The sequence below is a fragment of the Macrotis lagotis genome, chromosome 3 (genome assembly GCF_037893015.1).
Source record: "Macrotis lagotis isolate mMagLag1 chromosome 3, bilby.v1.9.chrom.fasta, whole genome shotgun sequence".
Lineage (NCBI taxonomy): Eukaryota > Metazoa > Chordata > Mammalia > Peramelemorphia > Peramelidae > Macrotis > Macrotis lagotis.
In genome coordinates, this window is record NC_133660.1 from 287,438,794 (window position 1) to 287,503,613 (window position 64,820).

The 64,820-nt window shown below is 43.7% G+C and overlaps 1 protein-coding gene across 2 annotated transcripts; it reads right to left on the bottom strand.

The window, feature by feature from the left end:
- Positions 1-3,249: 3,249 nt before the first annotated feature.
- Positions 3,250-48,209, bottom strand: CD6 (CD6 molecule). Of its 2 annotated transcripts, XM_074231366.1 has the most exons (13): positions 47,923-48,209; positions 19,267-19,347; positions 16,774-17,103; positions 15,652-15,960; positions 14,762-14,827; positions 13,357-13,494; positions 13,022-13,123; positions 12,002-12,124; positions 10,490-10,561; positions 9,795-9,989; positions 7,699-7,893; positions 5,815-5,940; positions 3,251-4,630 (listed from the first exon to the last, which is right to left on the bottom strand). In XM_074231366.1, the coding sequence occupies exons 1-13, from the start codon at positions 47,969-47,971 to the stop codon at positions 4,551-4,553; spliced, it is 1,866 nt and encodes a 621-aa protein (XP_074087467.1). In that variant the 5' UTR covers positions 47,972-48,209; the 3' UTR covers positions 3,251-4,550. The 2 variants fall into 2 exon arrangements, with proteins under 2 accessions (XP_074087468.1, XP_074087467.1); XM_074231367.1 differs by lacking the exon at positions 10,490-10,561 and having other exon boundaries at positions 3,250-4,630.
- Between the last annotated feature and the right edge of the window lie 16,611 nt (positions 48,210-64,820).

The window sequence follows — 64,820 nt, forward strand, 5'->3', positions numbered from 1 at the left end:
TTTCTTTGTCTCTCCAGCAGCTGAGACTGGCACAAAGCCACAAGTGCTTGTAGCCTAAGCCAAGGTGAATGAGCCAACATTCTTCTGTCTATAGTCTATATTCAAAGATACTTCAAAAAAGGTCAAAACTCAGACCTCAAGAGCATTCCAGGAAATAGGCATTTTTACCTGGTATTGCCTAAACTTGGCATGGTGTCTGGCTTATTCACTTAATGAAAGCTGAATAAATGAGGAAGCTCTCTGCCCTGGGTTTAACTGCTGATAGAAGCGTTTGAATGGTTGCTTCTCTAGGGTGTAGCCATGGATCCTAAGGAAGAGCTTTCTTTACTCCAGTCTCCAGATCTCCTTCCTGGCAAAGGGGGAAGAGAAAAACCAAGGTCTTTGTATTCACCTTGGCAGAGCATGCATGGGGTGGGAGCTTGGAGCACAAGGGTATCAGCTCAGTGTCATGCTGCAGCAGAAGGGTTCTTGTCCCCTAGAGCAAAGGTGTTTTTTTTTAATAAGTTAACTTTGTAGAGCTGTTAGATGGCACAGTAGATAGAACATCGCCCCAGGAGTCAAGAGGACCTGAATTCAAATCCGGCCTCAGACAATTGATACTTACTAGCTGTGTGACCTTGGGCAAGCCCCTTAACCCCATTGCCTTGCCAAAAAAAAAACCCAAAATAAATTAATTTTGCCGGTGAAATTAAAAAGCACACTGCCATGTACACAATTATGATACTTGATGATTGTGCTGCTGTGGTTACTCTCTTGACCATTTCTGAGTTCCACTCCTTTATTCTTGGGAGAGAGTCCTTTGGAGTTTCTGCATCTGGAGAGCTCACTCCATCCCACTCCCATTTCATCCCACACCCTTCTCCCCCTTCCCCACCCCAGCAAACCTGGTAATTAGCCTTTTTGAACTGAGTTGGGCAGATCATGTGATAAGAGACATTAGGTCCCTCAGTCCTTAAATTCCAAGCCTTGCCAGTTTGACAGGACTGGCTGGAGCTTATGTTCTGATGGCCCATGGAGTCACCTCCATGCGATGACAAAGCTCTGAAGGAAAATGTTAAAGGAGGACTGACATACAGACCGTGCTTAATCAGGGTTTACTGAACTGAATTGGAAACTCCCAGCATAAAGGAGAAACCTCCCCCACCCACTAATATTACTCCTAATACTTGGACCTTTTCAGGATCCATCCTTGGAATAGAGCACTGGAAATCAGGGTCACTTTTCTTCAAAAAAGGTCAAAACTCGGACCTCAAGAGCATTCTAGGTAACAGGCATCACCCCCACTTCATGGCCATTTGTTGAATTCAGTTGCTGAGAGCTCCATAAATCTATTGGGCAACATAAGGCCGAATTAGTGTGAAAACTCATTTCTCCATCTCATTATACATTATTCATTCCCTTTACAAACTCTGGTCCAGTCTGTTTCTTGAATGCAAGATTAGATTTCCTAGCTTCTTGCTTTTGCTCTGGGAATCTCTTCTGCCTGGGACGCCATCCTCTTCATCTCTATTTCTTAGATTTCCCACCCTCCTTCAAGACTCAGATCCAATCCTACCTTCAACGTGGGGACTTTCCTGTTCTACCCTTAGCCCCTCTCAATTTACCCTCAGAAACTCTGAGTGGAGCTTGGGCATAATCAAGTATTTCCAGTTAGGTTATTATGGTTAGTAAGCCCCTTGAGGGAAGGCATCTAGGTTTTTTTCTTTTTTGCCTCCCTTTGCATCTCCAGTGCTTTGCATACACTAGGCTTTTAATAAATGCTTATGGACCTACTCATCTCTGCAGCTGAAAAGTCCTTGTTTACTTCCAATGACAAGATGATAATTTCTATGGAGCACCTAGCTCTAGGGTTGACAGTGGCCATTGTTCTCCCTCTCAAAATGAGTGGTTCATATATGTATAAAATGCATGTATGTATGTGTGTGCATTTATGTATGTGCACACACACCTCTTGTGTGACAGAAGGTAAGTTCTCCAAGGGCAGTCACAGGTTCCCTTTGTCTTTGTCCCCAGTGCTTTGTACAGTGCTTCTGAGACAAAGTAGGTACACTGATTGATTAACTAATGAATGAATGTCTCTCTTGTTTGGGAAACCCTCTCATAGACTCACCTGACCCATGTCCAGGGTCTGACTCCACTGCAGCTGCAAAGCTTTTTTATTTTAAACCCTCACATTAGCTTCACACTTTATTTATTTATTTGTTTGTTTATCTATTTATTTGTTTGTTTGTTTACTTATTTATTTGTTCATTCATTTGTTTGTTTGCTTATTCATTTATTTGTTTGATCTATCCATTCATTTAGTTTCTTTGTCTATCTTTCTATCTTTCTATCTATCTATCTATCTATCTATCTATCTATCTATCTATCTATCTATCTATCTATCTAACTCTTTGCTTTGAAATTGAGTCTTAGGGTAGTCAGAAATGAGGGACTTCAAATCTCTTGTATTTCTTTGGGACTTTCTCCAGGGATGGAGAAGAAACTATGTACAGTGGTCATTTCTCTGTAAGCTACACTTTTTTTTAACCAAGAGGAAAGTAAAACTACTCTATGCAAATCTCACCTGAAGAGGGATGGGAAGGATTGTAGGCTCCTATTTCATCCTTCCTCTAGTGGCATTCACTTTGTTTTTTTTTTCATATGGAAATGAGACCCATTAAAGATTTTTTAATACATGAGAAATCTGTCAAATAGTTTTCATAGTTGGTGATCTTCTTTGGGGGACTAGTGAGGCTTGAGATTTTTCTCTCTGTTCTTTAGTTGTCTTCCCATTGTGAGTCAATCCCTCAATGCCCTCACAAAGGTTTCACCTGTAGCTTGACTCTCCTCTATCAAAACGGAGAGCAGTGCCTCCATCTTTCCTGCCTTTGTTTTCTTTACTTCCCTATAGGTACTTCTGGGATGATGACATTCAACAGAGCCAGTGTTGTGTGACTCTATCCAACTTGATGGGAGGAAGGGAACAAAGGGAAAACAAAACAAAGCAAAATTTTCTAAACATCTTCATACATTTTCCCTCTTGTTTTCCCCTCCTTCCATTCTCAAACTTAAACTCCCTCAGAATAACTTAGTTGGATCTCTTGCCAAGCTTCCTTGACAACAATTTCTTCCTTCTCAATGTCTCTATGATTTCTGAAGTCATGCTGCTTGTAATCATCCATTATCTTAGTTTTCTTGGTAATTCAATTGTAAAATAGATTTATACTCTCAGTCAATGGTGACAAACCCAAATAGAAATGAAAGTACATTATAAGGATTCCTGCAGAAATTAGAAAACCACATATTAACATTATCCATTGTATATTTATTTATTTTATTAAATATTTCCCAGTTGTCTTTTAATCTGGTTCTAGCCTCACTCGGGATCATCGGCATCCACTTTAATACATCCATTGTCCCAGGCACTCGATTTCTTTTCTGGGGAGCTGACAGGGTACTAGGGTGAAGCAGTCTCCTCCTAGGTGCTAGACAACAAGGTCTCCATTGGAGGCCATGGATGCCTACTGGGGTTCCCAGGGTCAGTGGCTTAGAGAGATCCCCATAGGTCTGGCTCCTACTGTGGTCTCTGCTGCCATTAACCAGTACTATATAGAGAGAATTGGGGAAGCCTTAGGAAGAAGGCAAAGTTAGCATTTTAGAGATGACAAATTATAGGATTTAAAGCTCAAAGAGATGTTCAAAGTCATTTAGTTCAATCTCCCTTTTGATGAGAAGGCCGAGGCTTAGAGACAAGTGACTCGTATATAGCATATACTATTATAGATAGTAGTAGAACCGGTAGAGACTCTGATTTGAGAACTCTTCCTTTGATACTATGGTGACAACTTGAGGACAGCTGGTCTGAGGAAGACCTCCTTAGGCAATGAGTGAGATGTTGGCAGTTCACCAGCATGTAGAGAGGGGTTCAGAAGGGCAAGAAACCCCTGAGAGAACCAACTGAAGGGTCTTGGGATAATTAAATTTGAGAAAAGAAGACTCAATGAGCATGAAAACTCTTCAAAGTCATATGGTAGAAGGATTGTTCTGCTTAGCTCCAAAGGACAGAATGAGGAGCAATGTTGTGGAGGGGTGGGGGTAGGAGTCAGAGTGCCAAATATAGGTTTACTATCTGGAGGAACTTCAAAACAAGTTGAGCTGTTCAAAAGGGAAATTAGCTGTCTCAGGAGTAGTAAGGTTCCCCCCCCCTTGGAGATTTTCAAGTGGAAGCTTGGATGACCATCTGTTGGCAATGTCAGAAAAAGTTCTTGGTCAAATTCATGTTGAACTAGAGGGCTGCAAGGGTTCCTTCCAGATCTGGGATTCTCCTCCAACCATCCACAGAGGCACAGCTGCCTGAGGTTTGTAGATTCATCAAGGGTCAAGACATACTCACTGATATTAATTGGTTTGAGGGTCAGGAAGTGCAGAGTGGAGACCGATTAGTTTAAGATAGTATGGTTTTATGGCTTTGGGTGATTCAGGGAGGGAAGACATGGAGGCGGGAATGGGAGGCAGGTGGAGCAGTAATCAATAGGCATCCTTCTCTTTCTCTGTCTCTGGATCTTGCTTCAAGAAGCTCCAATGTCATCATAATCATCACTAGATGAATCATCCTCACAACAGCCCTTGACTTCTGGGGCAGATGGTTCTTCCCAACACAGAATATATGAAAGGCAAAAATACGTTAGATAAGACCTAAAGAATACAACCCCTGGGGTCCTCATTGCCAATCCCCAACCACCTCTTTCCCTAGTGAATTCTTTTTAGGATGAGATCATTAATACTTTGAATTCCAAAGTTCTAGGATAACCCAAGCCCTTCCCCACATGCCACTGACAAGGACATTGGGAAGCCTCATCTTTGTACCCCAAACCCAGAAGAGCATCACAGATTTGGAACTGAGAAAGTCCTTGAGGTCCAGGGAGTCCAACTCCCTCATTTTACAGAGAAGGAAACTAAGTCCCCTCAAAGGAGAAGTGACCTTAGAAACTATTTAATCCAATCCTCTCATTTTACAAATGAGGAAACCGAGGTTCAAAGAAATTATGTTACCTATCAACAGTCACACAGAAGAGCTGGGATCTGAATTCAGCCTTCCAAATCCACATCCACATTTCCACTGCACTGCCTAGCCCATCAAGCCAAACTGCCCTCTCTAAAGATGAAGCCCCAAATCAGATAATCAGTAGTAGAGGGTCAACTCCAAAGCAAAGGATCTTATCTTCACATCTCTTGGAGAGAAAATCAAAAGGACCACAAGGACACAGTAGAAAAATCTCAGAAGGTGGAGTGCTGGATTTGGAGCCAGGGTAGACCTGAGTTCAAATCCTGATCAAACCTTCCTAACCATGTGACCTCAGGCAAATCACTGAACCTCTCTCAGTCTCAGTTTATCCATCTGTAAAATGATGATAGCTATAGCACCTGTTTCCTGGGCTTATTGTAAGGTTCCCATGAGATCAAATGTTGTAAGAATCAAATGTTATTAATGTTGTTAATAAGATCCTCTGCCTCAGTCAACTAGAGGAAGGAGAAAGAATGTTGATACACATCTGTACACATCTGTACATTTCTATATTTAAATACATATAATATATTGTATATTATATGTATTATATTATGATACATATATTTATATATTATAATACATATAATATATTATATATTTCATGTATAATATATATCATATAATTTGTGTGTTTATGTAATATACAAATATGCATGTCTGTGTACACACATATCTCCCTACCATCCAAACCAAATATCCCAACCTGCCTGCTTACTCCCCTTTCACCCTATATGGATTTCACTTTCTCATTCCCACTCTGTTACCTGGACACACAGAGGACTCCACAGGAGGCACCTGGGGTGAGTCGAAGTTCTCATAGCACTCCCCAGAGGATGTACTGGAGCTGTCCGCTGCCGCCGGTCCTGTTGCCTTGACTCCAGAGTGGTCTCCTGCAAGGGAAGCAGAAACAAGGCTTTCAGACTGGGAGTTGGTCATCGGGGCTTTAGATGCTGCTTGGCCTTAGGGGCCCAAGTTAGAATCACTGGGGGGGGGGGCAGAGATTTGGGTCCAGTAGAAGAAATAACTTGATAATGTTATGACAAGATCTCAGAGACAACTTTGTCCAGATTGTACCTTAACAAAGCCCTTTGGAAATGGTTCCACTTCTGAATGCCGGCCTCCAGTGACAGGGAGGCTCGCTGATCTCTCTTTTGGGACAGTTGTCACTATTAGGAAGTCTTTCCTTATATTAAGTGTAAAACATATCACTGCAACTTGGAAATGATTATTCCTAGTATTTCCCTCTGGAGTCGAGGAGAACCAGACTAACTTCTCTTCCATGTGGCAACTTAACTATTTAGGACTATAGAATCACAGTTTTAGATCTGGGAGGGACCTCAGAAATCAGTTGGTCCAACCATCCTCATTTTCCACATTGAGAAACTGAGTCTCAGAGAGATACATTAACTTATAAGATCATAAATCCATATCCACAAGGGTCCTTTATATACTTCATTTCCGGATGAGGAAGCTGACGGGCAGAGGAAGTAAAATGATTGGCTGGGGTTTCACAGATCATCAATGGAAGAGTTAGGATTTGAACTCAGTTCTTTCAGATTCCAGGGTCAGTACTCTACCCATTGCTTCACATTGCCTTTTGTGAGGACTGTTGTCCTATCCTTCCCCCAAGACTTTTCTTCTCCATACTAATAACTGCTGACCCCCAAGTGTTTCAAATCACCAACTAAGTGATATAGTGGCTAGGGTGCTGCCTCTGGAGTCTGAAATACCTGAGTTCAAATCCTGTCTCTTTGTACCTAAGCAACTGTCTGCTTCAGTTTTCTCATCTGTAAAATGGAATTAATAAAGTAATACTTGCCAGGGTATCTCATTATTAAATATGATAATATTTATAGAGCTCTTTATCAATCTTAAAACACTATCTCCTGCTCAGTATTAGATATCATGGGGTAGTCTGATTGCTTTCCTTATATTTGCAGGAATATAAAGTTATACTGGTCATGCTAGAGGGAACCTCATATGTCACCTAGTATAAGTCTCCTATTTCAGAGGAAGAAGCTGATGATAAGGGGAAGGGATTTCACCTAGTTCCCACAGTCTGTCAGGGGGTAGAGCAGGATTAGAATCCAGAACTCCTCCCCTTCCTTCAGTTTGGAGCTAGACTCATTGTAGTCACAGGACTCTTTGCATTCTATGAATTGCATAAGTAAAAATATTTTTATTTAGTTTAAATTTAATTTTATTTCATTTTCAGTTCCAATTCTCTCTCAACCTCCTTTCCTCCAAATATGAAAAATCAAACAAAATAAATTACTCTTAGTCATGTTCAAAAAAGAAAGAAAAGAAAAGAAAGTTTGTTTCAGTCTGACCTCTGAGGCCATCAGCTCTCTATCTGGAGGCATATAGCATGTTTCATCATGAGGTCTTTGGAATTGTGGTTCAACCAGATTTTTTTTAAAAAAATGAAACTTTTACTGATGCCTCTCTTTTTTAAAAAAAAATCAAAGTCCTATTTTTGTCTCTCATATGTGAGCTAGATTTCTTACTCCTAGTCACCCTGTGAGCCTTCTCTTGCTAACATCCCACCCCTCCCCCAAAATCAGTTAAGTAAAACTAACTAGTATGATGATCAAGCACCTTCCACCCAACTTTGATAGAAGAAGGGCTCCTCCCTTGGATAAGCTTACCTAGAAGAGTGGCCCGGGACCCAGCCAGCTCCAGATTGGGAGGTTGCTCCAGGATGTTCCTTTCTGAAGAAGAATCTGGGAAACTGGATGGAGGCAGCTTTCTGATGGGACTATCATTGCAGTATCCTTCGCCAGAAGAGGTACTGGACTCACTGTTTTGCCTCATATAATTCTGAGAAGCTAGGAGTGGGGCATCTGCAATCCAAGGTTAAAGGTTTCTGAGGTTAGACTAGAGGGGGAGGTCTATTTTCCCAGAAAGGTGACCTGCAGGAGGGCTTCAAGTTACATCCTAGAAAAAAATTTCTTTTTGAGTCTTCTAGAATATAAAGATCATATAGTCTACTCCCCACCCCCATCACACTTCTCCGTTTTCCTCACTCCAGGAAATAGAAAATAGAGGAGCTAACATTCAAGGTCACAGGGGTAGTAAGGAGAAGATATAGGATTTGAACAATCTGCTAAGCCTTTTATTCTCAGGGTCAAATATGCCCAGTGCCTCCGGATTAGGGTGATTAAGTTGCTTCGCCAACCTGAACACTCTGGCTTCCTAAAAGATACTGCTTTCTCCGTTAAGATCTATATTGGAGCTTAGAGGAATGAGGGCTCTGAAGGAAGAGAGAATGCCTGAGGAAATGCTTTCCTTCCCCAGTTAGCTAAGCAAGCCAACCAAAAGGAGGTGGGGATGGGGAGGGGAAAGATGAGCCCCAATATCTGCTTCACTGCAGGAACTGTGCAGCCCAATGGACTTGCTTTCCCCCTCCTCCCCATCCTGTCATGAGCAACAGGAATGTTATGGCAGTCACAGAAGGGATGGTGGGTTTGGGAGGGCACATGGTGCCCCAGAATGATCACTGACTTTGGAGCCTGAAGCTGGGACTGAATCTTGATTTGGTCACTTCTTATCTATATGATCGTGGCCTAGCAAGTTTCTTGATCTTTGAAGGTTTTTCTTTTTTCCCATTTATATAAAAAAAATGGTAGATCTAGATGATCTCTCAAGTCCATTCAGCTCAGACACCAGGTGATTGGGTGAAATATGGAGCCCAAAGGGAACCTGATGATGTTCCATGTAGGATCTAGCTGGGACGTGGAAAGGGGCTGCCACCAGAGCTGGTGAATTCTTCAGTGTGCAAACATATTTTAATAGGTTTTAAATATCACTTGAAGATTTGTGAGCATTTTACAGACATTTTCTCACTTCATCCTCACAACAACCATGGGAGATAAAGTGCTTTTATTATGTTCATTTCATAAATGAGAAAATTGAGGCATACAGAGGTTAAAGTTTAGCTACCAAAAGGCAGCAGGGTGATGCAATGGGCTGAGAGCCAGGCTTTGAGTCCAGAAAATCTGAGTTCAAATCCAGCCCTAGGCACTTACTAGCTGGACAAGTCACATAGCCTCTATCTGTCTACCTGTAAAATGGAGATAATAATAATAATAATAATACCTACCCCTCATTTTCTATATGTAGAACATTTTACTAACTCACATATCCTTATTATGTGACTTCCTCAAGGTCACGCAACCAGGAAGTGTCTGAGGCCAAATTTGAACTCAGGTCTCCATGACTTATTTGGCTTGTCTCACAGACCCAGATGTGAATTGATAAGGCTAGAAGGGACACGAGCTGTCTCCTGAAACCGCTCTCCAAGTTACAGAGGAGGAAACTAAAATCAAGCATGGGGAAGCAATGACTCAGGCTAGCAAGCATCAGAGGCAGCATTTGAACTCATGACTCTGAAACACATACTCTGCACTTAAGGTTGGAGAGGTAGAATGATGTCATAGGTTTCTTCCAGTTCTAGAACTCTCTGGGTTCATGATTCCCAGTCAGGCTAGATTTATGCTTCTTCCAATTAGATTTTTTAAAGTAAAGTCTTGTTGAGACCTCTTGTTATTGTTATTTATGCCTCCAGTTATTTCTGATATGCTCCTCTTCCTGCCCCTCTAGTGAGTTTTCCCTTACAACAAGGAAAAACAACTAAGGAAAAGTGGGCACTGTATGTGACATTCTGCACCCATAGACCCCCACCTCCACAAAGAACTTTTCACTGAATTTGATGGAATGAAGCTCTTCCCCTAGATAAGCTTACCAGGTAGAGTGCTCCGGGACCCAGCCAGCTCCAGGTTAGGAGGCTGCTCCAGGAGGTGGTTCCTCTGTGAAGAAAAGGCTGGGAAGTTGGACTGAGGCAGCTTGGTGACGGGACTATTGCAGTATCCTTCGCCAGAGGAGGTACTGGACTCACTGCAGTACCTGGGATGACTTTGAGGAACTGGGACAGGGGCATCTGCAATGCAAGGTTGAGATGTGGAGGGTTAGAATTAAGGGGAAGGAGGACTTTCTTGAGTATAGGAAAAGATGACCTATAATCAGTGAATCTGTCAGCAAGCATTTGCACAAGAAAACTTCAAATTAATCTAAAAATAAATAGATAAATATACCTCTCCTACATAGAATATGGAGCTAGAAGGGATCAGAGAAATCAATTAAACTATGTCTTTATTTTACATATGGGAAACTGAGGCAAAGAGAGGAGACCAATAATAACCCACATCTATAGAGGGTTTTCAAAAAACAAATCCATGAAGGAGGCCCAGATAGGTGAAGCAATTTGTACAAGGTCATACAGGTTGTAAGTGGCACAGCTTCTGCCCCCAGGGACTTGTTACGAGAAGCTGCTTCTGCAGGGGCATCTCAGGGTTCACTGAGTCTCCAAGGAAGCCCTAGAGTCCACTCCTGCCCCACCTCTCTAGCCCATCTGTCCATGTTGAAAAATTTCTCTCTCACCCTCCTGCAGTGAGGGCATCTTGAACCTGTTCTGCTGGGCCATGTCCTCAGTTATTCGGTACTTCTGGGAGTCTGAAAGCAGAATCCATAATGGTGATAAAATAGGGGTGCCCCATCGACCCTGCCCTGGGGGAGTGGTGGAGGGCAGATGACTCTCATGGGTCTAGGACCAAATAGAGTGGAATTGGGGGGGGGATGCTGCAGAACACACTAGGAGAGAGACTTGATTTTTGAATCCTCCTTCCCTCTGTAAACTATGAGCTGTGTGTACCTGGGCAAGTCACTTGCTCCTCTGAGTCCTTTTTTTGCATCTGAAGACCAGAACTTTAAATGTGGCAGAGAGAGAACTCCTGTTCTGTGCCTCAACACACTCTTTGCATAACCTCGTTTATAGGGGGACTAACTTCAAGCTGAATTGTGTCTATGATGACTTTGGCAAGCCCTCTATTAATGTCTGAGCCTTAGAGTAGGCTTGGGCTATGAAAAGTAGATGTGTGTGTGTGTGTGGGGGGGGATCCTCAAACAGCTAGAGTAGTCCTGAAGGAAACATATCTGGGAACAGCTTCCCCGGGGGACTTCTTGGCTTCCAGTGACCCCAACTGGAGGGAAAACAGGATGAAGAACTGAATCTACAGGCTGAGCCCTGAATGAGAATCCTCAGTCTGCCATTTACTCTCTGAGCAACCTTGGACAAGTCACTTTCCTTTCCTGGGCCTTGGTTTCCTCATCTGCAAAATGAGGGTCTCAGTGACTGCTGAGATCTTTTCCACCTCTAGATCTCTGATCTTATGAGGTGCTATTCTGTGATCCTCTGGGAAAGATCTAGAGAGCAAAGGATACAGACACCCTTGGAAGTCAGAAGAACTGACTTGGAATCCCATTTCCCATACTTAGACCCAAGGCAAGTCATCAGGAACTTCTTTTCCTCATCCTCAAAAAGAGGGAGTTGGCCTGTGGCCTCTAAGGCGGCTCCAGCTTGTAGGCAGTATGAGGTCCCGTGTGACCCCTCTCAGAGGCCCCCTGGGGCTCACTCTTCCACAAGTGATCAGGAACCTTGTCTAGACCCCTTACCTTAAATCTTAATATCCTATTTCTTACCTCAGCCCAACTGCAGGGCCCACAGGGAGCGCATGGGGGGAGAATTTGAGAAGACAAGTAGAAGTTTTGACTGAGGCAGGTGGGAACATCGGAGAATGCTTGCATCTTCAGCCTGGGCTCCAGGGGGCTCTGTTTCCCCCATCCACCCACCTTGCTCTTTGACTCAGTGTAGATATGTATTTCATTGACAAGGACCCACAGACCTCTTCCCTCTCCCCTGCTAAAAAACAAGAAAGATTTCTCCCATTTCACAGACAGAACAAAGAGGCCGAATACCAAAGGTATTCTGGGAATATTCTATGAAGCAGAACTAAAACTTGATGGTGGAACCCAGGTGTCCCATCTTCTAGCCTGGCACCCTTTCAACTCAATTCAACCTCCTGGAGCCAGGGAGTTAGGCAGGAAAACACTCACTATAGAAGGTGGAGAGGGGCACTGGGGGCTGGGTGTGGAAGTCATAGCGTTCATAGTCAGAGTCAGAGTCGGAGTCGGAGTCCTTCGAGGGTTGGCTTCCCACCTGCAGAAAGGGTTTGGGGGCTGGGAAGCAAACAAGACAGTCAGGAAAGGAAGGGGGCAGGGAGACACGTCAGAAAGACTCTTCCATTCAAAGCCATCCACCATTCATCTACTGTGAGTCTGGCACAAAGTTGGATACTGGGGAGACTGAGACAAAAATTAGAAATGGAAGCCCCCAAGAAGCCTACATGTCATTGGTTAGTGGTAAGCACCTGGTGACATGGTGGGAAGGTGCTGAATTTCAACTCCAAGGACAAAGGTTCAAATCCAACCTCCATTCTTTACTATCTGTGCAATCTGATGCAGCTCACCTAACAACTGGCTTCCCCATTTATAAAATGATGGGGTGAGCTGGCTCTGAATCCTATGAGAAGAGAGTGGGAAGGCAGAAGAAGTGGGGGAGACACGCCAAAGAGGGGGCAGGTAATCATAGATCAAGAGCTTAGAAGATACCTAATATGGATGAAGGAACTAGGGGCCCTGAGAGGCCAAACAATTTGTCCCAGGACTCACAGGGAGGGACAGAGGCTGGAACTCAGGTCTTTTCCATTGTACCATGAAGAGAATAAAAGAGGAGGAAGCTAGGAAGCGGGTAGGGAGTGGGAACCAATAGGACTGGGAGTTGGGAGGGAGCTGATTGGCTGGTCTATTTTGAGTGGTAATGAAGTCACAAATTCACTAGTCAATTAGCACAGTAGTTATTTGTGTTTGAACCAAAAAAATTCCCCTTCATGCTATGAGATTAATTCTCTCTACCCTCATTTCCAATTCCTGGCTCCAGAGGGGGCTGCCATTTTGGCTTAATAGCCCAGAGAAATGCTGACCCTTCCTCAGGGATGAATTCAGCCCATCCCATCCTGAAGCTCCTGCCCACCATCTACCTACAGCCTTCCAACCTCAAGGTGAATGGAATGCTACCTTCTTCTTTGGGGATGGTGATAGTGACCTCCTGGTTGCTCATGTTCCCTCCGTGGTTGACCGTGGATGACTGTTGATTGTGATTTTCCATAATCGGGAGTGCTGAGGTTGGGGAGACACAGAAGTAGTAGAAAGAGTTTGGGATTAAGAGTCTGAAGGCTTCATTCCTTATAGCTATGTGACCTTGGGCAGGTCACTTTTGCCTCTTGGAGCCTCAGTTTATCCTGTTTGCTCCAGTGCTCTCCAGGGTAATCTTATACCCATCCCAGGAGAGCATATCCTTGGGGATTGTACCTCCTTTCCATGTCTAGTATCAAGGTGGCCTGAACACTTACCATACTTTCTTTTAATCTTCAGAAAGATGAAAATCAGAGTGATGACCGACCCCAAGAGGAGAATTCCTAAGATGATGCAAAGGATGAAGAGGACCTTCTCTTGAAGCTCATTTTGTTTTTCAACTGGCACAAAGGATACTGGAAACAAGAGACCCCAGAAAAGAACATATAGAGTCTCTGACCTTAGAGCTGGAAGGACCCTTGGAATGTTGACTGCAAGCTAAGATGGACCTCCCCTTGTCACTGGTCCAGAATCTTTCTTACCCTTCAGGGCTCAGTCCAGATACCACCTCCCCATCAAGGCTACAGGACTGGAGTCCTGACTCCAAGCTACTCATCAAGCCTAAGACCCTGTATGGGCAAGTCCCTATACTGTTCTCTGCCTTGGTTTCTCCATCTGGAAAATGGAGATGATATAAACATGTGAATTCAGACTTCAAGAGGTTATAGGAGCATGTCTCTAGGGCTGTCATTTGAATTCTCACATTTATAGGTGCGGAAACAGGTTCAGAGAGGTTAAATAACTGGTCTAGGGCCACACAGCCGAGGTAGCATTTCCAATTCTAGCACTACACCTTGTTGCATCTAATCTAATCCTTATCTGAGTAGGAATCTTCTGTGTAACTTTTTTAGGAGGCAATAAGGATTAAATGACTTGCCCAGGGTCACCTAGTTAGTGTCTGAAGCTGTATTTGAACTCAGGTCTTCCTGACTCCAGGGCTGGTGCTGCCCTGTGTAACATTTTCAATAAACTTCTGCTTAAAGACCTTGAGGGATGAGACTGAACCTCACAGGGTTTTTTTCACAGGGTTGTGGGGTGAGGGGAAAAGTGCTTTGTACAAAATAAATTGTTATCATAATATTCATCTTTAAAATCTTCTCAAGCTGCTCTTGCTTGGTATTTGTTCCAGGAGAGTCTTTTTTTTTTTTTGGTTTTGTTGCAAAGCAAATGGTGTTAATGACTTGCCCAAGGTCACACAGCTAGGTAATCATTAAGTGTCTGAGGCTGCATTTGAATTCAGGTCCTCCTGACTCCAGGGCTGGTGCTCTATCCACTGCGCCACCTAGCCGCCCCTCCAGGAGAGTCTTAATGTATTTGTAGACAGAATGTTTCTCAACTTCTCCAACCTAAAGTCTTCTAATTGCAAAAGGCCTTAGTTCTGTCCTGTGATGAGTACAAAATTAACTCCTCACTGCTTCCCTCGTGGGATCCCTTTGTATAAATGGAAATGAAATGAATGAATCTATATAGGTGAGAATTCCGGGGAAAGCACTGGACTGGTGGATCATGAGGATAGAATCAACGAACAACTCTCAGCTGGCCCTGAAGAACCAGAAGTGTCCCTGCCTCCCCCCCTCCCCAGCCAGCCCTGGGAGATTGGAGTTCCCTTCTTGCAAGACTCACCTGTTGTTGGTACCTGGGGTCTTGAGGAGGTCTTGGGAATCAGTGACAAAGAGGAATTCAGAGACTCTGGTAGAGAGGATCAAAGAGAGAGCATTCATGTCAACCAAACTGGGGCTTTGAAGGGGGATGGGATGGACAATGAAAGGCTGGGAAATATGGCGGAGACATAAAGTGTGTTGCAAAAGGGATGAGGAAACACTGGGGCTAGGACTGCTGAGTAGTCGGAGGAGTGAGGACAGTAGGAGCATAGAAGGGTAGTTGAACTGTCCCCTCCCTTCCTGCCCATTCCCACTGCTACTAAGGGATAGCTGAGTGGTGATGTGGTGACAGTGGTAGATCTTACACCTTCTGTCAATGTCTTTGACCTGAGATGAGGTGAAAAGGGTCCAGGGGGATGTTAAGTACTGTGGGTGACCTGGGGACCAGCCAGAGTTGAGTGGCTTCTCAGTAGGGGAAGGGCAGAAGAATGAATATGCCACCCAGCAACCCTCCAAGGCCATCTGCTAAGTCATTGAGGGCTCCTTGTCTGCATCAGCAGAGGAAGACCTCTGGTCAAGGAATCTCGGGTCTTTGAGTCCTCTTCTGCCCACAATGCCCTAGGCCGCTGATGGTCCTGATGCTGATGCTTCCCTGCCCACCAAGTCACCTAGGATTTACTTTATATGAACATCTATGTGCATGTACTGTTCCTATAGATTGTAAGCTTCTTGAGGGCAGGCACTATTTTCTTCCTCTCTTTGTATTCCCCAAAGTTAGTATAGTGTCTTGTATTTAGTAACCCCTATTTGTTAAGTTGACTCAAATTTGAATATACCCAATAGATGAAGACTATAGAATCACAGGGACCTGAGGGCACAGAAGACAGACAGACAGAGGGCAAAGGGACAGACCTGAGCAAATCACACTGGCATCTTCCTTGTGGCCACAGTCATGGATTCTTTGGGCAGGACACTCCCACAGGGAGAGTTCACTCCCAGAGCAGTTCACTTCATCCAGGTGGATAGGCCCTTTGCCCTTCTGGAAGTAAGAGCCCTCCAGGGCCTCAATAGCCCAACCACAGCCCAGCTGCTGACACACAACATTGGCATCCTGAAGGTCCCAGGAATCATCACATACAGTTCCCCAGGAGCCTTTGTCCATTAGCTCTACTCGACCCGTACAGTTATCAACTCCATCCACCAATCGCACAGCATGGACTTCTGGAAGAGGAAGGAGATTGAGGCAGAAAGGATAGAATGGAAGGTAAGAAGGGAGGAAGGAAGGAAGGAAGGAAGGAAGGAAGGAAGGAAGGAAGGAAGGAAGGAAGGAAGGGAGGGAGGGAGGGAGGGAGGGAGGAAGGAAGGAAGGAGAGAGGGAAGGAAGGAAGGGAAAGAGAGGGCCAGGGGAAAGAAAGAAGAAAGGGAGGTGGGAAGGAAAGAAGGGAAAGATGGAAGGAAGAGGTAGAAAGGAAGGGAGAGAGAAAGGAAGGAAGGAAGGAGAAGAGAGAAATAGGGAAGAAAGGAAGAAGGAGAAGATAGAAGACAGGTAGATGACCAAGAGTAGATGGTCAGCAAGTAGAGATGGAAATAGATTCAGTCGAAGGCATTAGAGGTTCAAATTAGACATGGAGAGTTGGGGCAATTTAGAACAAAGAAGTCAACAGAAAGAAAGGGAAATGCCATTATGGAGATGGAAGTAATTGGGAGAGTTGGGAAAAAGAAGAAATGGAAAGATGGAGAGGAAAGAGTTCGTGAGAAAGATTATTCATTTACTAAAGATAATTGCCATTTGTGAAGAGTCCTGATGAAGTTCATCTCCCATTGTCTCTTCTTTTTCAATTTTCTTTCTCTTCCTATCCCTTCCCTCCCTTCTCTCTTTCTTCTTTCCCCCTCTCTTTTCCATTCTGATCCCTCAAGTTTGATGTAGAAAGAGCCTGGGCAAAAGCATGGGTTATGAGATGGGAGCCCCAGAAGCTCTTCCATCTGGCCACAGCTCCACAGGGAGTGGTCCTGAGGGGAGGGTCCCCTCCTCACCTGCACAATTGACCTTGGTTGACCTTCCACTGGTACATACAGAGGACTGTTTCCAGCAACTCTCCCATTTCCCCTGGTCACAGAACACAGACAGAGGGGAGTCCCATGTGTCATTGGGGACCACACTCCTGTTCCCCTCTGGTCTCTCTAGGGCTGGAAGCCCAACGGATGCCATTGGCTGGGTCCTTACACAGCCAAGCTCCCTGCAGACAGCAAGACTGGCCTGGTTGCTCCAGTAGTCCTCACAGACAGGCTGCCAGAACCTTGAAATCTTGACCTGCACAGTCCCACTGCAAGGGTCAGTCCCATTCAACCGGATAGGCTTCTTTCCTGGAAGGAGCAATACATGAGGTACCTCAATGTATGGACTGATCTAAGAGTAGACTCTTGAGGACCCAGTGGGTAGGGGATGGGGAGAGGGGAGAGGTTCAGGGCTCTCTCATGCTTTGGGATCTAAACAGCTGCCTGACTTCCCAGCCAACACAAGGGTCTGGTATAGCTCTGGGTATGTTGGATTTGGAATCCAAGCACCTGGGTTCAATATCCAGCCCTATCATCACCTGTGTGACTTTGAACTTCACCTATCTCGGTCTCATTTTCCTCATTTGTTAACTGATATGGTTGATTTGGATATTCCTGAAGGTCACTTCCTGTTCTAAATCTATGATCCTATAATCCAATGAACTAAATAAATCCAAGAGGGCTTGGCATCAAGTCACTGAACTCTTCTCAACACCATGACTACCCCCAGGACTGAAGGTGAAGCATGCTCTCCACCTCCTGGCAGAGGTGAGGGACTCAGGGTTTGATGCAAGTCATATTTTGGGGACATGATAAATTAGGGAATCTATTTTGCCTATCTGTTACTAAAATTTTATTTTCCCCCTTTTAATTTGTGTGGGAAGAAGAAAAAACAGATTTTTGAACATTAATTTTTTTTAAAAAACTTAAAAAGTTATCTGAAAAAGATAAAAAGATTTAAGTGGACTGCAAGTTCAAATTATGGCAGTCAAAAAAAAATCTAGTGTTAGCCGAGGAAGCAAGCATGACTATCTCCGGACATAGATCAGGACATAACAGTACTTGTCAGACTCCCCACCCCAATCCCCCCAGTTAAAATAAATCTGAAAAGATGGTGTTTTTCATTTTAGTTACATCTTGGGAAGGGTATTGGGAAAAAAAAAGGCATTCAGATGGTGTCCAAGGTGGTGGAAAGCTTTAAGATAGGAGCATTAAACAATTGGTTGAAGGAACTGGGTATGCTTACCCTGGAGAAGAGAAGACCCAGGGGAACGTGATCACTTTTTATGAAATTTTTGAAAAGATGGTATATGGCAGAAGGATCTGACTTATCAAGAAAATGTGCATTTTTTGTGTGCTATCTTCCCTTATAGATTGTAAAATCCCTGAGGGTAAAAACTCCTTTTTTCCTATTTGTACCCTCAGGGTTGTTCTACTAAATGTCTATTGACTACTGGAGAATGGGTGGAGATCACAAAGGGACAGTTCTTGGTTCTATAAAACCTCTGAGATCTCTTCCAATTCTGAAAGTCTGGAATCCTTGGAGTAGTTGGGTGGCCTTGGGCAGGTCACTTTCTTAAACCAGTGACCCCATTTCCCCATCTGTAAAATAGAAGGATTGGTCACATGCCCATTTCAATCCTCTCCAGGTTTGACATTTTGTGATTCTATAGAAAATTTGTAAACAGTCAATGGTGCGGATGAAGTGGGAGACATTGAGCTATGTTGAGGCAGGAATGGAGAATGGGAAGTAGTGGTGGGTCTGAGAATGGGGCGAGAAGGGATGAGATCAATGTCTTCCTCTCCAAAGACACCTTCATGAAATGACACTCGGGATGCCCTACATCAATATGTAAAAAGCCCCTCCTCAGATGGGCAGGTTGAAGAGCTACCCTTGGCCCTCAAGCTACCCCTGAAGGGTTGGGTGAAAAAGATGTATAATCTCCCACCCACATCATTTCCTGCCTCCTAAACTAAAATGTCACAGAGAGAAGAGACTCTTCTTCCCCTCTAGCACCCCTCAAACCAACCATAAATGCCCACATCTCCAAGGGGGGGAGATGTGTATTTCAGGCAACCAGTCTCTCTGGCGAGGGGTAGGATACGGGGTTGTCTGAGATGATGAACATGTGCCAGGTGTTGGTCTTGCCACTTTCCTACTTTCATTTTCGGACTAAGAAGTAGCTTTGCACACACTCCAGTCCCTGCTGATCCTCCAGCATTGGTGAAGTAGACAACGTTGGTCTGTGGTACCCTACTACCTCCCTTTCAGTCCCTCTCTGTGTCTATCCTATTCAGGAATAGAAGACACTTTGATAGAATGTTCAGGTTCCAAGCATTCATGAGATCTCTAATGGTGCCTTCTCAGATATTAGGACAGATTGGTGGAGGGAGCCATCTGAGGGCAGGGAGCATCCAAAAGGCGGTCAGTTCCATGGCCCACCCTCCCACGCCATTGGCCAGGGCCCTCACCCATATTTATTGTTGGTCTTCTCATACTGTAGACATCGTCCAGATTTTCAGATGGCATAGGAAGAGTCAAAGGGGTCTGGTCTGAAAACAAACACAAAAGCCAAGAAGGGTAAGTGAAGAAAAACTAATTATGGTAGGTGAACACAACAGAATGTTATTATGCTATCAGAAATGACAAAGCAGAGAATCTCAATGGAAACTGCACAGAGCTCTATGAATGGATGTAGATTCAAAATGTAAAAAGAAATACTGACTCTTTCGAATCCCCATCCATGAGCTTTAGTCTGACCAATGAATCAGAGATAAAGGGATAGAAAATACAGAAGGGGTCCTTATATAAGCACCTTACTCACAAACAGTCCTTTCCTCATGCTCCAAGGAAAATAAAGAACCATAATTGTACAATTGTATCAGAATTCTAACTCTGTAGCTAAAAAAGCCCTTGGACTATGGCACAATTTCTTTATCTGTAAAATGAGTCCTATCTCCTCATTTTACAGATAAGGAAACAGTGGCCCAGAAATGGCACAGAATCACAAGCTAAGCAAAGACAGAATCAGAAGGGACCTTAGAGATTATCAAGGCTAACCCTCTCATTTTTTTTCAGAGTTGGAAATTGAGGTACAGATGGCAATCTTATAGAATCTGCAGATTACATAAAGCTGGGAATCTCAGCCAATGCTCTGAGTAACTGTCAAAGCTCCCCAAAAGTCTGGGTGGGCTAGAATGTTGGATTAAATCGAATGAGATCAACCAAAATGAAAACTTGCACCTGAGCACAAAAATATTAGTTGTTATATATGAGAAAGTTGTGCAAGGTTGCTCTAGGAAAAACTGAAAAAGATCCAGGAATCTTAGTGGACTCAATGTGAATTAGTATTCACATTTGCAAAGATATTGCAGCCAAAAAGCAAAACCAAACACTGAATGGTTGGTTCCTTGTTTACCTTAGGAGAAGTCCAGCTGTCTTCTCCCAATGAAATATCTAGAGTATTGGGTGCTTTCTGGGGGGTGGGGGGTCACACTTTGGGAAGGACTCCAATTATTAAGCACCTACTATGTGCCAAACAAGGTGCTCCAACTCTGGAAGCTGGAACATATCTGAAAGGTGGACCAGGATAGTGAAGGGCTTGAAATATTGTCCTATCATCATCTATTGGAGAAATTGGAAATGTAGACTCTGGAGGAAAGGAGGCTCTGGGGGAGAACCAGCTGTCTCTCCAGCCTCTGGAGGGCTGAGTGGGAAAAGGGATTAACTTTCTTCCACTGCATCTCACAGGAAAGAACCAGAACTAGGGCAGCTAGGAGATGGCCCAGAGACAGCAGAGACTGCCTCCTAATAACGTTTTCTGAAAGTGGAATGGGCTGCCTTGGATGGGGAGGGGGCAGTCTACCTCATCAGAGTTCTTCAAGGGAAGGCTGGACAACGCCCCACCAGCCTTATTTTAGAGAAATGGTCACATCAGGCCGGCTGACCTCTATGAGAAAGTCTGTCTTAGATACTTAATAAAAACTATTGACTCTAGACAAGTCACTTAACCTCTCCTTGCTTGAGCTTCCCTACCTGTAACATGAGGAAGTTTATTCAGTTGCTTCGAAAGTGCCCCTTCTAACTCTATAATCCTGAGAAGGGGAAGGGAACAAACATTTATTAAGCCCCTTCTATTCCCAGGCAGCTAGTGGGCAATAAGGTGGAGTAATAGATAGAGAACTGGTCCTGGGGTCAGGAGGACCTGAGTTCAAATTTGACCTCAAACATTTACTAGCTGTGTGACCTTGAGCAAGTCATTGATTGCCTTGCATCCAGGGCCATCTCCAGTTGTCTTGATTCAGGTCTGACCACTGGGACCCAAATGGCTCTGGAGGAGAAAGTAGGGCTGGTGATTCTGTGCAGCCCCCCCTCCCTCAAATCCAATTCAGATGCCTGGCCTCACCTCCCTAGTATCACAGTCTTCTTCGAGAATGAAAGACAAACACGATGATTTCCAGGCACTGTGCTAATCCCTTTACAAATCGTATCTCATTTGATAATCCTAAAATCTTATAACTTCTTGGTGACTATAAAAATGAAAGGTTTGTATTTGATGACCCAGGGGCAGGGGTTCTTAACTTGGGATCTGTGAATTTATGCCTTTTCAAAAATGATTTCATTAGTAGTCATCCTATATATTTTGTTTTACACATTTAGAAGCATTTTTCTGAGAAGGGCACCATAAGGCTTCAACAGACTGTCAAAGAGCTCCATCTTTTCCAATTTACAATCTCTTCCAACTCTCAATCTATGGGGTTTTGCTCTCTCTGTGCCTCAGTTCCCTCATCTGTAACCCCTCTGTAATAACTTTAGAATCCCTGTTTAGGGTCTCTTCTACCTCTAAATCTATATTAATGATTCTAAGAGTCCCCAACCAAACCCTCCTTCCTCTCCAGCTTGGATCCTTTGAGGACTGTGGGAAGCAGACAGAGATGACTTGGGCCCTCGCTGGAGAGGGGGGGTGCTGGGGGGAGGGAGTTATGAGCTTGGGTTTGCTGAAGCAAGAAGAGAGAATAACTCACGCTACCACCCCCTCACCCTCTCCACAAGCTCCTTTTGTTAACATTTAGGCAGATTTAGATGCATCCACATATTGTTTATTGCAGAAGACTTCACCTTAACCACCCCCCAATTCTTCCCCCACACCAGTGACTCACATTAACACACGTGCCCACATGGTCCTCCCAAGGCTTCAGCACACCAACGAGAAACAGCATCACTTCACACACAACACACACATACACACACACAGACACACACACACACACACACACACACACACTGAAAACCTGGAGCCATTACATCAAATCTGAGAAAAAGCCATTGCAACATTGCAAGTCTAATCGCCAGCCCAAGGAGCATCCTGGCTTGGCCGTCTGGCCCCCAAAACAAAAGCGACTCAGAATGTGGAGCAGAGAGCTCGGGAGCTGAGATGATCTCCAGAGGGAGGACTCAGATTGCTCCATTTTCTGAACCTCAGAATCATGGTTCCCACAGCAAGCAGCCCCACTGCCCCAGGGGGATGGGGTGGGGTGGGGGGACCATCTTTCTAGTGCTGACAAGATGAGGACCAAGAAGCCTGTCTGCAGGGTGTATGTGTGTGCAAGTAGGATACATGTGTGTATGTACTGTGAATATATGTATATGTGTGTATTGTACAGGTTTGTGTGTGCTGTGCATTGTGTTCCTGTGTTTATGGTGTGGGCTTGTGTGCATCGTGCATGTGTGTATGAATGTGTTCACATGTATTGTGTCGTGTGTGCACGTGTGTATTGTGCCTGTTTGTGTGTTGTGCCTGTGTGCAGGTATTATGCATGCATGTGTGTTGTGTGATGCATGCTTGTGTACGTGTGTGTATTGTGTTTGTGGGCATGTTTTGTGTACATGCATGAATGTGTGTGCAGTGCATGTGTGCTTGTATGTGTGTGCATGCAGGTATTGTGCATGTGTGTGTGTGCATATTGTATGCTCATGTGTGTTGTGAGTGCATGTCTGCACTGTGGCATGTCTCTATGCGGTTGCCTCATGCCCGTGTGTCTGGGCACACCCAGGTCTCTGGGTGCATCTCCAGCCAAGGATCTGTCAGCATCTTTTGTGCTTGTGTTGAGGTCAGCATGCAGATATCTATGTGTGTGTGTGTCTCGGTGTTTGTGAATGATGGGACACACGTGTGGTGAGTGTGCATAGAATTCTATGGGAATGCTTGTGGCGATGCTGAACCTCCATGAATATAAGGGAACGAGTAAGTGTGGGTGAGTCATTTAGCCAGTCAACTACTCTGATTGTTTAATGTGCTTTGGGTTTCAACAATGTTGATGATTACTTCAAGACGGTAATTCTATGCATTTTATTTAATGCATTTAAAAACATTTCAACCCCACCAACCCAAATGGGGTCATGAAGAGTCAGGCACAACCAAAATGACTGAATGATCACATCATGGACCAAACACTGTACAAAGTGCTAACATGACCAAGAAAGGAAAAAATGTGGCCCCTGCCCTCCAGGGGCTCAGAGTCTAAGTTTCATACAGAGCAGAATAGAGGTAACCCCAGAAGTAAGGTTCCAGCAGGATGGGGGAAGGGAGAGACCAGAAAAGTCACCTACTGCCCCCCAAAAGTGGGGTTTGAGCTGAGACCTGAAGGAAGCCAGGGAAGCTTAGAGGCAGATGTGAGAAAACCTCCCAGGACTGGAGGAGAGCCAACAAAGGCAGGGAGGGAGTCCCTGGAGAGAAGGTTAGATATGACTACAATAGAAGAATTCTAACAGATAGGAAGGATTACAAAATGTAAAATGTCCAAAAGGGAACTTCAGATTTTACCCTGGAATCAATAGGGAGTCCATGGAGTTTATTGAGGAGGGAAGGGTGCCATGATCAGACATCTGTTTGAAGAAAATCACCTTGGCAGCTGAGTAGGTAATGGGCTGGAATGGGAAGAGACTTGAGGCAGAGATCAACGAAAGCTTTCATGCAATCATTCTGCTATGACAGGGGAAGTAGAATGGGGGATCAGGGGAATCCTGCAGCTACAGCTTTCTGAGATTTCAGTAAAGCATTTATTAGACAGGTTCTCTCTTGCTTTCTGTGGACAAGGTAGAGTGAGGTGGGCTAGAAAATTAGATGGATTTAACTACTTTATAATTAGCTGGGTTGGGAACAGCAACATGGGGGGCTGATGAACAACCTTAATGAATTTGTTCATTCCATCAGTGCAACCATCAGGCACAATTTGGGGAGATCTGTGATGGAGAATGCCATCTGTATCCAGAGAAAGACTGTGGAGTTTGAACAAAGACCAAGGACTATTACTTTCAGTTTAGGAGAAAAAAACATTATCTTATTATGTAATATTGCAATCTCTTTATTTTTCTTCCTTAAGGATATGATTTCTCTCTCATCACATTCAGCTGAGATCAATGTACACCATGGAAACAATGTGAAGACTAACAGAATGCCTTCTGGGGTGGGGAGGGAAGCAAGATTAGTGGAAAATGGTAAAATTCAAAATAAAATATTTCTAAAGAAAAAATAATAAACTGGGTTGGACTGCTTGAATGACTAAATCCAAAGATAATCATTGATAGATTGATGTCGCCTTGGAAGGGCACCTCTACTGCAATGCCACAGGGACTTAAAAACATTTTTTTTTAACAATCATTTGGCTAAAGACCCAAATGATTCATTTATTGAATTTGTAGATGACACAAAGCTTGAGGGTATGGTTATCACATGAAAGAATCAGGATGCAAAAATATCTTGGAAGGCTGGAGTGTCAGGCTAAATCAAATTGATGAAATTTCATAGGGACAGAGATATAAGGTCATTGATGGGTTCAAAAAATCAACTTTACAAGTACAAAACAGGGGAGGCCTAGTTAGAAAACAGTTCCCAGGGCCTTTGGGAGACTGAAAGATCAATGACTTGATTGTGTGCTTTGGCAGTCAATAACGCCTAATCTGTTCACAGATTCCATTTGGTTGTTGTTTTTGTCCTTCATTCTGGAAAAGGACCATGACAAGGGAAGGTAATGTCATGACTAGCACTTGGAATTAAGTGAGGCAGAGCTGTGCAAAGTCACCAGCCTCACTCTCTCCTCTGGAGCCATTTGAGTCCAGTGGCCAGACACAGATCAGCACAACTGGAAATGACCCTGGCATTCAAGTGTCCAAGACTCACATGGCCACATGGAAAGGTGGCAGTGTACTCTACTGTGCTCAAGTCTCACCTGGGGTTCTGTGCTCAGTTCGAGATATTATATTTTAAGAACAATAAGCTGGGAAGTCTGTAGGAGGCTAACTGAGACGGTAAAAGGCACGCCGTATGATAATCAATTGAAAGAACTGGTCCTCTTCAGCTAGAAAAAGACTGGGGGTGGCATGGTAGCACTAATGATGTCTATCCTGCATTCATAAAGAAGAGCATCAGGGAGATGATGTCATGCCAAGCAAGTGAATTGGATTTGAGTGAGTGGGGGGCTGGGCTAAGTCACCCACCTCACTTTCTGCTGGGGAACTATTTGGGCTCAGTGGTCAGATGTGAATCAGAACAACTGGAGATGGTCCTGGATGCAAGGCAATCCGGGTTAAATGACTTGCCCAAGGTCACACAGCTAGTAAGTGTTCAGTGTCTGAGGCTAGATTTGAATTCAGGTCCTCCTGACTTCAGAACCAGTGCTCTATCTACTGCACCACCTAGCTGCCCATAGTACCCTAGTTGAAGGTCTGCCATGTGGAGGAGGCAGCTGGGAAGTTTTGGAGCCTAAAGACTAGAATTAGGAGTAGATGGTGGGAGATACAGAAGCTTATTTGGGTGCGACGTCAGGAAAACTTCCTAGTGATGAGACCCATCTCAACCAAGGCAGAATGGGTTACCCCAGGAGGTGTGGGGCTCCTTCCACCCAGAACTCACGAGGCAAAGTCTGAGGGACATCTTATTGGGGATCTTGGGGATATCAAAGTAGGAATTCATGTGGTGCCCTCAGGACAGGGTGGAGACTGAATACTGACCCAGGGAGAATCAGACCCATGATTTCCTACAGAGTGTACTACCTCATGTTTTTGGCAGATAATAGGGGAAACTTTGGTGACTCACTTGTGCTTGGGGGATATGGAATCTGTGAATAGGAGGGAAGCAACTGCTTAGCCAGGTCCTTTCACTGGTAATAGCTTTCCGCCCAAGTGGATGACCTATCGGATGCATTGTCTGAAGGTCAGATCTCTTGGGTCCTATTGGTTTGGCAGTACAGTGAGAAGGGACATCTCTGACCTTCCCTACCCTTAAGAAAATCCCTCGGTTCAATCGCTAAACATTGAGTAATGCCTTCCTAGGACCTCGGCTAACTCTTCTAGAAAAATGTCACACTCAGAGTGAGGCACTGGGTACAAGGGAAGAAGCACAGGATGGGAATCAGAGTTTCTGACCCCCTAAATCCTGGTTCTGTTTTTTATTGCTTGGATGGAACCTCATGTCAGCTCTTTGCCCTCTCTGGTCCCATGGTTTCTTCCTCTGTCAGATAAGGGGAGTGGAATAGATGAGCTTCGAAATTCTTTCTAATGGAGAATTTCATTCTGAGAAAGTTTCTTCCCTCGTCTGGACCTCTGTAAAATAAAGGGTTTAGACTACTCAGTCTCAAATTCAGTGACTGCAGTCACTGAAATGGGGACATTGGTCTCCCCAATATGTGCCTAGAACTTTGTGGTATACACATTCACAGACTCAGAGAAATGACCAGTTTGGCTGGGATCTGAAAGATCCTAAACAGAGATCTAGAGATTAGCAGGGAGAACTTTAAGATCATTCAGCCAAACCCTTCATTTGACTGAGGGGGGGAAACTGAGGCCAAAAGAGAGAAGGAATCACCTTACCCAGAGAATAAGTAGCAGAATCAGGATTTGATTCTGATTAAAAATTTGAGGTCTTCTCATGATACTGTACTGTCCAGGAAACTGAGGCCCAGAGAGGGAAAGGGACTCGCCCAAGGTCACCCAGCAAATTTGCATTTGTGGTTTTCTGAAGAAGGATGTGGGTGTGTGACATTTGATGCAGACATACTATATTATTGCAGCAAGCCCTTAGGATGGCTCTGCTCCATCCCTCATGCCTCACCCAAGTCTGCAAAGGTGTGCAGCTCACTCCAAAGGATCTGGGAGTGGGGGTGGACTAGGCTGTCCTCCTTACAAGTCCAGTGATTCCTAGTGCAAGCCTGGTGGGAGGGTGGCATCTGCTAGTGACCCTGGACAAGTCATTCAGCCCTGTTTTCCTCTCTTTCCTCATCCATAAAAAATGAGCTGAAGAAGGCAATGGCAACCCCTCCACTATTTTTTAACCCCAAATGTGGCCACAGAGTGTCAGATACAACTGAAAAAAAATGACATAACAGCAAGTATTTACAACGGTAAGGCTAAGAAAGAAAGAGCCTTAGACTACTAGCCCTGGGCTATGATCCTGACCTTGCCACTAATTTCCTGTTTGACTTTGGAAAGTCATTTCCTTTCTTTGATCCCCAGGTTTTCCCTCTGTAAAATGAGCTAAGTTGACTAGGTGATCTCTCAGGTCCTTCCTGGTTCTGACCTTCTATGCGCTGTAGGACTAGTAGCTAAAGCAGCAACACTTAAGGTTTGCAAAATGTGTTACAAACGTAATTTCATTTGATCCTCATTAATTAGAAGGTGCTCCTTCTAAGCCCATTTTATAGACAAAGAAGTTGAGACACCAAAAAATTAACTGCCTTGTCTGTGGTTTTACAATTAGGTAGAACTTGGGGTTGAATTTGAACTCAGGTCCTCCTGACTCCAAGTACAGCCTCATTTCCCAGTCGTATTGCACTGTTGCATCCTGGGATCTCTATTAGCCATGCCATTCGAGGGTCTAAGGTCCTTCTAGCTCTGAATCCTGATTGTAAGTCCTTTCCTGTTCAGACATCCCATGTTCTAAGGTTCCTCCCAGCTTTCACACTCTTTAAATATGAAGATCCCTCAAAATGTTGACGTTCTGTGCTCAAAGCTTTACTATCCAGTTCTAAGATTATATGTTTTAAGATTTCTTCTAGCTCTGAATTTCTAAGTTCTAATGTCCTTCCTAGTTTCACATTCCTTATTCTAAGGTTCTCCCAACTCTGACATTCTATGTTCTAAATCCCCTTCCAATTGGATCATATTAAATTCTGGGTTCTAAGCTCCCTGCCAAGCTCTGACATTCTCTGTTCTAAGATGCCTCCTATCTTTAACCTTCTATGTTTTAAGATTCCCCCAAATCTGACATTCTTTGTTCTAAGCTTCTTTCCATTCTATGTTCTGTGTTCTAAGCTCCCTGCCAATTGACATTCTCTGTTCTGTGTTCTTCAGATCGCTTCTCCTTTGAGAGTCACCAAACCACATTCTGGTCCTTCTCTCCCCCCCACTCCCCTCCCCTCAGCTCTGAGATCTTCTGACTTCAACTGTTCCCATATGAATCTTGGCTCATGAAGGCAGGACTCTTTCTGATGGGGAGGAGGATGGCTCCTCACAATGCCCGCACATCCCGAGGAGTTTTTGGACCCTGACTGGGCAGTCACATGCCTGCTTTACCCAATCTGGACCCAAAGAGCCAGATGGCTCCAGAAGGAAATGGTCCAGCAGATGGCCAGTTTCAAGGCTCCTCCATGCAAGTAGCCAAGCCAAATGAGTTCCTCTGATTCCAATTTTAATAAGTCAGTGACGAGAGAGCCCTATGCTTTTCAGGCTCAAAATATTTTTAGATGCAGAAAGGAAGAAGAGTTAGACTCTCAAAGCATGAAAGGGATGCTAATGAATGGCCTAACTCTCTACCTTCTGGCACATGGAAGCCCAAGGAAGAATCTTGAGCCCTGGTGTCCCATTCATTAGTTGACCAAGATATAAACCAGGATCACCGACTTTTAGTAAATCAGGATAATCTCTAATGTTCCTTCCAAATCCATAAAATATTTCTGCTAGGCATAGAATTCATTGACAATTTTTTTGGAATTGTGTTGCAAGATGCTATGATAATAATAATTAATATTTCTAGATTTGCAAATAACTTTACGTAGATTATCTCATTGGATAATGATACTCCTCCCTAGGAGGATGGGGGTTCCAGATATTATTGGCTCCATTTTACAGAAGTAGAAATTGGTTCTGAGAGAAGTAAAATGAGCCGTTCAAAGTCTAAGGGGTATGAGGCATGGATTTGAGCTGACATCTTCTTGACCTGGAGAGGTTTTTATCTCATTGCCAAGTTATATCTCAGCTATTCCCCAGTCCCTGGGAAGGACAGAATGACTTTTTCTGGAAATGCCCCTTCTTTTTTACAGAGTGGCTTTGCTCCTGTGGTCTTCCATGCTAGGAATGGGCACTCTGCTCCCTGGTTCAATTCCTACTCAAGTGGGTACAATGTTAGCCTTAGAACAGGCTAAACCTGAGTTCCAATTCTGCCTCAGAGAGTTACCCACGATAGGCGTTGGGTGAGTCACTCAATTTCTCTCTCTGATTTTTCATCTCTAAAATCAAGGGTCCAAGGTCTCCAATCCTCTAACTCCCTTTAAGGTTCAACTCACTTCCTCATGCAGCACCTCCCCATAAGAGAAAATGATCTTTCCTGTCTTTGGATTCCCTCTAGCTCTTTATCTGGTCCCTTCCCGAACACAAATCTTTCTCCCCCTTACATCACAGTTACCAGTATATGTATTCTGTCCCCCATGTTGGACTATGGTACCATCAGATTTAGAGGTGATGAGATGGAGAAAGCACTCAATCTCCCTTACTATTTTACAGATAGGGCAACTGAGGCTCACAATGGTTAAGTCAAGATCATATAAGTGGTTAATAATATAATGCAAAATCCTTGGCTTGATATCTAACACTTCCTTCCTACCCCACTCACTCCTCCCTCCCTTTCCAGTCTTACTTCATATAGGTTCCCTCATAACTTTTCAAGAGTCGATATCTTACGATGTTGTTCAACAGAACTCTCCTGCCCATTGATTTTATCATCTGCAACCATCCCTAAACTGGGCTTACCCAAAGGTCAACGTTTCTACAATTCTTCTAAACTGCCCTCTCTACCATTATCATGGTTGTCATTGTCACAAAGTTAGAACCAGCAGGAACTGGGGAAGAGACCTAGGTCTCTTCATTTTAGATGCAGAAATGGAGGAAGGGGAAGAAGGAAATAAGCTCATAGCATGTGTTAGGTGCTGTCTAAGCACTTTATAATTCTCCCTCATTTGATCCTCCTAGAGATTTATGCCATTCTCCCTGCCTTATAGTTGGGGAAACTAAAGCAGACAGCAGTGAAGTGCTCAGGGACAGACATCTACTAAGTATCTGAGGTACGTTTTGAACTCAGGTCTTCTTAGGCTCACTTCTCTGCCTATTATGCTATCTTGCTACTTCCAAAGAAAGTATTCTGTGACCTCTCTTTGTTGTCTCCACTGGATGCTTTCTTGCCTCACTTGAGCCTCTTAAGACCCCCAGTCCAGGTGCCTACACACCTTTCTTAAAGTTCCCGGCTGCTGGGGCTCTTTCTGATTCCTGATCTCTACCCACACATGCCCTGTTTCATCTTCTTGGGGGTTGAGGCTCAGGGACTATTTTCATTTTTGCCTTTCTGGCCCCAGGACTTGGCACAGTGCCTAGTATGCAGTAAGCACTTAATAATTTTTTGATTGAAATGACTCTCAAATAAATGAGAAGATAGCTCAACTAAATGTGTAGTCAGATTTTTTTTCAATGATTCAATTGATCATTTGTTTATTACATTTCATTTGTTTTAGTTTTAAAAAAAAGTTTCATTCTGAGGGTTGACAGTGGGAGGGAGACAATAGGATTTAATTGTTATAAGAACAAAAGATATCAATGAAATTTTATTTCGATTTTTAAAGAATTGTGCTGAGGACCCAGCCTCTGCTGAGCTAAATATGATATGTCCCAAGATGTTATTTCTAGAGGTTCCAAGAATGTTGATGATTAGAACACCAGGCTTTCATTCCAAAGAGATGATGAGGCTCAGGCAGAGGCCCAAAGGGGAGATGCCATGGGCAGGGAGTGAGCTGGGTTGGGGGGGGGGGGGACTGGTTTGAATTCCCAGATGGAATTTCTGGCATCCAGATAGCAGGATTGTGGACCCCCTCGGACCCAAGGGCAGCTCCTCCAACTCATGCTCTCATACACTGATGGATGGTGTGCTCTAGGAGCTCCCCCTACACACACACACACACACACACACACACACACACACACACACGCTTAAACACACGCAACCCTCCATAAAAATAGGGTGGATTTTTAAGGAAAGTCTACTATAAATAGTAACATGATAAATGTCAGCAAATGGAATGAAATACTATCATGCCATAAATTGACAAAGGAGCTGATTTGGATGGGGGGGCAGAGTGCAGAAGCAGTTTTTAAAGGAAGAATAGAGAACAGAAGGAAATTCAGAAAGAAGAAGAAACAGGTCAGACACTTCTGAAAGTAACACGTAGAATTTAAAATAGGCATTCTTAAAAAATCAAGCAATGCAAAATGGAGGGTCGAGGCCCCATACATAGCCCTCTGGGTTCTGCTGGGGCTATTTAAATGTCCTTTTGTGTTTTTTTCTTTAATTCAGATTTGTAAAATTACTTTTAAAAAAAGAAAAAGAAAAATCTGATCAGAGAGAGAGAAACGGTGGGGGGAGGGAGAAAGAGGGGGGAGAGAGAGATGGAGACAAAGAGGGTGAGAAAGAGAAAGAGAAAGAGAGAGACAGAGACACAAAGAGAGAGACAGAGACAGAGACAGAGACAGAGAGACAAGACAGAGACAGAGAGAGAGAGAGAGAGAGAGAGAGAGAAGACCACAGCTGAATTGTATAGTATCTCTTGTTTCTTGGCAGATAAAGCATGAAAAATTCTATTTCCAGGTATGGCCAATGTGTTGATTTGTTTTGCTTGATTATAATTTATTTGTTAATAAGAAGGAACCAAGTTAATGGAGGATAAGAGAGAAGAAGAGAGGAAAGAAGGAAGGGAGGAAGAAAGAAAAAGAAAGAAAGGAATGAATGAATGAATGAAGAAAAAGAAAAAACAAATAAACAAAACATTTTTTTAAATATACACAGAAGAAAACAAAAATCATGTCAGGAGACACAAAGAAGCAGAACAATTGTGTTCCTCCTTTGTTAAAGCTATCAGGCACTTGCAAAATCAAACGATAGGTAACAAAATCATGAGTTCACATATAAGCCTGTTCGCCTTTCTGTTTTTTGAAATGTTCAAGTCTTTTCATTTGTGCCTCTTTATTTGATAATAAAAAGAAAATTTGAAAAATAAGTGTGAGCAATGCCATTAGCCATCAAGGGGTCATTGGGGCAGGGCAGAAGACAAGTTCTGCAGTCAAAGAGCCACCGTCAAGCCCCCGCTCTGTCACTTCTTGCCTGTGCCTACATCAGACTCATTGGGCCTCTATTTCTTTGTCTGTAAAATGAGGAGGCCTAGAACCCCAGTTCCTGCTGGTTCTAACTCTGTGACAATGATGACCATGATAATGGCGGAAAGAGCGGTTCAGAAGAATTGCAGAAAGCGCAACCTTGGGTAAGCCCCCAGCTCAGTGATGATCGCAGATGATTAAAAACCAATGGGCAGGAGAGTTCTGTTCAACATCATCGTAAAATATCAATTTGAACCCCTACCAATTACGCCGGTGGCTAAAATGAAACGTCAGATGAACTCTATTCTGTACAACGAATATGGATCTTAAACTATCCTTGAAAACTCAGCCAGTGTCTGTATTGGAAACAGATTCTAACAGTGATTCATGAAAACTGAAGAGAGTCAGTCCACAAACCTTTATCCTTCAAGCAGTGCGCTAACCCTTGGGGAATTGCAGATAATTCTGGCTCAAGCAGCTCACGGTTTAATAAGAGAGACAACATGCCAATAGCTCTGCCAATGTATAGATAGTGGCAGGGTAAATATGGTGAGGAGGCAAGGTGGGGTGGGTTGGGGAATCTCAATGGCAAGGCACTGGAAGTGGGCAGAGATTACAAAGGAGAGCAGGAAAGGCCTTCTACACAAGAAGGAATTCGAGGTGAGTCTTGAAAGGATCTAGAGAAACTCCAAAGAGGTGGAGGGGGGAGGTGTAGGAAGGAGATGACCCCATTCCAAAGACTCCATCTCCAAGAAGATGGAATGAATCCAGATCCTGGGACATGGTACCCTTAAGAGACTATAGCACCCACTGCCTTATCGCTTTAGATCTGGTTTTGTGCTCTATTGACTGGTCCCAGTTGGCCCCTCGTTCCAGGAGTTTATCAGCTCCCCCTATAATAGAAGGGTTTCCCAGATGAATGAAAGCCTGAAGCATCTGCAGAAGGGGGCCACTCAAAGTGGAGGACAGACCACAGAAGAGGCAAAGATTATATGGCAGATGACTGTTCACCTGTGGATAGGACTCGCTGATCTCTGAGGTCCCTCAGGCTCAGGGATTCTGGGATTAAATATGCAGATATCTGGATATGCAGACCACCAGACACAAATGGGGGTCATTCCTACCCCCCCACTAGTTACACAGGCTTCAGCCTATTCAAATGGAGTGTTCCAGGACCTAAAGACAGTGGGAGTGTTGAGGTGTAATTGAAAGAATTAGTTTTGGAGTTAGAGGGTTCTGGGGTTCAAGTCTCACTTCTGGCAGTTAGTACCTATATGACTTTGGGCAAATCAAGCCACTTCCTGAACCTCAATTGCTTCATCTGTCAAGGGAGAACAGTTGAACTTGGAATCTCCAAAGGTCTCTCAGTTCAAATCATCTGAGGTTTTGGAGAATCCAAACTCTCTCTCTCTCTCTCTCTCTCTCTCTCTCTCTCTCTCTCTCTCTCTCTCTATCTCTGTCTCCTCTCTGTCTCCTTCCCTCCTTTACTTGCTCCCTCTTTCCTACTACTATCTCATTCTCTCCTGTCTCTGTTTCTTTGAGTGTCTCTCTCTCTTACTCTCTCACTCTCTTTCCATCTCTATTCTGTCTCTGTCTCTCTCTTCCCTCCCTAACCTCCTCCCCTCTCCCCCTCAAAAAGATATTTTTCATCTTCTAGGAATTCTGGCTGGAGCCTGTGAAACCCAAGGATAAAATCTCCTAAAGAGGAATGATGGGAATCACTCAGCACCTGGGCAGGAAGTTGACCCGCATGGCCAGACACCATTTTGTAATTCAGCTCCTCCCTTGGTCCACCCACACACAAAAACATCCTGACTCGTGCTGAGATTGTGGGTGGGGGTGATGGACTAAGTTGGGGTGGCTTATTTCTGAGGCCTCAGGTCCTCCAGGTGCTATTTAGGCAGTGGTTCCCATAAGTTCTTAGCATGGGTCTAACTCAGAAATTCCCCTGAGGGCACCAACTCTGTTTTGCAGAGGTGTCATACCAGAAATAAGATGCAGTGAAAGTTCTCTCCTTACTAGCAATGACTCCCCCTTTCCTGGGATAGGAGCAGAATCCGAGGCTCACTGGGGCAGATCTCCTCTGTCCCTTCCTCTCCACGCTCTAACAGCTTCCTCTCCACCCATCATCTTGAGTCAATTCAACAGGGCACATATTCCTTGGTCAGACCAAGGTCACCATCACCCCTTAAATTGGGACATAAACATCGCTGTTCCTTCACCCAGGGGTGTGAGATGTCCTTTCTGAGGGTAGGCTTGGCAAACTCTTTGGTAGTCTGGCATAAGAGGAATGATGGCTTCCAACAAAGGAGGAACACTTGAAGTCTAGAAAAATGCTCCCGATGGATTTTATAGAATAGTGTCTATTGTAGCATTGTTATACTTTCTATAATAGAATACATTATTGATATATAATATGTTATCTCATTTATATGTACATGCCTGTATATTTTCTGACATTATCAAAAAGGTTTAAGGCTTTGCAAAATACGTTACATGTTATCTCAGAGATCCTCACAACAACCCTGGGGAGGCAGGTGCTTTTATTAACCCCAATTTGCTGATAAAGAAACAGAGACCAACGGAGATTGAGTCACGTGCCCAGGGTCACACAACAAAGGAGACTGGCTGAGCTGGAGTCTTCCTTATGCTCTTCCCAGTGCTCTGTGACTCTCAGTTTCTTTGGTCATTTGCTGTTCCCTGGCTTCTCCTGATGGTTCATCTAGGGTACCTCACTTCAAAGTCACCTCTTTTTCAATGGGGATGGGCACTAACTCATAGGACACAAAACCTGGAGTGTTGGGTGGTTATTCTTTGGTTGATAAGAATCATGACAGAGTTTCTTGGGGCCTGAGGGCAGGGGTCCCACTTAAATATTGAAGAAGACTACACAGGTTTTAGGAGAGCTGGAGCTGAAAAGGACCTCCAAGGCAAAATAGTCAATCCAATCTGTTCATTTTACAGATGAGTAGACTGAGGTCCAAATGAGACAGCAAGAGAGAAAAGAAGAGCCCTAGTACAGAACAGGGGTGTCAAGATGGCCAGGTTCATCTCTCAGCTTGGCCAATGATTCAGTTTGACGTGAGTAGTAAGTCACATACCCTTTCTGAGACTGTTTCCTTCCCTGTAAAATGGGGGAGTTGGATCTTGAAAGTTCCTTTTAGTTCTGAGATTCTATGTTCTAAGGTCCTTCTCAGCTTTGACATTACATGTCCCACCCTATAAGCTCTCCAGTGAATTCATCTTTTGTCTAATCTTCCGGTATTTCTGAGGAGCTTCCTCATGTCCCTTACCACATCTTGTTCTCTCTTGTTACATCCATCCAGACACAGACTGGCCATGAGGTCAACTTTGCTCTTCCGATATCTCTCCTCAGTTTGTTGGCCATTATTGGAGAGGATGGAAATGATAAGCTTAGATAGTGGCTGCCAGCAGAAAGAAAGCAGATGGGCCTTCCCCCAGTGACTAGACTGATAAAGCTGTCCCTTGTTTTATTCTTCTCCGGAGGAAGAGAACAAAGATGGGATAATGTGGTTGGAGACTCTGACCATCATGGGCCCATGGAAAAAGAGTTGGATTTGAGGATTGAAGTCCAGAACTCAGCCCTGTCACTGTGACCAGCATGACCTTGGAAAATGTCCTTTCTGGCCTCCACTTCTTTCTCCAAGATAAAGAGGTTATGGAACTAACTTCTAAGATCTCTTCCAGCTCTAAATCTAGAAAAAAGATAGGTCAAGGCTTGGGAATTTGTCTGATTGTCTTTCTCTCCTGAGGGAAGGTTTACCAGCTCTCTTAAACCATAGGCCCAAGTTTTTTGGTTTTAAATTCCTACTTGCCCAAAGTAACAGGAATATTGAACCTAGGACTTCTGAAAACATGTTTTCTTTTCATTGTGCCACACAATGTAAGCTGATGGTGAATTCCAGAGTAGAAGGACAGATGATTCTAGGGTTGGGTAAACCAGGCACCAAGAATCTCCCCTTGAAAGATGGATGGCATTCCATTGACCCCTTCCTGAGTCCCCATTCTCATCCCAACTCCAACAGGCTTCCTGCCCTGGTTCTGAAAAAGAAAATCTCTGAAGCATATAGACTCATGAAAAAACCCATAGAATTTCTGGAAGAAGACAGGAGTCATCGAGTCTCATCCACTCATTTTTGAAATGAGGAAAATGATGCCCAAGGAGCCGAAGAGATTTCAATTAAAAAGCATTAATGGGGGGCATCTAGGTGGCATAGTGGATAAAGCACCAGCCTTGGAGTCAGGAGTACCTGGGTTCAAATCCAGTCTCAGACACTTAATAATTACCTAGCTGTGTGGCCTTGGGCAAGCCACTTAACCCCATTTGCCTTGCCAAAAAAAAAAAAAAATGCTTCCTTTGTGCCATTGGGAAACCAAAAAGAGACAAAAACACAGTGTCTATCATCAGGGAACTCACATTCTATTGACTTGCCCAAGGGTACCCATTACAAAACAAAGTAATGATCTAGACCCCAAAACCAAACATCTGACTCCAAATCCAGAGCCATTCCACTGCCCCAAGTTGGCATGGGATGCATTCGCCTTCTCCTCAATCCCTCTCTAACCTCCATTGCTCGGTATGTGATCTAAGGAATGAAGAAACAAGGTCAAGGTGAGGCCTCACCAATATGCAAAGTTGACAAAATATCTGTTCTCTCCAGCCAACCATCCATCCATCCATCCATTTATTCATCCATTCTTCTATCCATCCATGCATTAATTCAGTCATCCATTCTTTCAACAGTTATATTTATGCAATATAGACCATGTCCTGACTCCCGGGGAGAGTGAAAGTTTCAGTAGCATAGGGTCTTTGACCCCTACAAGTCTAATAACAGAACTTTCATTTCCCCTTTTTAGGTAAACATGCATGGTTGTTAATTCCCTGGGGGGAACCTCCAGGAAACTTCTCTTGCCTAATCTTCCTTGGCTTCCCACCCTGACTCCAATTCTTGGGCTTCCATCCTGTTGCTCCCCAACAAATACCTTCCTACTACTGGGCTCTTGCTTTGCCTAGGCTCGAGCCTTTTTTGCCCAACTCAGTATGTACCACAGGATACTCTGAGAGATAAGTCTCTTCACTTTCGGGAGTCCCAATCTGATTATTAAGAGTCCCCTGAGTATTTAGATAGGGCTTTCAGATTCCCTGGGTAAATATTGTCTGGCATCCTTGGGGGTTGAAGAGAGGTGGTGGCGATTAAGAATACAATTTGAGTTAATCTCATTATTTTCATGAAGAAAATGGAGCCTGGGAAGACAAAGGGAACTTGCCCAACATCACACAGCTATTGAGTTCTCTGCCCCCAGACGAGTGGCTTGTCCATCTACCACAATAGATAGTTCAGAAATAGAAATAATGACATCAAAATAAAGAGGCAGGATGTGGTGAGTTCTACCAGGGTAGGAACAGCAATTGGTGACCCTGTTCATCCCCAGAGAGAGTCAGGGCTTTAACTCTATGCTCAAGACAGAAATGGCCCATTCCCTTCATTTGAGTGCTCAGTATTAGGAAGACCCTGTCTACTCCATTCTCATCTCTATTTATGTCAAAGACTTCCTTTGAGCCAAGTCAAGCCAACAACCATTTAGTAAGCATCCACGCTCCTCCAAGTCAAGCCTTCAATATTTCTTCAGTTTCTCCTACGAGTCAATCAAACTCAAGCTAGGGTGCATTTATTGAGCGCCTAATGATACAAAGAAAGTGAAAAACAGTTTCTGCATCAAAGAGCTCTTGATTCATGGGTTGACTGTTATCTATGCTGTTCCTAATCAAAAATAGTGACAGATTTATAGCTTGTCAGTGCTGAAGGGGCTCTTTGTCCCACCATCTTATTTTACAGAGGAAACTGAGACTCAGAGAGAGGGAAAGGACTGACAGGAAGCAGAGTTAGGGTTCAAACTCCAATAATGGCGGTTGATTGAACATTCATCCTGTTATAGCCCACTGCCTTCCTTGCCTGGGTTTGGGTGATAGTGAGAACTCCCTCCCTCATGACAGCCAACCCAAGAACCATTTCTGAAACATCCATCTATGAAGGTCACGTGGCTATTTCGTTTCATAACACCCTTCAAACCATAGCACCCCTTTCACACAAGAGGTGGAGACAGCAAAGGGCAGACCCATGAACACCAGTGGAACAACTCTACAGACCACAGGGTCAAGATCCTGCTTTCCCACACCTTACCGCCTCTTCCTTCCACACCCTACCAAAGATAGTCTAGAATATCATCTGTGAACTGACCTAAGGGTGCATCTGGGAAAACCACGGGAAGGTAGAATGGTTACCAGGAACCTTCACCAATGAAGACTATTCAACTCATACTGTCATCTGCTCTTTGACAAGGAAGACAGAACTCACCCTTTCTGGCTTTGTTCTCCAGTGCTCTTTTCATACATTCTCTGTCCAGTCCAACAGAAGCCTGCTAGTTACTATACACACAATTCCATCTCACACCACCTTTGTCTTAGAGGTTCCTGGAAGACATTCTCTCCTCCTCTCTACCTTGTGGAACCCCTTCTTCTTCCTTCAAAGCCAGCTTAGGCACCATCTTCTACACAAACCTTTCCTGATTTCCTCCCAATTATTAGCAGCACCCTCTCTCTTTTGAGATGACTATATTAACTGGTATATGCTGCACGCTCCAGTAGAATTCCACCTTTCTAAAGATAAAGAATATTTCTTTTGGTTTGTTGAATAGATTCTAGCAACATTTCCTTAATGTCTCTTAAGCAACATTTTAAAAAAATTTTTTGACTTTTGCAAGGCAGTGGGGTTAAGTGACTTGCCCAAGGTCACACAGTTAGGTAATTATTAAGTGTCTGAGGTCAAATTTGAACTCAGGTCTCCCTGACTCTAGGGCCAGTGCTCTATTCACTGTACCACCTAGCTGCCCCTTAAGCAACATCCTTAACACTTTTCAGGAATGATTTTTCACACTGATGTCTACTTTTTCCAACTATAATTTACTCATATGTTTGTGTTTTTATGTATGTAATGTAGGTTATATATGTAGTGTATTTTATGTTTCTAATTATGAAATTTAAATTCAAATGCAAAAATCTCAAGTCTTTTGAAGCCAAATTACAAAATCCTTTTTCTGACCTCTCTTTTCTCATCAGAAAAAGCTTCATTTCTTTTTGTCTAGTAAAAAAACACAAAAAAGAAATCTTCAACACAACTTCAAAAAAAACATCAAAAGAATCAAAGGCTTGGTAGATGAGTGCTGAAAGCATACTCAGAGTTCATACTGTCCAACTCTGCTGCCATTTTACTAAGAAAAGAGATCAAGAAGTGACTGGCTCCAAGGCCTCAGTTAGCTTCAATGCTTCTTGAACTCAGATCATCTGCCTCCAGAGTCAATATTCTCTTCACTATGCCCCTCTATATCTTCCTCATAAAAAAAAGGTTTGAGTTTAACTAGGACATGAAGGAAGCCAAGGAATAATCCAATCTAGGGGGTCTCAGTCTTTTTTGTATTCCTGGTTCCCCTTTGACATTCTAGTGAAATTTCATCAATATTTTAAAAATATGTTGCCTTGCCAAAGGTTCCTCCTTTGGCAGGACCAATTTATTCAATCCTGAGAGGAGCCAGGAGGTGCCATACCCTTTCTTTTTCTTCTCTCTCCCATGTGAACTCTGCACAACATCTCAAGGTCTCCATTTCTTATTTGTGAAATGAGGTTCATGGTCGAAATTAGCTGGCAGGTTGTATGTGGATGTGTTGTCTCCCCTTAGAGAGTAGGAGGGCTCTGTTTCATTTTGGGAATTTGTATCCCCAGTGTCCAGGACTGTTTCTAGAGCTTGCATATTTGTGACTGATTAGACATAGCAGAATTTGAACTCTGTACCTCTGATACCAAATTCAATATTTTTTGAGAGGAAGCAAATCTATTGGCAACCATAGTGTAGTTTCCTGCCAATGCTGGGCTCTTCCGACCTGGGTTTCAAACTGATAAAAGTGTCTTGGAACTGAAAAAAACTTTCATCAGTCAACAAACACAAGCATACAAGGAAAGGCAAAGCCCACCCTGCTCTCCTAGCTCATGGTCCAAGACAACCCACAAGCAGCTATGGATAGGTACTACCGGAGATCGACTCAGAGGGACGGTCCTCAGTTGAAGCAGGGGGGGCAGAAGTTTATCGTATACAAAGATTGGATTTTAACTAAGACATGAAGGAAACCAAGGAATAATCTAGTCTAGGGTTCTCAAACTTTTTTGTACCCCTGGGGCCCTTAGTGGAGCCTCTTGATCCCATCTCAGAAATGTACTTTTAAATACATAAAACAAAATGCAAAAGACTACAGAAATATGCATATTGGCATTCATTTATCAAAATGCTCATTTTTTTAAAAAAAAATTCATGGACTGCAAGTGAAGAATCTAGTCTAATCCCCTCTTTTTAAAGATGAAGAAACTGAGGACCAGAGAGATTGATTCAATTGATTTCAATTGAACCAACGTTTATTAAGTGTATAGAGCTCCAAGAGAGATACAAAATTTAAATGTTTTATTTTACTACTCTCCATCCTGATGGAACTGACAGTCTAATAATAATAATAATAATGATGATAATGATAATAACTCCTAGATAAACCTCTTTTACAGAATACTTTTTACCCAGCCATCTCACCCCAAAGAGGTTAAGTGACTTGTCCAGGTAGATTCAAACCAAGATCTCCTGGTCCCAGCCTAGCCACACTTTGTAGCCCAGAAGGCTAATACATTTTAAAACTTGATAAGACAAGCTATACAGACAAGAAAGCAAATAAATGTTGAGTCCTGGCAGGACTCCTGAAGCAGATGGGGAGACAGGGAATGCCAGATTGAAGCAACTAATGGGGTAGCAGGTGCCCTCATTGAATATCCCAGGAAACGGGGGATTGATCACGTTTTGGAACTGATATTTAACGGAACATTTAATGGTTCTTAGAAACTTGGCTGAGAATTGCCATGTTGTTATCATGAGCAATGGATCAATGGATCTGAATGTAAATAGAGGGAAGAGGCCCTGGGCTGAGAGTCTGGGGTCTGGCTCTGCCACCCAAATGCCTGCCCTCCCTTCCTTCCTTCCTCCCTCCCTACCTTCCTTTCTCCTTTCTTTCTATCTCCCTCCCTCCCTTCCTTCCCTCCTTTCCTTCTTCCCTTCCTTCCTTCCTTCCTTCCTTTCTTCCCTCTCCCTGTCTTGCTTGGGCTTATAGCATAGTGATCACTCATAGAGCGGACCTCAATGCTAATTACTGCAGTTTAACCAGCTTCATTTCTCCTCTTCTGGTTTGGTTCACCTCTTTTCTGGCAGCCCGGTGTCCTCTGCTCCTGGAGGCTCACCATATTGGTGCTGGGCATAGTGAGGAAATACAATAGGCCTCAGCCACACCACAACTCAGAACTCCTGGACTCACACAATCCCCCAGCTTCCACTTCCCCAGTTTCAAAGATGCTGCCTCTTTCAACGCCCCAGGAGACTGGAAACCCACTGAGGCATATGGACAATTCTTCTCTAATCTAGTCTCACAGAGATGCTTGGAGCACCAGGAAATTAAACCTGTCCTATAGCCAGAATTACATACTTAGCCTGGATGGATCTGAAACAAGACTCAAACCCAAGGCTTCTTGGCTGCAAATTCTCCCTTTGCTAAACTGGATTAATTCAATATTTAACCCCCTTCCCCAAGATAGGAGAATTGACCATCTCTTTCCTTTAAGAGTTTTTTAAAATTTCATAAATACACATGAAAAGTCAATTACATAAAAGAACAAAGACTTGGTAAATGAAAAAATAGTTAACATTTTTTAAAAAGGAAAAGTTGCCGCAGCCGGGTGGGGGTGGGGGGCTCTTACCTCTGAACCTGGCCGCCCACTCAATACCAGAACCCCTTTCCCCACTGCCACACTGCCCTCATGGCCACTCACTCAACACCAGAACCCCTTTCCCCACTGCCACACTGCCCTCATGGCCACTCACTCAACACCAGAACCCCTTTCCCCACTGCCACACTGCCCTCATGGCCACTCACTCAACACCAGAACCCCTTTCCCCACTGCCACACTGCCCTCATAACCTGGCCACTCACTCAGATCAAGAGTGACCCAGTTTATCTCCCCTCTCCTTTAGCAGTCTACCCTTATTAGTCCCCAGAGAAGGCTCAGCTTGGCTTCCTGGCCAAGTGGGCAACTGGAAACCACAAACTGACAGTCCAGTCTCATTTGTCCTTCTTTCCTTGTGCGTGGCAATAACACCTAGGACCTTGTTAAGCATCTTTGTATCTCAGTTTCCTCATCTGTAAAATGGGAAGAATTAGTTTTATAGGATCATGGATTCAGAACCCCAAGAGACCTTAGAGAAAACCTGTCTCCCAGGCCTAAGGAAAGATCCATTTCTAAGTAATAATTAAATATCATTCTGGCTTATTACAGATTTTCCTTATTGTTATTCCCATAGCTTTTTCTCCTAAAGACCAGACCTTTCTACAAAATGTTCAGACAGCAGCTGTAGTGCCCTCCATTTTCAAACAAAGGAAGAGAAGGTAATAGGAGCCTCCAAAATGGAGGACAGAAAGCGCAGAGACTCAAAAAACAAATCATTTCTTCTCTTTTTTTCTCCTTCAGCTAATTCTGTACCTTTTCATCATCCCTATGGTTTCTAACCCTCAATCCTTGGCCTTGGGCCTCTCTCGGTGAACTTTCATGGGACCTCTAGTTCAAATGCATCTGGCTGTGGGACAGTCAACCAGTTACCAGGCTGACTGATGGCAAATCTAAAATAAGAGATGAGACATTGTGGAGGGGCGTCATAGTCAGATGATCCCCGACTTGTTCCCCATAGATGTAAGGCCCAGTGTGATGAGTAACATGTAATGGCCATTTGTTCTCGAGAGGATCACTCTCCTAAGAAGAGATAACACACATATAAGAAGATTCAGACAAACCTATCCTGTCCTATCCGATAGCTGGCATCATATATAGAGTTGATTGATCTGATAGTAAGAATACAGGCTTCTCCTCGCCACCATTAACTCGTTGGGTTGACTGTGAGTCACTCTTTTTTGAGCTTCGATTTCTCAAAGCAAAATGAGGACATTGAACGAGATGTTCTAAGGTCCTTCCTTCCCAGCTCTGCTATTCTTTTAATCCAGGTTCTCCCAGCTCTGGGACTCTCTGTTCTAAGGTCTTTCTCAGGTCTGACACTCCCTGTTCTAGGGTGGTCCCTAGTCTAACATTTGATATTCTATGTTTTAAGATCCCTTCCAGTTCTCACATTCTATATTCTGTTCAAAGGACCAATTATGAAGCTGCCAGCTGACAGAAAGGCAAATAGGTTCAAGATGCAGAATTAATCAAACATTTCTAGTCATGATCAACAAAAGAATTCCTTCCATTTGTCCTTGTCTTTTGGTTACAAGGGTTAGGTTTTTCTTTTTGTTTTGTCAAGGCAAAGAAGTGGTAGAGGAAAATGAACTTATGAACATCATTGAACAAATTAAATCAAATCAAATAAATATTCAGCATTCAATATTTTGAGGTCCATTTCATCTTGGACGTTCTATATTCCAGGACCCCATCCAACTGTCCCCAGTCTGTGAAAGGGAAAGAAATATGACTCCAAAGATAGGCCAAAAGAAAACACTTGGAGCTCAGTTCTCAGAAATTCTTTCATCTCACTCTGGGAAGCAGGGATGAGATTCTCAGAGTTGAAAAGGTATCTACACATCCAAGTTTACCTCTCTTACGGCACCCCGGACCCTTAGGATTCATGATGGCTCAGGAACCCACACTTAACAATTTTTGACATTATCCATTTGCTCTATAAATAACATGTTATCTTTAAAGAAGGCCCCAAATCCCACAGGTAGGGATGAGGTGACTTTAATTCCATTGATGGGATATTTCCTGTGTGTTAAGTGTGGAGATAGATGCTCTTACCTTTTCCTCCCTCTCCACAATTGAACCTAGATTTAACCACAGGATTACCTGAGGCCCTCAGTTCTGGGGGTGCCTGGTCAGAAAGTTGAGGGTCAGAGACAAAGCAACAAAGTCACTTCAGCTACCCAACAGATGTGGGGAGCGTCCCTCGGCTCACCAGCTCAAGGCTTAGCAGCTTTCTGGCCTTGGCATTGGATCAGGGGACTTACAAATCTGGGGCAGGTGACAGAAAGGACTGAAACCCAGACTTCAAGTTCTCCCTGACTCAGCCTTGAACTAACTAGGTAAATTCAAGTGAGCCTCTTAACCTCTATGAGCCTCAGTTTCTTCACATGTAAAATTGTGTGCAGGGTGATAATCTTGCATAGGAGTAGGTAGGAGGAACTCTGTAAAAGAAATGCCATGTCCACAAATTGGCACCAAACACCTTCCTACCCAACAGTCCCCAATCACCACATTCCTTAATGATTATTTTTGCCATTCATCACTCGAGGTTTCTTTATTATCTAATAATGTATCTGCAGAGTCCTCCACAATCCTCCTTTGGTCCCAGGGTCTACCAGTGCTAACCCCAGTACTAACCTGCTCAGTTGTCAGGGAAACTGAGGCACAATATAGTAACAGCCCACATTTGAACCTTACAAAGGATGGAGGTTCAGATAGGGTGAGTGATTTAGCTCAGGTCATGCAAATAGTTAAAGAGACCAGTTAGCTCTGGGTGGTCCCAGATTCAAACTTGCCCCTGAGACTGCTCTGGGGGAAGTAAATTCATTTCCCTTCTTCTTCCCCCAAAGTGTGCTTCAGTTTCCTCATCACTCAGCTATGACCATTCCCATTTGAAAATTAAAATTCAGTCGACTCATTTTGAACAATTACTAAACAAGGTCAAGAGGTGGGTGGTGCCGGGTAAAAAAAAAATCCAAATTCAAAATGAAGACCATATGAATCCAGGCAGGAAAGAGAAATGTCTCCTGGGGACCAAGGCCTACTGAGTGAAAAGATGGGGAGGGAACGGGCAGGGAGAGTAGATTCATGGGTGATGGAAGGCTGACAATAGCCTCCCAAAGAGTTAGCAAAGACTGAGGTCGGGAGCCGAAGGATTGCTTATAAAAGGTATTACCCAACTCAAGTCAACAAGAGTATCCTTAGAGACGATGTGTGCTAGAACCCGGATCCCACAGAGACAAACACAGAGGAATCCAAGCCTTCAAAGGGCTTCTAGTTAACTGGACAGTTGGTGGCAGAGAAGCAATGCACCAATAGATGAATAAATATAAAATTTATATCAAAGAAATAGAAGTCATTTCAGTACAAAGGGGATGGGGCACCAGACTGAAAAGACTTCCTGGGGGAAGCGATGTTGATGCCGAAGCTTGAATGAGGGACTCCAAGACATTTGGGGGAGTAGGGAAAGTCTTCCAGGCATGGGGGCAAGGAGGTAGAAGATAGAATGTGAGGATAGCAGCAGAAAGGTCTGGGGTCTTAGAGGACCCTAATGAATGCTTAGAGGCTTTGCCCCAGCAAGATGGCTAATGGTCCTTATTAGGCATCACCGCCATATTAAGCATCCTGGAAGGTGTTTTATCACCGAAGTTACTTTTTACTAAGATGGAATGACTGGTGGCTGTTTTCTCTTTTAGTTTTGTTTTCTATAACCCTGTATATACTTGAGGGGCTTCAGACCCTGCTCTCACAGAAAAGCCTGGATCCCTCACTGCTCCCCAACTGAGACCTCTCATCCCACTCTCTTTGGATACCTTCTGGGAATGATTCTACCCCAATCTTATTATCCAGGCATACACACACACACACACACACACACACACACACACACACACACACACACAATTGCTATCACAGGACACCCCTTCTGCTTTCTCCTATCACTCAAAAGATACATATTTGATGAAAACAAACCCCAAGTCTGAAAATTAGAGTCTACAGTATCTGCCTCGAATAGCAAAATTCTACTATGAATGCCAGTTCCTGCTAAGAAAAATCTTTCCCTCTGCGCACTTCCCTCAAGGGTCAGCAAATCCATTAGCAGGGTCAGATTATCCCTTTACAGCAAGGGCCCAGGGGGGCCATCATTTGTATTGCATTGTGGAAGAAGAAGTGAGCAGGGGGGAATTGGATCAGCAGTAACCCCAGCTCTTATCCACTCAACCTCCTGGCTCAGAGAAGATGCCCCATGATCCTAGGGCTCAGGGAGGATAAGTCCCCTCACATGCAGAGCGCATAGAATGGCAGAGCTAGACAGGGCCTAGACAAACTCAAGTCTGACTCCATTTTTTAGAGGAAGAAATCGAGGCAGAGAAACAGAGGCGCTTACCCCAAGCTCAGGCACCAAAGAAGGGACCGTGCTGGGTTCCAACTCAAGGCCTGAGACTATTCAGGGTCTCTATGTCATGCCGCCTCTCCATCTCGGTGGCCCCTTTCCCCTAAGACTCTTCATCATCTCCTCCAGCATGGAGAAGCAAAGAAAAGCCTGGACCTGACAATCAGAGAATTATAGATCCCATCCCTGCAATTCAGGCTCTGTGTGACTGAGGCTCTATTGAAACTCAATAACAAGCCCTGAAAATGATGGATTTAGAATGGCCTGGATTCTCAAGCTTTCACTGGTCAATCCACAGCCAGCCAGAATACTTCCCCTTTGGTTCTTTCATATTTTCTCAGTCAGCAGGTACTAAAAGTAGACCCAGTATTCAATGGGGGCTTGTGAAATTTTTTTGAAATTTAAAAGGAGTCCTTATGGGGTGAGGATCATTGGGGTAGAGATTGACCTCTAGATTCAATCAATGAATTACCAAATATTTAATAAGTATCTATGGACCAAGGCCCATGCTAGATGCTAGGACAAAGTAGACGCAAAGACAAAAGTAAAACAGCCCTTGCCCTCAGGGAGCTTCTTCTCTAACACAGGAGACAACAGGTACATAAATATAAATATGGAGAATAAAGATAAAGAGAACAGATGTTATCACCCCCAAAATAATAAAAATACTCTCAAAATCCTGTAAGCCTTTTACTATTGCTATTGGCGTTACTCCTATCTTAAGGTATTGTCCTTGCTCTGAATCACACCATCCACACAACCCTCCACAGCTCATGGATCCTCTCAGCTCCTGCTATTTCCTCCCCCAGATTTCCCTCTCTCTTGTCTTTTTCAATCTTTCCTTTGGGGGGGGGGTGTTTTGTATTGTCTCCCTCTCACCTTCTAGAAGGTTGGGCCTAATAACTACGCAAGGTGCTTCCTCCAGGGGAGAAATGGAGGACAAGGGTAGGGGATTGGAGGGATTTGAAGGATAATAGAGCAAGGTGCTCTGTCTACCTGGTTCAAGCAGGAAGATCCCTTGGTGCTAAGCTGCTGAGGGTCAGCAGTGATGATGGGATGCCTGCCAGTCCATGACTGATCTGGTACCTCCCCATCAGCTCAGTTCATATCGGGACTTTGCTAAAGAGACTTTGCCCAACCTTCCTTCTCCCTAGAGTTGAATGCCACAAAGATAGAAAATGGGTTTAAGAGGAAAGTTAGCTATGCATGAGCCTTGAAGCCTCCCTTCTCCCCAGGTAGAGGGAGTACAGGCTGGTGGTGATGTGATTATCTAAGGTGGCTCCTATCCTGGGACACCAGAAGTGATGGAGATCAGACAAACCAAATCCATTGGACTAAATCCTCAGAGATCAAAAGTTCTGAGCAAGAGCAAGCAGAGTTTTGGAGAATAAGAGGAAATGGGTGCAAAGGGAGGAAAAATCCAGAAGAATTGGGTACCTGAGATAACGGCCACCAGGCAGCCAATGATGGCAATGAGAAGCAGCATGTCTGGTCCCAACTCAGTTATCTACACCAGCCGGAGAAAAGAACCATCCTGAAGAGAAACAAACTCTTTCCTCCCTCTTCCTCGTTTTCTCTTCTTTCTTTCTTTCCCTCCCCCTTCCTCTTTTTTTCTATCTTTGCTCGCTCACTCTCTCTCATTCCTCAGTGTCTTTCTCATGCCTCTCACTCTCTGGCTTGTGGTTTTTGGTCTCCAGGAAGCTGGGTCGGTGACATACGGGAACCCCAAGCCAACACTGCGCAGCTGCCCCAGAGCCCCAAGTGACTTGAGATGCCTCAAGAGGCGGAGACCAGGAAAGGTGAATGAGAGAGAGAGATCTGGGGAGAAGGAACTATCTGAGTAAGGGGTGACAGAAAGTGATGGGTTCAGATCCTACCTCTGCTCCTTGTCAACTGCCTATAGACATTTGTTAAATGCTCTTTATGGGCTATGGACCATACCGAACAACAAATGTGCTAAATGTGACCATATCCAAGTCATTTCCCTACTTTCAGCCTCAGTTTCTACTTCTGAAAAATTAAAGAGAATACCAATATGCCTCCTATCTGACTCCCTCTCTCTGTTTCCATAGGCACCACCTTAGTTCCAGATCTTCTCTTTTACATCCCCCATCCTGCTGCCAGCGCCATTTTCTTTGAGAAAGTCCTCTAAAAGAGCCTCCTTTGTTTGGAATTGAAAGCTCTTTACAATCTGCCTCAACCTACCTTTCTATCTTTTTCCCCACCATTCATTTTACCATACTCTCCAGTTTGACCAAACTGGTTTTCTTTCTGTTTCTTACACATATGCTCCATTTCTCACGTCTATGACTTTGACTTGGCTGTTTCTGATGCCTTCCTTCCTTTTGCTTCCTAGAATGTTATGTATCCTTCAGCTCAGTTCCCATCTTCTGCAAGAATCCTTTTCCCTCCTCACCCACTTAACCCCCAACTTCTGGGAAGTGTCCTCACTCTTCAACATATCTTGATTTTATTTTACGTATATTTTTAGAAACTTAAATACATATAAGTCTCCCCAGATAGAATCTATACTTCTTGAGGGCAGCAGGGGTTGTTTTTCTTTATGTCTTTATAGCCCCAAAACACTAATTTGTCCACAGCATGGAGATTGATTGATTGCCCATTTTGTTTTTCATTTTCTGGTCACTGGAAACATGGGCTGACCCAAGTTCCCCATATATCCATTGTAACTGAAGGTTGAGGAAGGATGAGGACCCTGAGAAAGACAGGGAATTCCCAAATTCTCTTAAGGAGGTAGTAGTCATAGTCCAGGCCCTTTTTACCTCTGGTATCCAAGAATACTCAAGGTTGAGCTTCTCGTTGTTTGGTTTGAGTTGAGTTCACTTGGGTACAATGCAGCCAGAAGGGGGCACCTTGTGTCCACACCCCTGAAGAAGCAATTTCCCCTTCTTTTATTCATACAAGCCAGGAGCCTGGGTCAACTCAACAAACTTAAAGTCCAGTGGATGGCTGACCATGAAGTGTGGGAAGGACGATGCAGTTAAAAACAAAGCCCTAAAGTTCTAGTTTGGAAGCTTGAGTTACAGTCTCAACCCTGCCACTAAGGTAATCTTGAGCCAATTCCTTCTCCACTCTGGTTTCCTCTACTGTTACAGGAGAGATTGAATGACATTTCTAAGATTCTCTCCTACTCTGGGATCTTGGGATTCTGTGAATGAGTGATCCCCAAACTGGGACTCTCCCAGACTCTACTCCAAGGGGATTGGGAGTAGGGGGTAGGGATTCCCATATCAAGGTTCTCCAGTGAGGACAAATGAAGCATGGCCTATACGACCCTATATCCAGAGCTACAAAGGACCTTGGAGCTCATCTAGTCCGATCCCTTTCTTTTACAGAGAAGGAAACTGAGGCCCAAGGAGATAATGCAGGTAGTGAATCATCTTAGTATAGTGGAAAGAGTTCTGGAGCTAGATTTGAGTTCCAATCTCACTTCAGACAGTGCTGGACCGTGGGTGCCCCTATGAGGCCATTGGACCAGATTGCTCTCTCAGCTCCCTGGGAGCCCTTGCCCCAAACCCTAGGGACTAGGGACCAGGAGCCTGGGATCCTGGGCAGTCTGCTCTGTCTCCAAACGCTTCCCCAAATTTCTCTGCCTCTGACCCAAGGACAGCTCCTTTCCAAAGAGGCACCAAAGGAGGTTTGTTTGGAAAGGCAACTCCTCTGAAGGGCTTAGAGGGAGCCCAGGGAGAACATCCTTTTCTTCTCGTTTTTGGTTGATTAATTCTTCCCTTGTGGTCCTAACTGCTAAGCCCTCAGCCGACTTCCTATCTCTGACACTGGCAGGTGCTGCCCTCTCATGGAGGACAGCTCAAAATACAGGTTATAGGGGTGTGTGTGTGTGTGTGTGTGTGTGTGTGTGTGTGTGTGTGTGTGTGTGTGTGTGTGGAGGAGGGACAGGGGGCTGGGGTAGGAGCTGGGCGGTCTGTCTACCCCAGGAGTTAATGACCCATCAGGGACTCCCAATGCCTGAGACAAGACAAGAAATACACCAGTTTCTCTTTCCAACTGAAGGGGTTGGGAAACAGATGATACCTCTCTCAGCCTCAGTTTCCTCATCTGCAATATGGGTACAATCATTTTTGCCCTACCTGTCTCTTAGATGCCCAAGAATAAATTGCTTTCTGAATTTTAAACAGTATAGAAAGGCAAATTAATAAAATAGAAGGTTGTTATCTCTTTAGAGATAAGGACAGTGTCTTATCTAAATTTTATGACTCCTTTAATCCCCAACACTGAGCTCTGTAGGCAGGAAGCATGTGTTGGTTGAATTGAATCATCAACAAAAAGAGCTAAAATTTAAACCATTTTAGAGTTTACAAAAGATTTTCTATCTATTTCTCCTTTGATCTGAACAACCACTATGTGAAGTAAGTGATGTTTTCATATCCATTTTAAGGATAAGGAAACTAGTACTGAGAGAGACTTGCCCAAAGGTACCCAGCAAGCATCTAAGACAGGATTTGAACCCAGAGCTTCCTAATTTCCTGCCTAACGTTCTTTTCACTAAACCCTGCTCCCCTGGACCTCGCTTCACAGTGGGGAGGGTTAAAATGCAGTGGTAAATGCTGGATTGGTGTCAATGGTTCCAATCTGCCTGCCACCCACTTTCTATGTGACTTTGTTCCTCGTCTCTCTGGGGCTCCCTTGTAATGTGAAGGAGGCTAGAACTGATCAGGAATCACACAATAAAGAATATCAAGTTATTTGGAGATGTTTAGTATTAGAGGAATGTCGGCCCTTGTTATTCTATCTCGTTCCTGAAATTTCCTCTGTCCCACATCTCCTTTCCAAGTCTTTCCCTCTCCAGTCTGTCGATAGCTCTTTCGTCTGGTCCACATTTGCTCCCCCAGATTCTAGCTAGCATCTTTCGAAGCATTTCCATATACAGGATCTCATTCAATTCTCACATGAAAGAGTGAGCGTTCTGCTATTTTACACCTTTTGTGATTTGAAACAGCTTAGCCCCAAATTCACAGAGCATATTCGAAGAGCTAGAAGGCATCTTAGGAGCCACTGAGTCCAATCCATATACAAAATGAATCCCCGTTGTCACATCCCTGAGAAATGGCCATTGGAAGAAATTCAAAGGGGAAGAAGCTGCCATGTTCTCCAGCAGCCTACTCCACCGCTGGACAGCTCCCTCTGTTGGCCATGATCCCTCCCAAATCAAGTCTCACTTGGTCTCTTGGCAGCTCCCACATATGGCTCCTGGTTCTATCCTCTATGGCCAGATGGAATAAATCTCCCCTCCATATGTCAAGCCCTCAAGTACCTTACGATAGCAATCAGATTCCTTCCAAATCTTCTCTTCTCTAGTCTCACAGGACATAAATTTCAGTTCTTTTCACCATCATAGTCATACTGCTCTAGGGCAGTTAGGTGGGCAAGTGGAAGGGTCCCAGGCTTGAAATCAGGAAGACCTGTGTTCAAATCTGACCTCAAAAATGCATGATCCTGAACAAGTCACTTAACTACTATTTGGCTCAGTTTCCTCATCTGTAAAATGCATAACACCTCCCTCACAGGATTGTTATGAGGCTCAAAAGAGAACAATAAAGATTTACAATGTGCCTGGCATATTGTAAGCAGTTATATATAAAAATAATAATGATAATTGGCATTATTCTCCAAAATTGTTATTATTCTCAGAACTGAACACAATGCTCCAGATGGGCTCTGGCAATGGCAGCATTCACTGAGGCTGTCGCGAGGTATGCTAGTAAATATTTAACAACCAGCTCTCTGAAGAAGAGGAAAATGACTGAAAAGCATGCATTTAAGTTTATTCAGTGTTGTTACCATTTTCTTCACCACTTTCAAAGTCTACAAATCAATAAAGCAAACAAAAAGCCAAAAAATAAAAATACCAAGCCTCAATTTGTAGCATTTAATGATATTTTTGTGATGTCAATACTCACATTTAAAATCTAACAATCATCTTTTTCATCACTTCCCTATTCCTGAAAGCTGGGGAGTAAGTGGTATTCTGTCCAAGACTGAATGAACTTTTTGGTTTCCACACCCCACTGTTGATTCATCTTGGGGCTTACAGGTTAATAAAATCCCCTAGATTTTTTTCTCAGAATCACTACTGCCTAAGCAGGTCACTTCTATCATATACTTGATTTTCTCACACTCAAGTATAGACTTTCTATTTATTCCTATTGAATTTTCTTATTCAATTCATCCTTAGAAGGTAGAACTAGGAGTTGTGTGTGGGAGCTGCCAAGAGACCAGGTGAGCCTTGATTTGGGCAGCAACATGACCAATAGTGAGAGATGTACATCAGTAGAATGCACTGCAAGAGAGCATGGTGGCTTCTTCCCATCTGAATTTCTTCCAATGATGTCTATGTGGCCATCGCATAATCTAGCTTCAAGAACCTTTTGAATCCACTATATTAGCCATCCCTTTCAGCTTTGTGGCACCTGTAAATGTGAAGAACATTCCATCTGTGTCTTTATCCAAGTCATGCTAAGAATGCTAAGCAGAAAAAGACCAAGCACAAGTCCCCAGGGCTTGTTGGTTGATTGGTTCTTGTCTTTCTTTCTTAAAGAGGATCAAAATGAAATCACTGTGTTGGAGTCAAGGTCCAATGTGGCTGACTTTGGCTAATCAAACCAATATAAGCACTGAACGCTCTACCACAGGTTAGGCACAAATAGTCCTCATGAACATTTGGAGTGGAGATGGTTCTAAATTGGGCATCTCACATTTTTAAGCTACTTACAAGGCTACTCAGACACCGCAGAACTGTGAAATCCCACTGAAGCTTCCAGTAAGAAGTGAGAAGTCAATCCATGGCCTGGGCCACCTGTGTGAAGGGTTGTGACTACAACCCTATTGTTTCTGTACCTGCTGTTTTAACATTTACCAGTCACCTCATGACTTTGGGGTAGGAAAAAATATCATGGTATGAGTGATAGCTTTTGATCCATGTGTAAATTGGATTTAAGTGAAACAGAGTCGCACAAAGTTTTTGGCTTAAGAGTTCAGTTGCAAGGCAAAAGTCAAGAATACCAGTGATGGCACAGGATGCAGTGGATGATCTTTGTGACTTTGATCTCTGAGCTCTCCATATTACCTGCTTCAATCACTTTTGCAGTCATTGGAACAGATTGTTCTCATCCACTTATTTCTTTAGGGAAATCTTTGCATGCCTGGGATAGCCACTCCTTAATTTATTGAAGAGTTTGAGATCCCTTATTACTTTAACATGGTTTAACCCATCTGCCATGGAATGTGGCTGCCGATATGGCCTCTTGGAGCCATAGGTAAGCGTTGAGTGAATCAGTTGGGCACCAAACTCCCTACACCCCAGTTCCTAGGACACCCAGAACCTCTTGCCATGTTGACATTGAAGCATTAACAACCACTCTCAAAGTCTCTCTGAAGACCTTTAAAATCAATTATGAAACATGGGAGACACTAAGGACCTCCCAGGATGGCACTCCTGCACTATAAAAGGTCCTGTGTTCTAAGAGTGATGCAGATTTGAAGTAACTCAAAAGAAATGTGAGACGTGCAAATCTGGAGACATCTCCACCCTGCGCATTCACATTTGTGCCTGAGTTTGAATCAGTCTGATCAACTGCTTGGAATCTCTACTCTGTTCCATATCATTCCATTATTCCAATAGTAACAGCGTTAGATGCATTATCAAAAATACTGAGAACATCGAGCTAAACTATATCCATAGCATTTTCTTCAAGAAAACCCCCCACTCCATTATTCAAGTAATCTCATTCTATGCCATTGTCTCCTCTACCAACCCTGCTCTCTCACTTATCTTCAGTTTCTTTGTGTCTGCCAACTACTTCCCTGATATATCCAAACATATGATGTCTTCCCCATCCTCAGAAACCCTCCAGAGATCCATCCAACCCTCCTGACTAGTTCTTGCCCTCTATCTCTCAGTCACCATATCCAATCGGATGCCCAGACCAGGTCATTTCACCTTGGCAACATCTCTCCAATATTCCCACTCCTTTCCTCTGACACTACTCCCATCCTGGTACAAGCCCTCATCACCTCACACCTAAACCATACCTGGGGAGTCTACCTGCCTCAAGTTTCTTCTACTCGGATCCATCCTCCTTTCAGGCAACAAATTGATTTTTCTAAAGAGTAGGTCCACCTGAGTCCCCTCTCCCCCCATTAAACTTCAAGGGCTCCCTATTGCTTCTAGAATCAATTATACAATTCTCTGTTGGTATTTTAAAGCCTTTCGTGACCTGGCTCCTTCCTACCTTTCCATTCTGTTTACATCTTTGGAGGGGAGGTGGAGTTGCAAGGTAAATGGGGTTAAGTGGCCTGCCCAAGGCCACACAGCCAGGCAATTACCAAGTGTCCGAGGTCAGATCTGAACCCAGGTCCTCCTGACTCCAGGGCACCACCTAGCTGCCCCAGTCTGCTTACGTCTTACCCCCATATATCCTAAGATTCAATAACACTGGTCCCCTGTCTCCATCTTCTGACTAAGGTCATTTTTACTGACCATCTCCCAGGTCTGGAAGGTTCTTTCTTCTTTTCTCCACCTCCCAGTCTCCTCAAATTCTAGCAAAACTCCCATCTCCTGCAAGATGCTTTTCCTTTATCATGGTGCCTTCTCTTTGGCTCCAATTCACCCCGCAAATATCATGTTTATCCAGAGGTGTTTACATGTTTCCCACTGCTCCCCTGCGTTAGACTGTGAACTCTTTAAGAGCAAACACTAGTCTCTGGCCTCTCTTTGCATCCCCAACACTATGCTATATACACTATGTTTAACACATGATAATAAAGCAAAGGCCTTTACATATATTATCTCACTTGGTCCTCACAATCACCCTGGGAGGTGAGCACTGTTATTATTCTTCTCATTGAGGAAACCAAGGTTAAGTAACATGCTCAGGGTGGTGCAGTGGGTAGAGCACCGGAGTATAAGGACTCTATGGAGTATGGAGTATAAGGACTCTATGGAGTATGGAGTATAAGGACTCTATGGAGTATGGAGTATAAGGACTCTAGACTCAGTGTTCTGTCTATGACAACACCCTGACTGACTCAATGAATGAATGAATGATTCATCCACTCATTTTGTAGACCGATCCAAAAAGGAAATAAGATCAGTCTAACGTGACTTGTTCTTGATGAAACCTTGCTGACTCTAGGTAATAATGACCACTTCCCTTTTTGGGGCAATCATCATCTCTATGATGAACCAATCTAGAATTTTCCCAGGAACCAAAGTGAAGTTCACTGACATATAGTTTGCAGATTCTGTTCTCTTCTCTTCTTAGAAAATTGCAGTGTTTGTCCTTCTCCAAATGGTGTATTAGTTGTTCTGACTTCATTGTTGTATGCCTGTCAGATCTGTATGGCAGTTAACCAGAGCCATGCTGGTAGGAATCCAGGAAGCCAAATTGCTTCCCTTTGAATTGTTTTAAAAAGATTCTGAAGATCACCTGGCAGGATAAGCTATTGACCCAGACTGAGGTCCTTTCTTTTTTTTTTTTTTTTTTTTTTTTTAGGTTTTTGCAAGGCAAATGGGGTTAAGTGGCTTGCCCAAGGCCACACAGCTAGGTAATTTTTAAGTGTCTGAGACCGTATTTGAACCCAGGTACTCCTGACTCCAAGGCCGGTGCTTTATCCACTGTGCCACCTAGCCACCCCTGAGGTCCTTTCTTGAGCTGAACTACCAAGCATTTTAACTCTGCAGTAGTGAGTGCAACTCTGACCACATTGCTTGAATGCCAACATATGTTTTCCTAAAAGACAATCTTTTTTTTCATTTTTAAAAAATATTTTATTTATTTTTCTAACATGCCAAGATAGTTTTCAACCACCATTTTTGTAAGGTTTTGAGTTTCACCTTTTCTCCCTTCCTCCCTTTCCTTCCCTCCCCCTCCTCCTGAGAGAAAGCAATCTAATATAGGTTATACATGTATAACTATGTTAAATATATCCATATTAATCATGCTGTGAAAGAAGCATCAAATCCAAAAGGGAAACAACTTAGAGAGGAAAAATATAATATATAAGCCAACTTTTAAAAATTGAAGATATTAAGTTTTTAAACTCTATAATTCCTTCTCTGGATAGAGATGGTATTTTCCATCGCAAGTCTTTCTAAAAGACAATTTTTTGGAGAACTCACACAGGGCAAGTGTTCACAGGGAGGTCAGAAGAAGTTATACAAAGACACTCTCAAAGTCTCTCTGAATTGTGAAACATGGGAGGCACTAGCAAAGGACCTCCCAACATGGCATTCCTGCATTCTAAAAGGTACTGTGCTCTATGGGTGATGCAGATTTGAAGCAGCTCAAAAAAGATGCCAAATGGGCAAATTTGGAGGTATCTCCACTCCAAATGTCCATATTTGTGCCTGAATTTGAATTGGTCTGATCAACCACAGTTGGACACACTGGACCTGGACCCCAAGATAGAGATGTCATTTTGGTCCTCTTTGAGCACAAAGGACAGCAACTATTTTGGGGGGGGGGGGATGCAAGGCAATGGGGCTAAGTGACTTGCCCAGGGCCACACAGCTAAGTCCTGATTCCAGGGCCAGTGCTCTATTCACCTAGCTGCCCCTGCAACATTCTTAATGTATAGTGCTTCTCCCATCCCTACCCCTTCCACCAAGTCTTCTCTGAGTTAAGGCATACCCACGCATAGCTGTGGGGCTTAAACCACCAAGGCTCAGGGATGCTGCTGGGTCAGATTTGCCTCTTTGCATTAGGAACCTCACTTTTTCTTTTATGACACCCAAAGTTTGGGAATTTGTATACAGATGCTTGAGGTCAGAGGTTTTGCTATTGTCTTGTTTCTAGGATTTTGTCTCTGATGTCTCAAATGTGATTCTTCCTTCTTCATTTGCAGCAACACTCTAAGGCAGAGATTCTTAATCTGCTGCTCTATAAACTTGTTTTTAAGAATTATTTTGTAATCCTACCTATTTTAATTTTTGCACTTTAATTTTGCACTTAATTTAAAACTGTTATTCCACAAAGGGGTTCTTCAGTTTCACCAGACACATTACCTAAGAGACCCGTGAGACAAAAAAAGGCAAGAACATTTTGCCTATAATGTGGTAAATGGATGGTTACACAGATAGTCTTCTCCCACCCTTATCCTTTTTATTTTAAAGACATTTTTATTAGATTTGCAAAATATTGGTCAAACATATTCCTATCACCTTCCTTAGGTGGCTATCATTTCTGCCTAACACCTGTCAGCTCGATGTTCACACAAAGTCACATCTAAAGTCAAGTTCCCCTATTTATTGCTGCCATCACTGCTGAGGGTGACAGCTGAGGCCCAATCAAGCCTCCTGGGGCCCATAGTGATCACCATCCCACCTTTCTCTCATGCTCTGATAAAACAGAGTCCCAGAAACCTTGGTCCAGGTTATGGTGGTATCAACCCACAAAGGAAATGACTAGTTCCAGTGTGGCAACCTGTCTAGGCAGAGCCACTAGACCCAGTGGGTTTTAATCAGCATGTGTGTGAGTGTATGTGCCTGTGTGTGTTGGTGTGTATATCTGTGGGAATGTGTGTTTGAGTGTTTCAATGTATATGTGTGAGAATGTGTGGGCATGAGTGTTTGTGTGTTGATATATATGCCAAAATGTGAGTGTGTGTTTGCAGGTGTGAATGTATTATGTGCATGCATGCATGTGTATATGTTAATATACATGCCCGAATGTGAGTGTGTGTTTATAGGTGTGGATGTGCATGTCTTTAAGCATGTGTGTCTTGGTTTGTGGGCCTGTGTGTTCACATGGCAGGAGCATAGAGGCAGAGAGTGTCAGCAACCAGTGTTCCCAATCTTCAGATCAGCCAAGCTTTTGATTTAATCCAGCGCCTCCCTCAGATATTCCTCCTTCCCTGGGAACATGGCAAGCGCCATCTCCCTCTTCTCACCTTGGGTGGGATTGACCTGATTGGGTTTTTTAATCCAGCCCAATTTCATGTCTGTCTGTGCTCTGAATATCAAGCAGGAAGCTGGCTCACCGCTGGCTGCTCTAATTAATTAGCTTGATTATATCTAATACAGTTGCAGTTGGGGCCTCTGGAACTCAGTTTACAAGTGAGAGGCAAGCATGGTCTGAGGGCAGGATCTCCACTGCTGAGAGCCCAGCCATCCTAACCAATTGGCCTCCATCCACGCACATCACACAGTGGGGGAGCAGACTGGCAGAATGTGGACAGCTAATGTAGGGAATTCTAGCACCAGAAGAACTGGACCATACTTCTCTCTGACACATTCAGTCAACAAATATTTATAAAGAACCTTCTAGGGCAGCTGGGTGATGAGAGCACTTGAACTCAAGGGCAGACGCACTCATCTTCCTGAGCTCAAATTCAGCCTCAGACACATTACTGACTATGTGATCTTTGAGCAAATTACTTCACCCTGTTTGCCTCAGTTTCCTCATCTAAAAAATGACCAACTCCCAGTAGCTTAGCCAAGAAAACCCCAAATGGGATCATGATGTTATAAATGAATGAAAAGAAAAACCTGCTAGAGTGAGAGAAAATTGTACATTTTATTCACGAACCTTGCAAGATACACCTTACAAGGTACAGGTACCTCACCTAGGAGTGAGGCACGAATTAGTCTTCAAAGTCAGGTCATTTATGGTCTTCAGAAACTCTTTCCCCACCCTCTTGGATGTTCATAGGCTCTCAGAGTTTGAGTTACAATCTAAAAGGTCCGCCCATTCCATGACATGCCCCTAATATGATTCCCCCCCCCATATCATAGGATACATGATATGCTAAAGAACCCCAATCATCACAGGGGGGTGTGTGGGTTAATATTCAATTACCTAATTGTTTGGCCCCTTGAGAACTGGTTTGGGGTTTGGTATCCCTGGAATGGGATTAGGAAAACTCATCCAGTCTTGTGATTGGCTGGGCCATTCCCCCTTTGTAATGGATTCCCTAAGGGCTCCCCTCCACACCCTGGGAAGACCAACACCCTACATTCCTCACAAAGATGAGTCAGATTGACTAAAAATGACTGAACAAGAACCTACTCTGCACCAATCACTCTGATCCCTCTAGTTTCTGCTCTTCCTTTCCCTTCCCTTCCCTTCCTTTTCCTTTCCCATTCCCCTTTCCCTTCCCTTCCCTTCCTTTCCTCTTTATCCTCCCTTCCCTCCCTTCTCTTCCCTAGCCTTCCCTTCTTTCCCCTTTCTTACCCTTCCCTTCCCTTCCCTCTCTTCTCATAGAATGTTGGTGTTGAAAAGCACTGTGTAAAACTCTTTGCAAACCTCTTATTATTTTCAATATCATCTCAGGCTCCAACTGATCCCACACATACCTGAAGAAGTCACATCCTAATCACAAGAGATTACCCAACCTATGCTTGAAGACCTACAATGCTGAGAAATTCCATTTATAGAGGCTCGAATGATCAGGAATCTCTTCTTGACATCAAGCCTAAAATCCTCTCTTTCCAACTGTTCCTAGTTCTCGATTCATCCAAATCATATGCAGCTTTCCAGGGCCAACTCCAATGTCATCTCCTTTCAGGAAATTTCCCCTTCTTGGACTCCACAGAAAAGTTTGATCTCTTGGACCTTTCTTTCAAGTTCTGTTGTTGTTGATGATGATGATGGTGGTCCTCCATTTCAAAAACCCATGAGGCTACAGTCTTCTCTGACCTGCTGGCCCAGCCAACACTGTTTGGCTGTTCTTTTATCTCTCCCTCTCTCCCTCTCTCCCTCTCCCTATTCCTTCCTATGTGTTGTAACTTTTTTAAATAAGTTTTTGTTTATTTCCACCCTTGCTTTCCGGAGTCTGAATAATGATTCCTCATAGGCAGAACCGAACTCAAGTAGCCACAGCTACATGATGGTGAGCCAGCCAAGGGGAAAAATTCCCTGCTCAGACTTGGGAAATTGGATTGAGCTCCACAGCTGTATATCTCCAAGACCAGCCTCTGCAGGATGCCAACCAGCTGTGCCAGCTAATCATTCTCTGAAACCTGCCTCAATGAAGTCCTCACCAAATGGACTCTGAAAAGCCCAGAAGAATCTAGGTCCCAAATAATTTTGAAGTGGGAATGATGCAGGGGAAAGATGAAGAGAATTGTGCATGTAGAAATTGGGTGGAGATGCAAATTGACTATCATTGATTCATTGTTTAACGTAAAATTTGTATCCTGATCTCCTTAGTCTTCACCTTCTACCTAATTCCAGATTCAGTAAAGGAAGGGAGTTCAACTTTTGCCCTCTGGATGAGAGGCAAGACATAAAAACCTGGGTTGGACTCCCACTTGAGGCTGCAGTCTTCTCTGACCTGCTGGCCCAACCAATGCTGCTTGGCTATTCTTTTATCTCTCCTTCTCTCCCTTTCTCTTTACCTATCCCTTCCTATGTGTTGTAACTTCTTTTAATAAATTTTTGTTTTATTTCCAAAAAAACCCCCAAAACAATGGCATCATGATATTGATGAGTGATGGTTGGGTTTTTTTTTTTTGCAAGGCAATGGGATTAAGTGACTTGCCCAAGGCCACACAGCTAGGTAATTATTAAGTGTCTGAGGCTGGATTTGGACTCAGGTACTCCTGACTCCAGGGCTGGTGTTCTATCCACTGCATCACCTAGCTACCCCCCTCTGGACTATATAGTTTTATAGATACAGACCTTGGTCCCACACATTCATCTGAAGGGTAGGCCAGCTAGATATGCACAATAAATGTAACCTTAAACCAGGCACCACTCTATTTCACTGGTCCCAGAGGGGCATTTAAGGAGAGCCTGAGTGGACCTTTTCTTCTTGATCTGATCAGGCAGCTGGTGCCTGGTTTATTATCCTTCATTTGTCTCTTTATGGCTTTATTCTCTCTCTCTCTCTCTCTCTCTCTCTCTCTCTCTCTCTCTCTCTCTCTCTCTCTCGGCTTTTTTGCAAGGCAAATAGGGTTAAGTGGCTTGCCCAAGGCCACACAGCTAGGTCATTATTAAGTGTCTGAGGCTGCATCTGAACTCAGTACTCCTGACTCCAGGGCCGGTGCTCTATCCACTGCACCACCTAGCTGCCCCCAATGAGTGATGTTTTGAGAAGACTTAGGGGTGAATTGAACTTAAGTGAGGCAGGACAGCTTAAAGTCATCAGCCTCCCTCTCTCTCTTCCAAAGTCATTGAAATCCTGTGCCAAGACAAAAGTCAGGATGACTGGTGCCAACCCAGGATGCAATGGATGACTTTGACATCTTCAAAACCCAAGTGACCACATTTGGGAAACTGGGACCTCGTCATTCAGCTGAAATTACTGTTTCCCAAGGTACCAATGATCTCTTCATTTCCAGTCTCAGTGATCTTTCCTCAATATTCTCTTTCCTCTTGAACTCTGCAGCATCAGATATAATTGATCTCTCTCTTTCTGGAGACTCTGTAGGTTTTCCTGACCCTGTTCTCTTGGCTCTTCTCCCTCTGACCAGTCTTACTCAGTCTTCTTTGCTGGATTGTCATCCATGTCCAAACCCCTAACCATGGGTTGTATCTCAAGCTTTCTGCTTGGTATTCTCTTTGCTGCCTGTCTGGCAGACATTTAAACTAGAACTCAAACTCAGCATGTCCAACTCATTAAACTCCAGGACACTCCCAAATTTGTAGTTTCTCAAGTTAGCAATCTCTGCCAAACACCCCTCTTTCTGATAAAGCAGCCCTTATCTGTGGTGCCCTGGACAGAAAACTGCTTTTGAAGTCAGAGGATCTGGGTTCAAATTCTGACCCTGCCACTTGCTGTCCAACATCTCTTATGCTCCCAGGGTCTCAGCTTCTTCACTCATAAAATGAAAAGGACAGCCTTTGAGGTCTGTGATGCCATGAAGCTCCCAGCCACCCAAGAGGCATCTTTATCTCTTCCCTCTCCTACACCCTCATGGCCAATCAGTCACTGGGCATCATCCATTCCGCGTCTCTCAGCCATCTCCCTTTTTACCCTTACAAGATCATCTTGATCCCCTTACCCAGACCACCATAAAAACCTCCCATTGCTCTACCTGCTTCCTCTCTCTCCCCTCCTTCCTTCTCCTATCCATTCTCTGAATTCCTGCCAAAATGATCTTCCTAAGGTCTCCTACTCAAGCTCCTTCCATAACTCTCCATTGCCCACATGAAAAAATCCGAATTCCTTTCCCAGGTTAGCTCTGCACAGTCTTCTCTCCTACTGCTCCCCAAAACCAACATTCCAACTGTCACAAGTTGGCACCTGCCAGACTGGAATTCTCTCCTCTCTGAAGCCTTCAGCTTAGGTACCACTTCTTTCAGAAAACCTTCCTTGATTCTCCTTTCTCAATATATAATACACACATAATTGGTATGTTTATTTAGGCACATAGTCCATCCTTTCTTCCTCCTCCACCAGTCAATCATCAGCTCCCCTTTTACAGCCTCTTGCCTGTTTCCCTCCCTTCCTTTTCACTCCTTTCCAGTTCTAAAACCATAATCAAATCAATATTACCATGACTAATAGTGCTGGTCATAGAGTCAGGAAGACTTGAGTTTGAATCCCCTGGGCAAGTCTGCTCTCTAAACCTGTTTTCTCATTTATAAAATGGGAATAATAAAATTACCCACTTTCAGTATTGTTCTGAGGATCAAATGAGATATTTGTGAAGCACTTGGTAAGCTTTAACATTTATTATAAATTTTATTTTATGCTTATACATAGACACACACATATTATATATGTGTGTGTATATATATATATATATATTTATATTTATATAAATGCCAACTGTTATTATTACTCTTGGAAAACATTTGCCCGTGATTCCAATCACGTCTTCCTGTGGCTTCCTAGACCAAAATACTCCATTCTGGTCACTACTTTCTCTCCTTAAATGTTGCCTTTCTTGATTAGAAAGTAAACTCCCCGTTTTCTATCTGTATCTTAGCACAGGCTTGGCACACATTCATTTGTTCTCTAAAAGGGAGGGACTGTTCCATTTTTGTCTTTGTGTGTTCCTGGAATTGCCTTAAGTAATCATGATTTATGCCCTTGTCTTGTCTCTCCTGCAGAGCTACTGGAGGACTGAACTTGTTTCTTACTTATCATTAATTCACTTCACAGGATTAAGGGATTAAGAATAAAATACTTTCAAGGTCTCCTAATCAAACTCCTGCTTTTTTTTACAAAGAAGAGCAACTGCAATGGATAAAGGGAATCCTAGAATAAGGAGGATCTGAATTCAAATTTGACCTTAGACACTTACTAGCTGTGTGTCCCTGGGCAAGTCACTCTATCCTGTTTGACTCAGTTTCCTCATCTGTAAAATGAGCTGGAGAAAGAAATGGTATTATTATCTCTGCCAAGAAAGTCCCAAAATGTCAGACATGATATAACAACAGCATTTTCGAAAAAGGAACTGAGGTGCAGAAAGAAGTAATGACTTATCTAATGTTACAGAATCAATTTCACAAACTCAGGATTCTCCCCTGGTCTTTGGGCACCAAGTCCAATGGTCTTTTCTGTACACCCACTGGACATGTTGTGTCATTGAAATGAGATCACCTTTGTTGAGCATTGAGACAAACAAAGGGATGTCTACTCTGTGGCCAGATGACAGTGGCAGATCTTAGAGATATCAAGAGCCTTTGGGGCTGGGCTTGGAGAGGGATGGGGTGAGAGATACTTGTTAGAAGGTTGAATTAGAGAGCCAAGTTATCAGTCCCACTTGCCCAGGGTCACACTGCTAGTAAATGTCTACAGCCAGATTTGAACTCAGGGAAACGAGTTTCCAGACTCCAGGTCCAGCCACTATGGTATCACCTCCTGCCCTCCTAACAATGAAATTTGTCTAAAATTGACTTCCTAGAATAGAGGGTATGGTCCCATTCCATTAGAGGTCTTCCTGAAATGACCAACAACTAACAGTTATGTTTCCTTCGTTATATCTTGGGTTAGATGACCCTGAGGTCCTTTGCCACCCTTTGATTCTGAGGTTCCTTGATTCATTGGCTAGAGGACAAATATATTGCTCTTAGTAGCTGGCAGATGTGTCCTAGTCATTTAACATTTCACATGCATGACCTTATTTGATTCTCACCACTCCCTTGCCTTTTTGTTTACAGGTGAGGAAATGGAGGCTCCCAGATGCCCCCAGTTCTTATAAATGCTAGATGAGAGACTCAAGCTCAGGTTTTCCTAGCCCTAGGATGTCAGAACTAGAAGGTGCCGCGGCCATCAGCTGGGACAATCTCCCCCTTCCTCCACACCCCCCACTCTCTACCCTCAACTTATTTCACAAGGGAGGAAATTGAAGAACCAGAGACAGGAAGTGATTTGCTCAAAATCAGAAAACTATGTCAGCAAAG

Excerpts from the sequence above, each read along its gene's own strand:
- CD6 (XM_074231366.1), bottom strand. The coding sequence starts at position 47,971 with ATGCTGCTTCTCATTGCCATCATTGGCTGCCTGGTGGCCGTTATCTCA. Across the intron at positions 19,348-47,922 it reads CCTGGTGGCCGTTATCTCAG|ACCAGACCCCTTTGACTCTT; the intron begins GTACCCAATTCT and ends GTTTGTTTTCAG. Across the intron at positions 17,104-19,266 it reads AAGACCAACAATAAATATGG|GAAAGAAGCCTATCCGGTTG; the intron begins GTGAGGGCCCTG and ends TGCTCCTTCCAG.